The 62,648-nt window shown below is 42.4% G+C and overlaps 2 protein-coding genes across 2 annotated transcripts; both read left to right on the top strand.

The window, feature by feature from the left end:
- The first annotated feature begins 3,446 nt into the window (after positions 1–3,446).
- Positions 3,447–12,033, top strand: LOC138600852 (myozenin-2-like). Its single transcript, XM_069672377.1, has 6 exons — positions 3,447–3,581; positions 4,454–4,543; positions 5,405–5,571; positions 9,040–9,163; positions 11,218–11,401; positions 11,517–12,033. Exons 2-6 carry the CDS (start codon positions 4,462–4,464, stop codon positions 11,740–11,742), a joined length of 783 nt encoding a protein of 260 aa, XP_069528478.1. The 5' UTR covers positions 3,447–3,581; positions 4,454–4,461; the 3' UTR covers positions 11,743–12,033.
- An 8,449-nt stretch (positions 12,034–20,482) lies between these two features.
- LOC138600922 (inactive ubiquitin carboxyl-terminal hydrolase 53) lies at positions 20,483–58,405 on the top strand. The gene is made up of 17 exons (XM_069672469.1): positions 20,483–20,918; positions 30,297–30,894; positions 32,843–32,935; positions 33,879–34,013; positions 34,965–35,075; positions 36,449–36,531; positions 36,778–36,862; positions 37,052–37,198; positions 39,568–39,717; positions 42,167–42,335; positions 43,782–43,925; positions 45,026–45,172; positions 47,466–48,255; positions 49,010–49,077; positions 55,004–55,070; positions 55,158–55,882; positions 57,126–58,405. The coding sequence occupies exons 2-17, from the start codon at positions 30,751–30,753 to the stop codon at positions 57,200–57,202; spliced, it is 3,135 nt and encodes a 1,044-aa protein (XP_069528570.1). The 5' UTR covers positions 20,483–20,918; positions 30,297–30,750; the 3' UTR covers positions 57,203–58,405.
- The last annotated feature ends 4,243 nt before the right edge of the window (positions 58,406–62,648 follow it).

Genomic DNA, 62,648 nt, shown 5'->3' with positions numbered 1-62,648 from the left:
CAGGCCGTGCACGTGCTGAGTTCATGTCGTAGCATTACGTGAAGCCTTTTAAGGGAATCATCGAGCATTTAGGCCGAATTAAAGCGTTGTTTTATCGGCGGAAAATATCGGCAGAAAAATGACATATCTGTCGATGCCGATATGTCATTTTCAAGCCATAATCTGTAGATAGGCGATAATATTGGGCGTCCGAATTGTTTAAATATGCTTAAAATCTTTAGTATGAAATATTTTAGATGAAATTCTTGCATGAAATAATCAAATGGGGAAAGAGATGATTACTATTTTATTGTATGGAGACGAGAGAAAATACATTGCGAAACATTACAGACAGCTTTCTAGCTTGGCATGTAAACAAAAGTGGGCTTGTAGTTCATCAGAAAGGCATGGAGTACGTTATTAAAAATGGATATAGTGAGTTTGAATGGGCAAAATAAGTGAGATAACTTAAGGAAAGAAGGAAACAGTGACCCACCCAACAAATAAGAAGTTGCAAGCAAAGATTGTCTATTGAATCGTTTTAAGTGTCGTTTTTATTTTCTGCCGTGGTTGTACGTATCTAGCATGCTGGTTCTTGCGGTGATTGTGCACTCTTATTTTGAAAGTCTTGTTTAATTTTCGGTCCGTGAAACTTGAGGAGGATGCGTTGCAGATCGCTGACAGAGTACAATTAGTGATGCATTAGATGTGTGAGGCTTAAAAACTTTGGGGAAAGGTTAATGCTATAACTTAGAATGCGGTGGGCGGACGTGTTGTTATGTAAGCTCTAATAAGTGAGATTAATTCACTTATTTGCCAGGAGAAGTTTAATTAGTGCTTTAGAGAGGCTGAAAATTTGGGCATCTTTTTCCTGCACTTTTTTTCTTGATTGGTGAATTCAGGAATCTTGTTGCATCCCAATTTTAGCGAGAAAAACGATTATTTTAGAAACTGGTGTGTTTACTGGCACTGGTCGAATTGCTAGCAGTATGTAATAGTTTTGTGGCTTGTGTTTGGTTTGGGAATTTGCTTTAGATTTGTAATTTTCTTAAGATAGTTTGGTATAGATAAGATTTATCACACTGCATTATTTTGTGTCTCAACTGACTCACTGAACATCCTGATATACTGTACAATACCTGTCATAATTGCATTGTATTTACACTTAATATGGTCATAATACAATACCATTCATCTATTTCTGTTCCAATCAAATTCAGATATGATCCGCATAAAGCCTTTTACAAAATAAACACAACCAAATAAGCACTATGTCACAAATTGCACTGCGTGTTTGTGCTCTTTGCTCTCTATTCCGAGCATGAAACGCTTGGCTCAGGGCCATTTGTTGCTCGCTGTACCATCCCATGAAGCTTTTTCTGTGATGTGTTGTCTGGACCAGTCACTCGCTCAGTCCAGGGAAGGGGGGGGTCGGGAAGGGGTTGGTGGGGACTTGTTCCCATGGTGACCACCGGTTACATAATAACAGTGGGTGCCTACTGAGGCTGGCCTATTACAGAATGAGAGATAAGGAGACAGAGGGAGATGATAGACTGACATTATCTCCATACCAATTTAGAATTTGAAAATGCCGTGCAGGATTCAAATGTTATTAAAGTGGTGGATGCTGCTTTAAACATCCAACCGGCTGGGTACAGCAAACTCAACCTCGTTTTGTTTCTTTAAGCAGATATAAAAGAGAAAAATATTTAATTTAGCAAGGTCAATTAATACAGAGCGGTGAGTGGACTCTATTCGGCCTCAGTCCCTCCTATATCACATGATGGCATTTAAAGCAAATAGTATCTGATTGCTTTGCAGGCCCAGAGGGAGCCGTGTTCCCACGCTGGATGTTACTGAATATATTTGTTGTATGCTGCATTCAAGGACTGCAAATGAAGAGAATTGCAGCTGACACAATTGTATTGTTGTTGTTAAAGCTTTTTTCAGTGGGTTCTAATAAAATATAGTTGCAATAACAACAGATTTTTGCCCTCATAGACCAGTGGTTTCAAAACTATTTTAGCTATGTAGTACTATTTGTTAATTATTTTAAACCATATTTCCAACCATGTATCCATTAGCCTTGAAGTTTTAGCTAACTATTTAAACCATCTGTGTTACTTGTAGAATTTAAACCATTTGTCCCACACTTTAAGCTAACTATTGTTTATCCATTACTTTTAGCCAATAGGCTTGATTTATTTATCACTTATTTGAAGCTAATTATCTGTGTATCCACTAGCCTAGCCAATTTGTAGCTAACCATTTCTCTATCACGTTGAACCATTTAAACAATGTATTCCCTACTTGAAGTTTACAGTTATTTATCATCAACTTTTAGCTATTTCAATCATGATTTATTATTCTAAGCTAACTATTCAACTAATCAAACATCATGCTTTTTGCTAACATTTTCTCCGTTATTAGCTACCTGTTTTAACCGTTTTTAACGGTTCAACTTTCACTATACTTTCAGCCAATCTTGCCTTTAGCTTATTTCAGTGTTTTTCCTTCATTTGTTTTCCCCATAATATTTTTTGCAGCCATTTATTCATTTCCCTAGAAAAGTTGTAGCTAACAGTGTCAACCATCTCTCTGCTAATGTAGCATTTAACCATTTATCTCCTACTTTAAGCTAACTACAGAATTATGCTTTTTCATTCTTTACTTTTAGCTATTTCAATCATTTATCCATATATCAAGCTAATTATTACAACAGTTGAAACATTAGCCTAGCCAATTGGTAGCTAACTATTTCAACAATTTCTCTGTCACTATTAACCGTTGTGTAACCTTAAAGTTTAGCTATTTCAGTCATTTATCTATTATTTTAAGCTATACATTTAACAATTTCAACAATCTAGCCCCTTCTTTATGCTAAATATTAGCATTTTTTGACCAGAAACCTTTGCTAATTCAATAAATTAGCCATTATTTAAAGCTAGCTCTTACAACCATTTATCCCCAAACTTAAGCTAACAGTTCATCCATGACTTGTAGCTCCCTGCTTCAACTGTTTAAGTTGTCTATTTCAACTTTTAGCGTATTTCAAGTGTTTTGTCCTTAGCTATCTTTTTCAGCCATTCTGTTTCTAATTTAAGCTACTAATTCAACCATTGTTCCTTTGTTTACTTACAGACTAGTTTCAGACACTTTAATCACAAAAATGTTCGGGTGTTATAATTATATATCAAATGAGTTACACAATCTGTTCCTCATACTATAGCACTTGCAAATGTAGCCCTAGGCCAAGCACATGTACCCCTGGTTGATACATCATCCTGCGCTAATAACATTAGCCGAGAGAGAGACAGACATGGGGCAAAGCGAGAAGTAGTGGCAGTGCTCTATATTTAGTCTTGCCTCTGCTTGTGAACTAAATACCAATGACAACAGACAACATGCAGTCACTCTGTCAGTCGAGTTAGGCTGAAGCCCCCTCTGCCCACCCACCCAATGACAGCCAGTGCTGGGGAGCGCCAACTCCCACACAGGTCGCACTTCCAAGTCTGACCCTCTTGCCTCTCACCTTTCTGACTTCCTTCCCCGGCGGAGACGGCCAAAGCTTAGGACTCCCCCCTGAGGTACCTTCAGGACAGGTAAGCCATCACTTGGGCTCTCCACAGGTGTGCTGTCTAAGTCTAACTTGACACCTACACTTCGAATCATGCATGATTCTTACATTGCTCTCTCTACATTTTCCTGCCCATCACACAGCTTGTGTTACAGCTGAGTTATTATTTCAGAATTTTGCTAAAATATGTATTTTTTAATAAATGCACCTCCTTTTTTTTCTTAATTCTTCACATTTTTCATGTAGGGACTATCCTGACAGCAGCAAGCATGCATAAATCCCAAACATGACTCTGAAAACAAGGTCCTGAAGGGAATTTATTGAAGCTAAAATTAAACTTTCATCTTCTTAGCTGAAACCCAGATTTTCCAAATCACTCATCAGTGAACACACTTTGTTAATGCTATGAAACACTCCTTTGTTCCTCCAGGAAACTTAGTGAAAAGTATTTTGTGTTGGGATGAAGCATTTGCGCTCTGCTCCATTACACATGGTGTAAACTTTCCGCTGTGCTATTTCATCCTAACGACTCACGTGTGTGCTGTGACAGCACCGTGTTCTCTCTCTGTGTCCTTTCAGCCCACTTGGGTAATTTCAAACATATTGATTCCCAGAGCCCTGACACAGCTGGTTGCCATGTCTGAAGAGCATGTGCTTGGGGTTTAACAGCCCAAGGTTATTTAAAGGGATGTGCTAACTTTGCCCTTTTCACTGCCCCAATAAATTCTGTCTGCTTCTGTGGGTCTTTGTGCGAGTTGTGTGAAGTCAATGTTTGCCGATCGATGGCCGACATGCAGCCCTTGTTGTCTTGCGTTTGTGTCTTCTTGTATGTTTGAACGTGTTGCACTGATGTGAGCTGTCTCCAGTGACTTCTTGCCTCTACCCCGAACTCCCCAGGGGCAGCCATGTCGCAGTTCTCCACCATGACGACCAGGGAGCGGAAAATGCAGGCCGCAGCAATCTGCAGGGAGATTCAAGCCCAGGAAGGTAGCCGTATCCTTTCCTCTTCACTTGCTTTGTCTAATCCCTCCAAGCTCTCAGTTTCTCTCTCTTTCTCTTGTTACATCCTTCTGCTTCTCTTTCCATCTCACCTTCTCTTCTTCTCCTCACATCCTGCTCCATTCATCCATTTGATTTAACACCATAACTTACAGTACACATTTAATTCTCAGGCGTATTAATTTTACTGTAAACGCCAGCTCACCCAGTTTGACACATGCACTGGACCCTGCCAGACTCACTTTAAAGAAGGTATGAGCCCCCCATGTGCCAGGGCAGCAGCCGCCAACCCTCCCTTCTATGACCCTGACTATAAATATACAAATGAATACTTTTATGGGCCAAAGTAACTAATCCCTTTGTCGTTGTCCTTTGAACAAGCTATTTCAGGGCGAGGACAACTGCGTGGCTTGGGATAGGGAGAGTCTGACGGCCACTGACAGCTGAGAGATATTCTGGCAAATTATGCGTCTCACACTTGGATATAGGCCTGTGACATCTCCACGATCAGCATGCAGTAGCTAGCACGCAGCGCTAACCACAAAACAAGCACCGGGCATGAGTGGATTACGAGGGGAGATAATTCCTCGTTCATCATATTGGCAGGAATACCAAGTCAGCAATCCATGTAGAGTGCTTTTTTTTTTTTTTTGCAGCAGGGTTTTTCTTCTGCGTGAATATAATTTGTGTTCAGTGAGGTTTGATAGGACAGAGTATGCTAAATCAGATCAATTTCTAAGTATATATTTGTGTACACAAGCTCTTTAGTTGCAGGGGGCTCTCTCAGGATTAACGCTTTTGCTAATGGATGGGTGGAAGCTCTTTAATTTGTTTGTCTCCTGTGTCCAGATGTAGAGATGGATCTTGGGAAGAAAGTGAGCATGCCTAAGGACATCATGCTGGAGGAGCTTTCCTTTGCTTCAAACCGGGGCTCCCGACTCTTTAAAATGCGCCAGAGACGCTCAGAAAAATACACATTTGAGAGCATCCAGAATGAAAACAACAAGCAGCAGAATGTAAGCAGAAACTGTGATGCATAATAACACGAGAATTAACACTAACACTGGAAAATTCTCATCACATCAAGTAAATTCTGTCTATATTGTTTATTAGTTACACATTTTGGGAAACACACTAAATCGCTATCTTGCCAAGAGCAAGATGAGGGATCAAAACAATTCTGTAAGTCTGTAAGTTAACTGCAAAGCTAGAGTCTAGAGGTTGCAGTTAGCTTAGCTTAGCATAAAGACTTGAATTTGGGAAAACAACTAGCCTGGTTCCATCAATTCTTTCCAAGAAAGTGAACAATCATATTTCAAAATTTGGCTATAGGCATAATGAAAACTCACTAGTCATTATGTTTGTACTAATAGCTCGAGCTAGGGGGCGTCATTTAGCTTAGCTTAGCAGAAAGACTTGAATCAGGGAAACAGCTAACCTGGCTACGTCAATTCTCTGCAAGAAATTGATGAATCATATTTCCCAACATTGCTAGAGACATAAAAAGCTACTCATTATGTTAGTACTAAGCCAGAGCCAGGGGGCGTCAGTTAGCTTAGCTTAGCATAAAGACTGGATGCAGGGGGAAACAGCTCGCCTGCCTCTGTCAATTCTTTGCAAGTAATTAAACAATAATATTTCCCATTATAGCTATACGCATAAAAAAACTCAGCAAGAGCCAGGGGACGTCAGTTAGCTTAGCTTAGCATAAAGACTGGATGCAGGGGGAAACAGCTCGCCTGGCTCCATCAATTCTCTGCAAGAAGTGAACAATCATATTTCCCAATATAGCTATAGGCATAAAAATATACTCATTATGTAAGTACTAAGCTGGAGACACAGGGCATCAGTTAGCTTAGCTTAGCATAAAGACTGGAAGCAGGGGGAAACAGCTATCCTGGCTCTGTCAATTCTCTGCAAGAAAGTGAACAATCATATTTCCCAATATCGCTAGGGACATAAAAATATACTCATTATGTTAGTACTAAACAAGAGCCTTGGGGCGTAAGTTAGCTTAGCTTAGCATAAAGTCTTGAATCGGGGAAAACAGCTAGCCTGGCTCCGTCAATACTCTCCAAAAAATGAACAATCATATTTCCCAATAATGCTGGAGACATAAAAACTAGTCATTATGTTTGTACTAAGCAAGAGCCAGCGGGCTTCAGTTGCCTTAGCTTAGCATAAAGACTGGAAGCAGGAGGAAACCGTTTCATGGCTATATCAATTCTTGACAAGAAAGTGAATAATCATTTTTTCCAATATGGCGATAGACCCACTTTGATAAGGGGTTAATATAGGATTGTCATGCTGCCAGAGTGTGTTTTTCTTCATGCACAGTCATCCATTTTTCCCCCCAATCACATTCAAAACATTTGCACAATACCTGACATCCTGACAGCGTATATGTGGAAAAGATTAAGCACTTGAGGTGTTTATTCGACCCGTGCTACAGACATGGCGCTGCACAGTTGTTAAAGTCATTCAGCTGGTCATAAGCAGCCTTATTAATGTCCCTTTTGTGTATGGATTGGCGGTGTGCCAAGTCAGCATTTTCTTTTCCCAGCAGTACTTAATCTTAACTTGATCTGGTCACACATTAAACTATTTATGTACCAAAGCTCTCAATAAAATTTAATCAAGATAAAATACCAAGTTTTTGTTATATATTAATTAGCAACACTAGTCAAATCCTCTTTTATTTACTTGTGTGGTGCCCTTGTGTACTTTTCATTGCACTCTTTAAGTCCACAGATAAAATAATTATTATGCTTCAGGGAAGTTTTTTTTCTCCTCATCTTTGAAGAGAGAGGGACTCCGATATCTCTGGTTTATTTATTGCTGGAGGCAACGGAGGGATTTTGTTTCAAGTTGTCAACATTTCCTGAGGAAGTCCTGGAGTAAGTCATCATAAATATCTTTCAGAAGGATGAAAGCTGGCTGCTTTGGCTGCAGTTTCATTTCTCTGCAGCGCTACAAAACAGTGTCTCTAATGTTAAGGAAAAATGTGCACTCAGACAATTGCTGTGCTTCTTGTTGCTGTTGGAAAACATGTTAAAGGCAATCAAGGTGAACTACTTTGACTAAAATCAAGCATTTTTTGCCAGTTGTTAATAACACAATCCAATGTGCGATAAGATACAAATGTATTACAAAAGAGTCACCAGCAAATCGTCTACTGAATTCCGGTCACTGTAAATTTTGGTCACATTACATGATCTTTCAAAGCAGTTTTAATGTGCACAAGATTAAAGCAAAAGTAGTTTTTCCAGTTCTGTTATCGAGTTTGCGAAAATTTGTCTTTTTTAATCATGGACAAAAAGTACAGAAACCTGAAGCGGACATGCATCCATACATATTTTATTTACTCCGTTTTCCCATGATAACAAGTAATGTCCAGTTGTTCCAGATCTTGACTTATCTTTCTTGTTATCTTGGGATAACAACGCTGGTTTTCTCTTGACTTATTCATCTCATTATCTTGAGATAATATTGCTGGTTTTCCCATGATAACAACTTTTGGTTGTTTTCTTGAGCTTTAGACTTTTTTTCTCACAATCTCGGGACAGCAAAGCTTATTTTGATTAATTTGTCTCATTATCGCGAGATAACAACGCTGGTTTTCCAGTAATTAAAGGGTAATTGCTGACTGTTTTCTCAAGATCTTGACTTATTTATCTCCTTATCTCGAGATAACTGCAGGTTTTTCCGTGACAATGAGTAACTTGTGGTTGTTTTCCCGAGTTCTCGACTTATTTTTCTCGTAATCTCGGGACAACAAAGCTGGTTTTCCTATCATAACTGATTAATTTATCTCATAATCTTGAGACAACGAAGGTTGTTTTCTCGTGATAACGGGATCATTTTCTGTCAATCTAGAAAACTAAACAATAGGCTGGTCACTGAGATGTGACAGACCATAACATGTCTTACTGCCATTGCCCACACTAATTACACTAATTACACTTATTGCGAGAAAAATTGATAAAATAAAATGTATGGATGCATGTCCACTAAGGGCTTCCGTAGAACAGCTGCTGTAATAGATATTTATGCTTTAATTCTAATTCCTTTGTTATAAAAAGGCATCTTTTAAGACTTTATTTGTGTTTTCATTTCTTTCTGGCTTATTTGCCACATATTGTAATGAGAAGATGGTGGAGACAAAAACAGAGCAAAAAAAGACAGTAAATATTGGACTTACCTTGACAAGGTGACCAAAAACATGTCTCCAAATGAATGCTGACTTTGCTCTTACAATTTATAACGTGATGATATGTCAGTGTTGTGCGACAAATTGTCTCCTCTGCCTCCCAGTGGCCAAAAATAGTCACTGCAGGTTTAAAGTGCTCCGGGGGAAAAAAGGTATGGTAAAAAAAACACCCCCAGACAAGCTACAAAAGGTCCCTTGAGGCTGTTTGGTACTGTTTGGAACTACTTACCCCAAAATATAGAGTTAACTTTCAACTCTTCGATCTTTCTCTTAGAACATGCTTGTTTCTCAAACCGAGATTGGGAACGCCACAGACTGCCACAATGGTGAGAACAATTTGGAAGCCGAACAGTCCCCAGCAGCAAGAATGGTGCCAAATCCTGAAAGTATCGCCCCAGGTATGTAACACTAGTGATACGATGTACTGTTACATTTCAAGGACCTAAATCCAGGCGGCAGTGACTCCCTGTAGCTAAGGCTGGATTGACAAACCAGTGACCTTACTTAGTCCAGCCTTGAGCAGAGTTTTTTAATCTACGTTTGTCAGAGTTTAATCTTTGTTTGGTATCATGTTTCCATCTTAACCTTCTTTGTTTGCGCACTTTCCTTTGCCAATAGATTGAATGTACAACCCAGCTCATGAGAAATGGTTGTGCTCCTGGTGGATGTGCTGTGTTTTGATAAGGATTCAACTGTTTGTACTCACGCAGGCTTTGATCAAAACATTTGCCTTGAATCTGCCGTCCTCAGGCAGAAAATGATTACACGTTACCCTCCCTCTCTCTCTGTCTCCTTTCATTCTGTCTTCATCCCACCTCTTTGTTTCAAGTCCACTCCTCCACATTCCTCTTCCCCTTAATTCTCCACCTGTTTTCTTACCCTTCTTTCGTCGTTGCAATCGGCTCTGACCATCTTTCCCCGAAAAAAATTGTTGAGTTTTACCCACAGGAAGTATTTCCTGTTTACCTCTCGTGCCACTGATACCATCAGCTTTTGCACTCACATCCTCCCTCGCGTCTTAATTCTGCCCGGTTGACACAAAACCAATACTGATTTAGGGATGAGTATATGTCTGCAAAAAAAAGGGGTGGGGTGTTATTTCTGGAGCTCGGGACCCGGACAGCACCCTTCAGTGTCTGAATGAAGTCACTCCAGCTGTAGCAGGAATCAGGCCAAAGTGCATCAGGTATCAAATGGTAAGAACTCTTAAAATAGCACATGCATGTTCCACTTCCTTGCAGTGGGAGCTAAATATCTTCACCATTACATCGAACACTTTCGATTATAATAGGGCTGAACTGATAAAAGGAAGAGATTTTATGTGGAAAATCTTTTGCTTGAAGTTGTTAGAAAACTAGAAAACCCCTGAATGTGCAAAAAGCCCTTTTTCTGGCTCTCTTTCCGTCCGTTTTTAGCGCTTTTTGGGATCCCTCTTTCATCTCCACACAGAGCTGGGTGTGTGACAGCCCTTTCCCACAAGAATATCAACTCAGCCAAATGCCCAACCAGCCAAACCTTATTCCACCAGCCTCTGAAAATCTTTTACACAATGTTTTGTAAAAGATCCCCCCGCCCCCCCCCCCCCCCCCCCCAAAAAAGATCAGTAAACTTCCCCCGCAGGTCTGTTTGGTCTCTCCTGCTTCCTCCATGGGGCAAAACATAAACTCAGGAAGGGGGATTGTTCATTGTGAGAGGTTAGGACGTGACACGACGCCCTGTGTTATGTAATGCCTGAGCCTGCGAGCCCCCCTGAGTGAAGCACTGGGGTTTGAAGGATAGTGCTTCGGAAAGGCTTCTCCCATCAACACACATAGAGCACACAGGGAGACGTACACGCAGGCATGCACATGCTCAGAAACACAGGGAAGCTGTCACTTAATTTGCTTGGCTGTAAACGCTAATAAGGAAACACGTTGCTGTTACACACAATATTCATGAAGTACACACCGTATAATAATAAGTATATATTGATCTATTAATTTTTTATGTAGCATATAATATTAATATGGGTTCTGTATTTGTTTCTTTACTTTCTATAGTGGGACTATTTTATTCTCTTTCCTTGCTTATCTTCAGTTTCGCTCTTACACACACAAAAACCACCCGATTTCAAACAGTGTTCAGTGCATTTTCTAAATAAAAAGACCATGCAATCATTGTCACAAGTAATACTTATTCTTTAAAAGCTCCGAATGGCAGAAAACAATTCTGTTTTTAACCTTAGGAACCAAAAATCTTATGACACAACGTCATCAAGCTGACTCATGACCAGCTGACTGCTGTACTAAAACACATCCCAATCAGTTTTCTTTGGACAGCCTGTCTGCTTGTTGCATTCTGATAATGAGATGACAATTTGGGGCCAGAATAGTTTTGGAAAAATATAAAATAAATAGATTTATTTGACACTAAAAGACCCGTCAATAACTGTCTGTGTTGTAAACCCACGCAGGGTACGGAGCTCCTCTGAAAGACATCCCTCCAGAGAAGTTCAACAGCACAGCTGTGCCAAAGTCCTACCACTCACCCTGGGAGCAGGCCATCATCAACAACCCCACCTTGGCTGACACTCTCACCACCTGCATGCCCGAGCCGGAGCCACAACCAGACCTACCAGGGTACAAAAGTTTCAACAGGTAAACGACCTCACAGGCGCACAGGAAGTCATTAATTAAATAAAGCTGGTTTCTACATTCCACTTTGAGGTCAAAGACGACCACTGTTTAAACCCTTTGATTCTGCCACATGCAGGGTGGCGATGCCATTCGGTGGCTTCAGCAAGGCAACCAGACCTGCATCCATCAAGTCCGTCCAGGTGGAGCCCCTCCCGGACTTCTCCGAGCTCCAGGCGGACACGGCAGTGAATCGACCCTCCTTCAACAGATCGGCTCTGGGCTGGGTGTCAGCAGGCGATCCAGTGTCGGTCCCTACAGTTTCTATTGAGCCTGTGCTCATCCCTGAGTCAGATGACCTTTGAACCCTCTAATGAGGTCACAGAGATGCTGTCTTGTTAGCTGCCACACCAGAGGTTATGGTGAGTGGGATGACGTCAGGTTGAAAGAAAGCGTGCTGTTGGGCGTTGCGGGTTCAAGTGAACTTGTTTGCAGATGATGCCTTCATTTTCAGGGATGTTAACTTTGCATTGCACTCAAAGATGAATGAACCCTGTACAGTAGGCTGAAACACTAATGCAATAAATGGAAGTTGTTGTATATTAATGTGCATAAGAGTGTTTTATCTTGCAGACAAGTTTCTGCTTAATAAAATGGTGAAGAATGCACATAGTCCAAGTTATTTTTCCATTTTTTATGCTTGAATTTCATTTTCCGCGTCTTGACGCGTTGCTTAAATTGGAGATGCTTCTGTTTTGGGACATGGATGCAAATCTGTAACATATTCCATAACAAGCCCCCCGGTCATAATTTCACAGTGAGTTGGTCTGAAGGCTCACTTGAGTGAATGACGCTTCGCCTGCGTGTTGTGGTCATATGCAAAGCATAGCATCGTGTGAGAGGCCAAAGATACATGTGAGCCACACTGTAACACGCCTCAAGGTTACACTGCCTGACACATCAAATCTACTTCAGTGACACGAGCGGCTTGACTGATGTGTCTCTCACCTTTTGGCGATGCCGAGGCGACGGGATGGGATTGATGGGCGAGCGGCTTGATGAGCTGTGCCCACTCCTTATCTGTATGTGTGTTTATTACAGCACTTAGGAATTTATCTCAGAGATATCAGGCCGAAGCAAACAGACAAGACTGACTGAAGTTAGCAGCAGGCTTTTAAGAGGTGCACAGAAAATGTACAGCTGGTTAACCATGTTTGTATCCCGCTAGAAGAAAAGAGAAGTATTCCTGCTTATATTACCTTTTTATCCTCATCTTGAATTTATTGAATGTATTCATTTTAGAGTATTTGACGAGACAAATTAGCTGTATTTAGAATTTGGGGCATATATACTTAATTAGAAATGGATTTTGGTGCAGTGAAAAACTTTTATATAACCAAAAAAACTGCTTTTTTGTATGCAGCTGCACCTAGTGTCATCAAGCTGACAAGCTAGCTTGATGCTATTAGCGCTAATTAAGACTTTAAATAAGTCTTGTCACAACACAAGCGTATTTATTTGCTTAAATGTAATAAGTGGAGGAATGTCAAAGCTTTTCTAGTCTTGTGACCACTCGAAGCTGCTTTTACACTACATGTCACATTCACACTTTCTCTCACACACACACACACACACACACACTGATGGCAGAGGCTGCCCAATCAGTCTTCAACCATGGCTATGCCACCGGGAGCAATTTGGGGTTCAGTGTCTTGCCCAAGGACGCTTAGGCATGTGGACTGTGGGAGCTGGGGATCCGGGGAATCTTCCGATTGAAAGATGGCCACTGAGCCACTGAGCCGCAGCTGCCCCATACTTATGTGCCATTACTGTCATAAACAGTTTATTTGATTTTAATCACTGACCATTTGAGTCCGGGTAAAACCATAAAAGACCTGTGACATATTAAAAGTACTTTTAGAATATTTCGGCCTTTAAGAATATTTCGTTGCTACAACTTACTGTAGATTTGGCATAAAATGTGCTGTAACAAGGAACATCATTTACAGGTCAAGTTAATCAAAATTTGAATGAGGAGTAATGAACAGTCTGGATGATTGAGCTTTAACATTGAATAAGTGAAACTGGGCATCAGCTCTCATTTAAGCTTTCACATCAGCAGGTAAGTCCTTCTAGGTCTTTCTTACTCTACTTTTCCCCACAGTGGTTTGGTTGGAATAAGAAGTACACATGGAGAAGGCTTTTCTAGGTTTGACCAGTTCGGAAAAACAAATCTCCATATTCACATGGCGGCCATTTTTCTTTGTCACAGTAAGGGTGGAAAGCTCAAATGCTGTTTGCTAACCAAGAATATAGTAACGCAACGTTCTTCTGTAGCATTTTACCGCTACACAATTAATCAGCAACTGAATTGACATCTCTATATATTTGGGAACCTACAAAACCGCTAATGTTAGCATTCAGCCACTGGCTAGCTTACAGTATACTTGGATGGTGTTACCCTTAACGAATTTCTAGCTAATCAAATTGTTAGCCAGGAAGTTGCTGAATGCTAACATCAGCTCTTCATGTTAGCCAATTGTGGTGGTCTGGTATTTTTTAGTATTTTTTCCTGTGTGCCTGTGTTCTGGCCTCCCTCCCCCTGCAGAGGCTGGGCGTGGCTAGCTGTGGCTGGTGCGCACACCTGCTTCTCATCAACTAATCACCTGCTGCAGCATTTATACCCTGGTTCTCCTTCTCCACGCTGCCAGATGATTTCCGCCTCTTCTCTTGGTAACGTCAGCCAGTATTTTTTGTATCGTTTCCTGTGGAAGGATTTTTATGTCTTTCGTGACTGTGTCTACTGTTTAACTTGTGATTTTTAACTTGAAGTTTTTTACCATGACTAACCTGTGCTATTTTTCTGTTTTTCCTCCAGTGCCTCCTTCACCCAACCCTGTTTAACCTTGAAATGTGGCCCAATTTCCCTCCACATTTCACTTTTTCTCAGTTGCTTATCAATCCAAAAGCAGAGCTAAAATCTTGCTAATTGCTAATCAGTTGTCAGATTCCCAACATTTATACAACTTTCAACCTGGATCACAGCAGTGCAACACTATATTAGCATCTGAGCTTCCCGCCTCGAGCAACAACGTCAGGGAAAAAATGGCCAATGTGTTAACATGAATCTTTGTCTGATCTAGGGATGTTTTTGATTCAGGAAAAGTTATCGATGTCGTCTTTGTCTCCAAAAACAATTAAATGCCTTCCAGATTTCCTTCATCCATGTGTCTCACTCCAGCATCAGCATTCCTCGCCTCCGTCGAGGACGCTTTGGAATGTGTGGCTCCCGGTGCCACTCCCTATTTTGGGCCCTATTGAATTGCCTCTACGGGAGAACTGTGTGTACAGCCCAGCAAGCAGCATCCGACAGTGCCAGCAGCTCTGCCAAGTACCACAGTAAATATTGAGCAGTGTTTATCAAGGGCAGGCATGAACTCTCTTTGAACTTTGATTGTAGCCATTATCAAAATGCAGCAACGGAAATATTATTGGCAGCCGACTGCGGGCTGGGGGGAAGGGAAGCCAGACGATTCGATTATTAGTCTCTAAATGTAACCAGTTTCCCCTCAGGCGTGTTAGCTTTGGCACAAGATGGCACAGCAGGCACTGGGCACTGGATTATAGACAGTGTGGTCTGCAGTTTGCTCAGGACAATATGGTGGCTAAGTGGTGAGAGGGACTGTCCCGTACAGGAAGTTATTTGCAGGAATCGACTCTTGGAGCATTTTTTAGCATGAGGCTAAACCTGTCAGGCTTAAAGACCTGGATAAGGGCAACAAATACAGCTTTTCAGAGCTGCTATTAGATTGGAACAAACTGCACACAAACACCTGATAGGAATCTACAACTAGAGTGACCTCTTGTTACGTAACACGACACCTGATAAGACGGGAACATGCTGTTTTTTTCATGCTCAACAGGTTCAGGACGCGAGACAACCATCAAAACAACAAACATCCTATATGCTTTTTTTCCCCTCTGACCTAGCTCAGTCGAAAACATAGCATCTGGCCTTCAGCATCTTTATCAGCACTTAACAATGGACTCTGCTGCTGTTGCATTCCCAGTCATGTTTTAAAGCCAAAGTCCCTCGGGTTTCCATCTGCACACACAGCACCGAACATTAGTGAGTGCGCAGTGTGCTGCTGACACAGACAACTGCTAAAAGGTTGAGCCACATGACTGGCCAATCACCCAGGAGGATTTCTTTAAATGTGCACGCTTCATGTGTTGTGGAGGAAGAAAGTGGAAGGGCACCGAGTTGAGGGAGACATACGGTTCTCTGACGGGTTTTAGCATACAGGAACACTTGGATTTATTTGGGAATATTTTAGTTCATGTGTTAACTATTCAATGACGCAATGCGTGATGGACGCGCGCAGCAGGTGTTCATTCTCGCAGGAAAGTGCAAAGCCAAATGGGATATCTAAAAATACAGGTGAAAATAAAGCATCCCAGGGGTCAATAGGGTGGTGTTGGGTTGCGATGAGGTGGGGCAAAAGGGGGACGGGGGCACGCATACCACTCGTGCAGTGAGGTGAAGTGACGCAATTGGGGGTGAGGTATGTTACTCGCTGAGAAAATTTCCAATCCATCAAGTGACAGCGTGTCTGGTGGATGCTTACGTTCGTCCACAAACAATGGCGTGTGTGGGCGCACATTATTTATACCTCTGATAAAGTTCACAGACAAAAGAACTACTTTCTGCAAGCATGCTAACCGCTAGGCTAGTCATTAGCCTGCTAGGACAAATGAACATTCAAGCCTGTGTTCCTGTTTCCTCGCAAAAGCCCTCGAGACCAATTAGAGCCGTGTTTTCTCACAGTAACCCAACCTCAGGGGACTCATCTATACTGCCTGGTCAATTTATGTTAACCTCCTCTCTCTGGTAAAGAATTATTAACTTACAACATGAGTATGTAAACAAACTGGAGTGCTGAGGCCTTTAGGTGACGAGTATACAGCTCTTTTCTCATCTAATGCGGCCGGGAAACAGCTTTTAATGTGAAAGGAAAGGGAGGAAGTAGCCTGTTTTGGATGGAAAGAATAATGAATGTGCCTTATCTTAGTCAATAAAAGGGCAATAGTTTGCCTTGCAGACAGCACTGAGGGGAGAAGCATGCTTTCTCTGTGCGCTGCAGCTACCGCGGATACGGCAAACACAGCAGTGAAATATATCACAGTCACCCCGTTGGCTGCGCTCCAGAATTAATGTAACATGGTCAACTGCCAAAAAATGATGCTTATGTCATCCACTTTTCTGCAGTAAAACAATGAGTGCAGTGCAACTCCGGGGGTTGTAGAGGGAGGGTAAATTACTACAAATGGATAGAGAGTCAAATAAATGCACACAGAAGGGTCTTTCCTCTTGGATGGACATGATTTCTCACTTCCTGCTGCATGCTAGGACATCATGCTGTAATGCTAAGTCATCATGATAGCACACAGATGCATAAAACTTTTTTCAGGATAATTCGTTGTGATTCCTTACACAATGATTTCTGCAAACTCTTATTTTGAAGTTTCACTGGATTGCAATGATTCTCCAGGTGTTGCATCCAAAAAGTGTTTGTACATTAAGTCCTCACCAGGAACAGTTGACTCGATTGTTCCCAGTGAAACCCGAGGAGCGGTTTCGTTCCAAAAAAACCTCATTATTACCGGATTTTAATCCCGGGTTAAATATAGCACAGGTTGCTTCGGAGGCGTCACCCTCCGTGGCCCCCATTGTGGCACTGGAGCATGTCTAATCTCTTACATAACAACGGGCATTCACTACGGTGTGGTTCCTCATTAGTAGTAACTCAATAGCAACACAACAACTGATGTTCATAGAAAACATGATGTTTCCACTTTGTGTGGAAGAAAGGTGACAAAAAGGGCGTTTTCGATGAAGGTGAGCGACCTTGATTGACAATTTAACAGTTTGCACTTGCACACAAATATATTCTTTCCAAATATTTGGATGTTCTGTTTGAATTATTTGCATTTTTCCATGATGCCACACACTTCCAGGTTTGTATGCAGACAAAGCAAGCAAACTAGGGCGTTTGTTGGAGCAGTACAACATCAGATAAGCAGCAAAAGAAGCAGTATATTTCTATAATTCAAATTCACATACATGCCCACTGCCTAACCAACAAATATTTGATTCTTGCTGTGTGATGCATTTTGACAGCTCACATGTGCCCTGGCCCCCAAAAACCACCCTCAAAGAGCAGCTGCAGTCATGTTTTAAGACATATAAAATGCTCTGCTTGAAATAATAAATTGTGTCTGATGTGTTTTTTTGTTGCAAAATACGTTTTAATTACCTTAAAAATCCTCCCAAGGCATCTCCTCCTTCTCCCTCATTAAAAATTACCCAATCTGCATAGTCCCCGCCCACTATGCAAATTTCTAACCACCCCTCCGTCACAAAAACAAAACACGTCTCTGCCATCGTTCAGCGGCAGCTTGTTGAAACTTAACTAGCTTTAAATGTTGTAATTAGTAGCAGTAACCTCAGCCTTTGTAGTCAGTAGTGAGTTTGCAAAAATTATGATGACAGTTACAGCTGGCTCGCGCATTGCCGAAGTAGTTGCCATAGGTTACACATACTGATATGCATAGCGTCGCCCCGTCCATTAATGGGATTGGCTGCTTAGGTTTCTGACGTCTCAAACCTGCCAATCTGAAAACGTGTTGTTCAGCCTGTCCGTGGTACACCGCAGTTTAAAGGCAGACAGGCCCAGCTGTGGAGATGACTGCTTATGTTATCCCTGATATGTCTTGTAGCACATTAAGAACACCACATGGAGATGTTTACAAGGTTAAACACTTGATTTTCACTGGAGGGGGGCTTTAAAGCACAGGCCGTTTCTAAAGTTGGATTTGGAATTGCTGCCCCGCTTTCTCTCTGTATCTCGGGGCTGTAGAGTACAGCAAGTATGGATTGAAAAGCCAGACAGCAGTGCTAAAAATACCCCCGTTCAAATGATGGAATTTAGCTGCCCAGTGACCCAATCAAGATCATCAATGAATCTTTCAATCACACAAAAACAGACATCAGCAATCTGTACTAGGGTCTGTACAAAAAAAGGCAAAGAGAGGACGCGGGTGTGTCATCTGAGCTTGCAGTATCCACTGTATTCAGCAAATCTCTCACTATTCATCGGGGCTTTCTCAAGGTGAGAAGTCAGGGCAGTGGCACCAGCTCTCAGCGGGGCGTTTACTGCGTTGCACTGTCTCCTTGCAGCGCTGGCAAAGTCTTGCTAATTAATCTTAAATTAACAGTGCCCTTCGCAGTGGGATCAAACTTGTAAAGGATGAGTGGTTTGCTGGCTTTAAGGACAATCTGACAGCACGTGCAAACAGAAAACACTTAAAAGAAGTGGACATTTCAAGAGGCAAAAATGAATAAAGCATATATCAGAGAAGAAATGAGATGCCATCCTCACAGAAGTCATTCAAAGTGCATGCCAGCCGGGCTACGATGTGTCAGTGCAATGATACAGTCAGATTTAGACTTTTGGCTCAGAGTGAGGCAGCAGCAGTGCTGACGGGGCACATATTCAGCGGCTGGATCGCAAGCTGTCCAAGCAAGGTCAGGAGAGAAAAGTTTACATTTGTGGAACTTGTTTAAGACCTGATCTGTTTGAGCTGTCTGATCCATAATTTATAGGGGATGTAAGATATGCAGGGGCAACACTTCAAAGCGGAGGAGGCCCGCAGCCAGGGTGGGAATGTCCAACATCATAAGGGGAATCTTCTCTATCTATCACACTCATATCCAGATACTTGTTTTGGTTTGATGAAGTATAAAAAGTCAGAAAAGGGAAAAATCAGGCCTGAAGGTTTGCTTGCTAGTTTAATTTCACTTATTATAAATGTGCAGCAAAGGGGTTAAAAGGTAATGCTTTCACACTAGGATCATTAAAGCGCACATCACTCAAACTGATTATTACTGCACTCTTAAACTTTTTTATATTTTAAAAGGAAGCATTATATGTCCCTCGAGGAAATGTACAAAGAGGGAAAAGACATTGTCTCCTCAATGGGCCTTTTCAAGTACTTCCTGGGGAAAGGCTGGACCACGCTGATACATTGTGACCCCTCACCGCACACTCGATCATTGCGCGCTGTTTCCTCCGCCTTGAGCGGACTGTGGTGATTTTCCTTTTTTTTTGGAAAGGAGGGGAGAGGATTTTTGCTTCCTTTAAAAGCTTGTTGGACTTTTGGCTTTGTCAAAAAAAAATTAGTTAGTTAATTAGAGTAATTAAACAAAAGAATTCAAACTATCTAAAAACATGCATTTTTTGGATAAAAATAGTTCCTTTAAATTGTAGTTTATGGCCTCATAATTATATATCCCATATAATATGCCCTCTTGTGGAGGCAATCCAAACTACTTATTTTAATTAATACAATTTTTCAAAATGAAACTGCCTCAGCTCGCTGGGAGCCTTGAAACATGATAGGTCTGTTACACACTCTAGTAGTTCCTACTGCTTCAGAACAAGGGGAGAAAAAGATTTAATTGTACAACTCTCTCATCGCCTTCCTTTATATAACAGGATCAGGCAGATGGTGTTTGGGTAACAAGAGCCTTACATCACTTTCCTCTGCTCTCAGTTGTTCATAATCACTTGGGGTATAATTGTCTTCACACTGTTGGGGTTTAACCATGCAGGCAGGCAGGTGAATGTTTAACACTAAAACAAGCATGTTGATCATTGCCAAACTCACTACTGCAATGCATACTCGACTTGCAAATGTATGCATGCAGATATTGTAGTGAAAGTAGCTGGTTTTAGGAAATTTGTGCACCCCCGGATGCAGAAAACTAAAAAAATATATTTTTTCTTCAGAGAAAAGCTACTTATATATTTTTTAAAGTACGTATAAGATGCAGTTTTGCATTAGGAGAGATGTAAACAAACACTACGCATTGTATGGGGCTGCAAACTGCAAACCCCTGCACCATGGAGCAACATTAACGAGCCTGCCAGCAGAGTTGGCGCTCTGCAAATGTTGGAGTGTGTCCGCGCGCGCCTGAGTGTATGTGTGCGCTCGCGCCGGAGCTGTGGCAGTGGTGTACAGTAGCATGGCAGACTGCAGTAAATACACAGTTGAAGAGGCGGGGTTTGACATCTCAGCTCTGAAAACATCTCTAATCCAGTATTTCAGGTGCCGAAGTCGACCGAACGACCATTGCTCACTACCGCCGCGCATCAGCGAACTGCAGCAGAACCGCACGCCTCTCAAAACTGGAATATATCGCAAGTGTGCGGAGACGGCAGCTGGGTGCGAAGTGGGATTCCAGAGAGAGGAGAAAGCGGACAAAAGCCGGAGAGAGTGAAGTTTCAGCGGCGGGACAACACTTTGTTTTCTGGAGGGTGTTGTAGTTTCCAACCGTCTGTTTCGCCCCTGAAGTACACTTTAACCAGCGACTACTGCGGCTCCTCAGCACCTCCCCCCGAAACTCAACACAAATACTTCAACTCTTTTCTCACCGGAGGATATTACAGCACTTCTTTGGCTTATTCCTCTCTCTTAGGTGAGTGACTCTTTATTGGAGTTTCACATATGTCAAACTTTTTGTGTCTGTTTTAGCAGCAGTGGAGTTACGTGGGGCGGAAATGTCGCCTCACCTGGAAACTCAGGTAAGTTGGAAACAAGGTAGGCCTGGCGTTAGCTGCTTGAAGTCGGTCGTGTAGCTTTTATGAGCACTGTTGTTGAGTTAAAAGGTGGTGTGTTAATATTTAAAACACTAGAAGTCGTTAGGTTTGCACTTTATTTTGTGTTACGTTAACTTATTGTTGTTACCTTTATTTTGAAAGTCGACATTGTCGCCTTGTTGTTGACAGCTAGCAGGCTATGTGTCGGTTTGTCATAAAATATTTAAAATATGTAGCCAGCGTGACGAAAATGAGGCTTAAATTACCACTTCTGTCGTATTCAGTGTTTTTTTTAAACACTAAATTCCCGTATTCTGTTGATATGTGTATTAATTGGCTTACTTTAAGTCTTCTCAGGTAATTTTATAACGTATAATTTTAGCTTTCCTCTATCTTTTATAGTGTTGTGTCACCTCAGGATAAACAAGCACAGTCTGAGCTTACTGCCAAGTCTGCTCTCAGGCTTTGGTGTGGACTGAGAGGTTTCAAATTGCGTCATTTTTGCACACTTTCTTTTAAATATTTAGACAAGACATTCAATAGCTCATAGGTGCTCAGTTCTAACAGATTTTTTTGTGTATTTCTAAAAACATTTAGGCGTCATAGCCCCCATCATGTGCACCCTGGGAGAACTGGTTTCTCCACTTTAAGTCATTCCTGTGATAAGAGACCCCCTAAGCACACTGATGATGAAGCAGTGAGATCAGCGGCCCTATTAACATCATGCACACTCATCCTTTACGTTGTGGAAGATTTTCATTAGGGACTGAGGTGGCCAAGTCAATATGGAAGCATGCTGAAGAACCAGTTTCGACAGCCAGCTTTGTGTCGTGTCTTTGTCTGCAAGCATGTCGAGTAAGAGTACTTGGAATCAGTATTTTTTAATTAATGTTGACCTAGATTTGTTGCCACATTGCATTTAGTTTTAAACTGTTTTAAGGAAGCCGCAGTAGTTCTTGGTCAGTCCACTTGATACTTAATGGAAAGTGGCTGTTCAATCTGGGGCCATTAAGGAAGCAATCATAAGAACACAGAGGAGGATGTAATATTTCAATCAGATTCTACTCAGGATGGGAACCTGGAACATGTTCTTTTGTTCTCCCTTTTCCTCCCCTTGGACGCAGTAAGGAATAACGTGTGACTCAGCGCGGTGTGGGTGACCTGTTCAGTTTCACAGGGTTGAACGCGGTGACCGTGCGCTGGAAGGCGACGAGCCCTTTGAGCAGGAAGCCCACGCAGGAAACGACCGCTGCATTGTTGCCTTGAAGGCTCAAACCACGTCTGCAGTCCGTAGAGACTTTTACAGTCTAGTTTCACTGTTATTTTAAAGTCCGAGCATTCAGGGTCACATTTTATTGCTTCTTCTCGTGTTGTTGCTCGGGCTTTATATTTCCAGAGGTTTGTGTGTTTGGCCTGTCCCAGCCCCTAATTAAAATAAACAGTCTGACAGGGGAATTGTGGGTGTTAAATCGCTGAACATTAGAACATGGTGTCCACAGTGAAGAGGAAATGTGCAGCGTTTATGTCTTCATGTCAGACACCACTTTATAAAGAGCAGATAAAGTGGAAGTACTGGTCTGAGTGGAGAGGGGGTGTCAGCCGTGATTAAAAATGTGACTTCATTCCTACATGAGTCAGACTTCTAAGAACTTTGCATGAGCACATCCAAAATAGGAGCTTTTTTTGCCCTCCTTAGGGTGATCGCGTGGCGTGGAAAGTGTCAGAAATAGTCCACTTGTGAAGTGTCAGTGTGTCACAATGAATGATTTTAGATTAAGTGAGGTGTGATTCACCAGGAGAGTAAAATTCAAGCAGGTACCCACTTTGTGAGGAGTTTTGCAGCCTTTAAAAATGCAGCTTTTACCCACAAACAATGCGTTTTGCTGCCTTGCTCAGCATTTTTTATTCTATTCATTAACTTTGCTTTTCCCCAAACTTTGGCAGAAAACTACCGAAGTTAATTTCAGGCGCAGCTATTAGATCATCTGTTTTAAAAAAATAAATTCTACTTTAGCAACAGTCTCTAACTTGACCGTCTAATTATGTTGTCAACCAGCATTTAAAGTTCATTGTCCTTTGACTAAATATAAACGTGTGTGTGGGCTGCTTCAATGTAGGTGTGGAATGGGTGAAAATAGATTGTTTTTTCCATTTTACAGCTGTCACAAGAAACTAAGTATGACTCAATGTTGGTCAGATGTCGTGTCTGTTTCTTCTTCATGAAAGATACAATTTATAAGAAAAGGCTGGAAAAGGAGGAAAGAAAGATGCACAATACTTTAGAGTTTCTGTTGAATGTAATCCCCCATTACGGAAAGTAAAGCCCCTTTCCCACTGGTCAAAAAACCCACTTACACCCGGCTTTTTTGCTTATTGGGAAATGCTACAATCTGCATTCAGATCCGGGTCAAATGACTTTGCAGTAGACCTGGGTAATTATCGCCTCGGCTCCAATCGGCGTTGATGGGAACACAAAACCCGTGTCGACACACTAATCTCCGCCCCCTCTCCGGCGCGATGCTATGCTCCGTCTGTAACTTCTGCGACTCCTCGTCATCTCATCTATAAATTCCACCCGTCTCCGTCCGAGCAGCGCTTGAATAATGTTCCAAAATTGTCGGCGCCGAACTTGATAAATAGACTGAATGAGTAAAAGATGCAATAAAGACCTAACAACCGTAACATCTTCAGGGTTTATTAACCCTGTTTCCAGCATGTTTGTAACGTCTGACAGTGTCGCAGCAGAAAAGAGACTGAGGAGGACACTTCACTGGCAATGGGAAAAGAGACAATCGGCATTTATAAGCGGGTCTTACCGGTTCTGAAAAACCCTCGTCAACACGCTAATTTTGGTGGGAAAGGGGTATTAGTTGTCATTTAGATGGATAACTGAGATGGATAGTGATATATATTAGGAATTATAAAGGTTAGACTGTGCTGAAAGAAATGGAAAAGCTGGACTGAAATTGAATTTAAAGGCTGTGTTTGACTTATGAGTTCCTGTTTGGGATGTTTCGAAGGAGAGAAAATGTTCATTATGGGTGTTAGGAAGTGAAGCTGTGAGCTAAGTCGTCCCAACAAAGGCCTCTGTATTTACATCGTATGTTTCCTCTCTCTTTGTGCCGTTCCCACGCTGTGCTTCTCTTCTCACATCTTATAGACATTGAATTAGCGTGACTCAATTTCCCGCAGATTGATTCATCAGGGGGCTCTTGGCATCACCATATAGAGGTGATCAATTGAATCATTCTTAATGAGGCTATCCATCAACAGATCGCTAATAGATAAATTAAAGCATCCGGCTCCCCGTGCCTTCACACCGGCATGCCTGCATCTCAGTGACTCCCGAGGCTCGGCCGAGGTGCTGATGCACATCTCAGTGTTTGGATGATTGCTCCAAGATGCTCGCCTTAGCATTTCCCTCATGACAAGGGAGGGAAAGAGAGTCAATTCTTGACTGTGCTTAATACAGGTCAGAGCGGGTCTTTGTTTGGAAAGGAAGAGTAGACTTCCTGTGCTGTGCTCCTGAGACAAAAAGTGAAATTACTCCTATTGTTTGGCTTTTACTCAGATTTTTTCTATGTTTTTAGAAAGCAGGGAGAGTGATGTTTGTTTATAAAATTTCTTACCTTTAAATGGTTCATTTTCTGGTGCTGTTTACAAGGGTCGATATGATGTAGGAATGCCTTATAGGGCCATGACAACAAAGCCTTCTTGCATCATTAAAGGTTATTAAATTGCCGTCATAAATGTTGTTTTACACTGTTATTTATTTTATTTACCGCTAATTATATATAGTTCTTAAATTATATTAATGTCAATATTTTCTGTTGTTGTTTCTGCTGCTGTAAAATCAGCCTTTTAGCAAACTAATGTTTGGAGAGTTCAAACTGAGTTCAAGTCTGAGACGAAACCTTAAGGGAGCGTTTTCTGTTCACAGACTTAAAAGAGAATAAAAATATTAACAAGGAATTCAAAGAGCAACTTCATCACTTCTCATCTTTGGAAAGAAATGCAGCCATTACATTATTAACAGCAAAAAAATATTCACAATTAAATAACATGTACCCAATACCACAGAGAGAATTGTTATACATCCTAGTAAGACTTCGATTTTTATGACCAATCAATCAGAAATCGTATAAAAGTTTGCAGCATGAGCAGCTTCCCTGTTTGGTTTAAAGAACAAGCCTGATTAAATATTCATTTTCTTTCATGTATTCGTGTGAAACACTGCAGCCTGTTGATCGTCGGCTCCATCCCTGCAGCCCGGAGAACACACTGCGGGAACACACTGTGAGAACTTAAAGTGTTCCCCCTGTGCTGCAGTAATGTTTGATTAAATGAAAGGGAGCATTATATACACATCAATACACAGATTTTATAGTAATTTATCTGTCTTGTTTTGTTCCTTCCACCAACAGCTGAGGGAATGTTGCAGCTGACAATTAAAGGGCCAGTACGACGATTTTCAGCCTCAGTCCTATCATGCTATTATGGCGAGCTAATGCCATTATGGCAGAAATAAATGCGAGGACGCTATGGTCTTCTCCAATAGGTCCTGGAAAACCCCTGCCAAACTTTGTAAAACGCGTCATCTGGTGGAGGCCAGGGAGCTTGCTAAACTACACTTCCTCAATCAAGGACGCCCGCCTCCGATGTCTCATTCAAAATCGTCAGGTTTGAAATGTAGACTGCAGACCTGGAGATTTTTTAGACGATCCACCGTTATATTCTTGTCGTATTTCAGATTCTGTACCGCTCTGAGCCATTGCCTGCAGCGAAAACGGTACTATTTCACTCCAGCGTCTCTCGCTAGGCTGTTCCTTTCAGAGGAAGGGGCGCAATGCATGCTGGGTGTTGTAGGAATGTAGAGCTGTTTATACAACTTTCGCCATATGCCACCAATTTCAAATATTATTGCTACTATTGATTACAGAGAACACCAGCTTTGACTGACTCTTTCCAGGGGCAAACTGCTCCTTTAAATCTTATGAATATCACTTGTAATAATTTGGTACCTAGCGTGCAGAATATTTACTGCAAATTTAAACGTGTTATATTTTTATAGACTTTGTATAATAGTCCTTATGGTAATTTTTAACCTATTCTGCTGTTCTGCAGTCATGACCTAATTTCCCCTGCAGGGATCAATGATTTCATCTTATCTCTTATCAAACACACTCTTCCTGATCTGTACGTGTTGCACGCTATTGACCTGATTTCTTTAATTTGCTTTGGCTCCAGGCTGAAACGAAAAAACCTGAGGTCATCTCAAAGGTGCGATAAAGGATTAACAATGTCGTAAAGCCATATAACTCGAAAGGGAACACAAGCAAGTTAGCCTGAAGAAAAACAGCAACAGGCGTCTTAGCTTACATGCGTGATGACGTAAACCTGGCTGCAGGTCAATATTGTGACCTGCCGGTTGAGTCATTGTCTCCACCTTTAAAGATGCAGCCAGGTATTTATTTAGTTGAATCCGATGATGAGGGCTCTGTTTTCAGTTTTTAAAGCAGCATATTTAATACAGTAAGAATGCTAATATAGATATCCCCACATGTGCAGACGATGCGTATCATTCTTGCCAGCGTATCACACTCATCTGTGTCCCTGCTCACATGTGCGACTTCAACCTCTCTGGATTGTGACTCAGCCAGTCCGTGTCTAAAAATGTGCGCCTGTCCTGCAGTGCAAACACAACATGGTGTCTGTCACATGATGTTGTCTGATGAAAGGTGTCACCGCTAATCTGATAAGCTTGGATTTGTTTTTACATTTATTATGAGGGCGAAAAAGGATGGGGCTGAAATGTTTCCTCATCACAGAAGAACAGGGAAAATGTTGTTTTCATTGTTAAAAGGTCAAAATGTTGAAAAGAAGTTCAGAATTTACCTTTGAACAATTCAAGCAACACAGCGTCATCTTTCAACAATAATGTCATTGTCTTGCAGTCAGCAGGTGCCAATTTTCGCTCCCACTAAAGTATAGCCTAACATAAGTGAGGCTGGCAGTTTTTCAAGTGGACCGCCGTAATGCAATAAAGTCTGCGGGACCAGAGAGGCAGAGCCGTATTTACTCTCTCTGTTGTCAGCAGTGTCTCAATAGGAAACATGCGTTGGCTTCATTCTCAATGCCGTCAAACTGACGTTGAGTAATGTGGACGTGTGGCTGTGCGGTGGTGTGTTTTTGCTTGCTGGCACGTTAATATGGAGGAGATGCTAGACGGTCATTTGGGTTGTTTGTGTGTTATGTCTAAAAATAGGACTAAGTAGCCTTCTTTCAATGTGGGAATTTTTTGTATTTCATTTATTTATGTGGACCCCATCAGCCACTACAAAGGTAGCAAGTACTCTTCATTTGACTGAATTAAAGTGATAATCTGGAAGATGTTCATTTAAATAAATGTCTGTTAAATCACTATCTATCGCTGAATGAGGTAACACAATGGTGATTGAGCCTATGGCCCACTGATGAAAGCCTTTGCAGTATTACAGACTGGGTGTCTGTGGCGAGTTTCACGGAAAAAATCACAAGCGGCGCCCAGTTAGTGACACGTTCTCCATCAGCCAGCAGTGGTTGGTCTGCCAGAGAGGGTAGGCGGAGCTAAGCGGCTGCTTTTCCGGTCTCTGCAAGAGTTGCGAGTAAACGGTGATCTACTATGGCTGAATAAACAAAGATACAACTTGAAAAATAATCGCCATAGGTGCCGCCAAAGAGAACAAAACAGATCTTCAAGATTACAACTTTAAATGTGGACCCCCATTAGCCACTACAAAGTTGTCAACTACTCTTCATTTGATTGAATTAAAATGACACTAGGCTTTTTTCACAGCGGACATTTTTACATCCAGCAATAGAAAAAACGCAGGTGTTTATAATAGCTTTAATGATGGTTGTATTCCATTTAGCTGCTTCGATTTCATGGTCCTGGTTGTGTGCATGCTGACTGCCTGTCATGGCTTTCTCAGACACCTGAATAGAACAGAACATTGATCAAGTTATTATTAACACATGTGCTTTTCATCCTGTTGGATTTAAAAATGTCCGCTGTGAAAAAATCTCATTAAAACAGCTGGTAAAGTGACAAGACAATGACATAATTATAAGAATGACCAAGACGGATTTTCAGCATAGAAGTCCTATTTGGAGAGGGGCTTCTAGTGTTATGTGTAATTAGGTGTTTCTTTACAGACCAGCTTCATTTTTTTAAGACGTATAAAATGTTCTGCTTGAAATAATACATTGTGTTTTTTCAGCAAAACACGTTCAATTGCCTTGTAAAAATCCTCCCAAGGCATCTCCTCCTTCTCCCTCATTAGAAATTCCCCAATCTTGCTTAGTACCCGCCCACTATGCACATTTCCATCCACAAAACAAAACACGTCTCTGCCATCGTTTAGTGGCAACTTGTTGAAGCGTAGCTAGCTTGAAATGTCGTAATTAGTAGTCGTTACCGTAACTGAAGTGGTTGCCATAATTAAATTATATGCATAGCGTCACCCTGTCCATTAACGAGATTGGCTCCTTAGGTTTGTGACGTCTCAAACCTGCCAATCTGGAAAACGTGTTGTTCAGCCTGTCCTTGGTACACTGCAGTTTAAAAGCAGACAGGCCCAGCTGTGGAGATGACTGCTTATGTTGTCCCTGATATGTCTTGTAGCACATGAAGAACATCACATGGAGATGTTTACAAGGTTAAACACTGGATTTGAAAGTCTTTTTAATGATAGTTTAATATTTAATTATCATGTCATGGAGTGATTAGTATATATAATGACTAAAACAACAAACATTGTATATTGTTTTTCCATTTTAACACATGCTTAAAAATGCGAATGGATGGATGGATGGATGGATTGATGTCCATGCATGTACCGAGAGGCGTTTTTGTTGAGACATACAGATAGCGCCAACATGTCAGGGCGTGTGATGTCTATAGGAAAGGTGGGCTGTGTAGGTGAAGGAGTTTCCACTCGCCCCGCCACCCCTGAAACTAATCCCAGAAACACCCGCTCTTAAGCAACTATGCAGCTTAAGTGATTGCACCTCCACAGAATTCCAAAAGCTAAGTACACAGGCAGGGATGTTAGCATGCTACATGCTACAATACTAAACCTCTGGTTGCAACATTAACCTGCTTTTAAGGTCTCATTGTTTCAACATCACGTCCGCTGAGAATTCCTGAAATACCAGGATGGAAATGTTGTCCAACCGGTTTTGGCTGAAACTTGGTGAGCTTCTGGAGACTGTCACACGAGGGAACTTTCATTGTTTGTGCAAAGTAGGGCAGGATTTTTTTTGTGTGTGCTCGCTTTGAATAACAAAAGGTTTGAGGTTTATTCTTTAAAGGTGTTAGGGCCTCAAAGAGGATGAATCACCGTGTACACACAGGGTCTTTGTTGTTTCTTTCTGCTTTTTAGTGCTGGAACTTCAGTTTTCTTTAAGCAAAAAAATTAGAGTAACATAAATAAAAATCATAAACGCATTAAACCTTGACAATACGCACCTCTCAGTGCTCGCGCTATTATAATAACTTGATGCAGCTTCCTTGGCTCACTCAGCACAAACACATTCATCCATCAAACCTCTCTGAGTGTTCTGCTTTCACACGTGCACGCTGCACAATCTCTCTTTCTCACGATGTCGTTAAAGCTGCAAGTTTGATCAAATGAAGTGCACCTTCAGTGGTTTGTAAACGTGTCCTCAGCTGCTCCTCTGGCGTTAGAAATAGGTCACGCCGGAGCTCTCTTGTTGTCGAGTTTAGAAAAGAATGACAATAGATAGAAAAGAAACTTGAGGCGGTATTTTTTTATACAACAATGTAAAATCTCAGGCGACAAATTGCGGACCAACGGCTTTAGTCTGCGCTCTCGTCTGGAGCTGCAACTGCAGAGTTTGTTTTCTGCTGTTTCAGTGGTGTCTCTTCTTTGTGTTTCTTGTTTAAAGTAACAAAAAGGTACATAATGAATGTGTCAATGCAAAGTTTGCTCTAGGGTCAATGTATGTCCTCCTTTATGAATGTCTCCTGGCTGTTTGCTGCCTGTTGTAGAAGAGCTTGAAATATACAACTCAAACTGGGGCCTTTCGTTTGACACACTTCCAGTGCAAAGGGTGGGGCAGTTAATGAATAAGCTTTGTTTACATGACTAAAAAGTCCAGTTTGAAGACTGTAATCTGTTCAGTTAATGTTTCTGTTATTATAGAATAAACAAACAGTTTCAATTGTACCTAACCTCCTTTCTCTTCCTCTCCAGTTTGCTGCCCTGCCTGGAAAAACTTCAAAATGGATAAAACTCTAAGAAGGACGATTTGCTGCTGCTGAATATCTTCGTTTCAAGCGGGACCATGTGGCAAAGTTTGCCCGCAGGGGTCTGCAATCTCCTCTAGATGTTGTAAAGCGAAGCCTTCAAGACTACAGGATGACTGAGGCATGCTCCTCCTTAATCAAACCACATTTTATTAGAACGCTGATCATCAAAGGCTTCCCCATACAAAGACTTGGATTGTAATTTTTTCCTTTTGATTTATTTTCTAAAAACCTTTTTAAGAAGCAGATTTATAAAAAGGGCCTTCTACATGAGCTGCAGAAATGGACTAGAAGCCCATGTGTAGCAGGGCAGCTGCTGCAGCTCGTGGAATAACTTAGCCCCTAATCCCCCCTCCGTCGTCGGACTATCCCACCTGTCTAAAGGCAGACCCTACAATCCAATGGCATGGGTCAAGTTCTTCAGGAAGCCGGGGGGCAATCTGGGGAAATCGTACCAGCCGGGGAGCATGCTGTCTCTGGCCCCCACCAAAGGACTGCTGAACGAGCCGGGCCAGAACAGCTGCTTCCTCAACAGTGCTGTGCAGGTAAGTCTGCCTGATTTCAATGTTTTTTTTCGTCCGGATCTAAATAAGTATATCTTCGAATGATTAGGATATCTGTTGTTTGTCTTTGGATACAGCAAGCAATTAGGAAGTTAAACGTTTGTTAGAGTTGAGCAGGAAGAATCAAGGAAGCCTCATGTGAAGACAATTGCTTCTTTCTTCAGTTATAACCAATAACGTGTTGAATTTAAAGGTTTCAAATTACAATCAAGTTAAGTTTTACAGTCGAAGTTTGTGTCGCTTTACATTGGAAAGCATTTTATTTTCTACATGTTCACCTGTTACTGTATGTTTGTCCTCAACAAAAAGCAGTACACAAAATACAGCTTCAGAAAGACAGGAAGATAAAGTTGAATAAAATCTTCAAACAAAAACTACATTTCTTATCAGCAAATAAGGACACAAGTCTGCAGCCATGCTAGCAGACTGCTAATGCTAACCAATGCTAACATGCTGCATGTAAAATGCACCTTTAAGCTAAATGCTAACATTTTAAAATTCTTAACCAGCCTACCAGTCTACTGCTAACCAATGCGAACATGCTGATGTTTACAAGGTACCGTAAAGTCCAGAATAGAAGTCGCACCTTAACATAAGCACAGTCTGTTTTGGGGGGCTATTCCAGAGGAAAAAATGTTTTCTATTGCTATTTAATAATAAAAACGTGTATAAGTTATTTCAACACTCTTTCAATTAATTTTCATTTAAAACACATTCAAAACACGCAAAATACAGCCTACCATCTGTTTTCATCAGGTCGAGTTTGCAATCCTGCTAGCTACCGGTGCTGTAGCTAGCGGTAGCTGGCAGCCTACGGTAACATTGATTGTTGTGAGGGAGGCGGCTGCAATGGCGATTATGGCGGGGAATGTCTGTGAGGAAGCGTTAGCAACAACCAAGTTAGTTTTCCAGTGAAGAAAACAGCACTGCATCATATTGTAAACAGTTTAATATGGAGATGTGACGTCACCACTAGCGCCATCGTCGGCGAAAAATACCGTAACACAGTAACATACCTCTCTGCATTTTACACTGGTATATTAGTCGCACCGGTATATAGGACTCAGCCCACTTTTTAGATGTAAAAAATATATTAAAAGTTCGTCTTGTACACCGAATTTTAAGGTAATATTTACTATGTTTACTATATTAATTTGGCATTTTAATATTTGCTAATTAACAGTAAAAACTAAATTATGGATGAAGGGAATACGATTAGTTTTGCAGGTCCATGTTCATACGGAAAGTTAGGAAATCATAAATTATATAAAATGTATCCAAAGTGTGACATGAATGTTCGTGCCACATTTAATAGCAGCCTATCGAGATATTCCACTCAAAATCACAAACTAGTATGCCCTTTAAAACAGCCTCATGGTGGCACAAGAGGAGAAGTCAATTGATAACCACATTCTGTCGGCCTCTTCCTCTGGGGACCATGAACATCTGTACAAAATGATGCACTAATCCATCGAGTAGTTGTTGTTCCTGCTTGTACAACTTCATTTAAATTTAGTTGTAAACCATGTTTCATCTTCTTAAAATATGACCATATATGCAGAGATTGAAAAGATTAGTCACTGTTTGATATTTGTCTGAGCTTCCCAGCAGATTAGTAATCTACTGGAAGTATGCGTTTGACTCTTGGGAAACAGGCTGGCGAGTTGGTTCATTATTGCAGTCAGCCCCGCAGTGAGGTCGCTCTCGGAGTCTGTGACTCAGAGGGTGAGCCAACCGATGAGCTGGTTGAAGATGATCATTACCTTCGGCTTTGTTTCTGCGAGGGGAGTCGTTCCCTTCTCATCCTCGTGACCTTGGAGGATCTGTCCTAATGCCTTAATACCTTACGCAACAAAAGACCAAAGTTTTTGTAGTGAAGTTTTATAGTGTTAAATAATCATGAAAGCCTTCTTCTCTTTTCTTTGTGTAGGTACTATGGCAGCTGGACATCTTCAGACGCAGCCTGAGGCAGCTACCTGGACACTTCTGTCTGGGAGAGTCCTGCATCTTTTGTGCATTGAAGGTAAAAAACAATCAGAAGCATATTTAATGGGAATGTTTTTAAAACGCTTTGTGCAACTGGCAGACAATTATTTTTAAAGGGAACATGCTTGAAATCTCCTGTCTCATCTAGCCCCCATAATTTATTTTAAATACCGGATTTCTTGGCATAATTGGCCTATTATTTTGACAACAAATGCGCAACTGAAATACAGGGTATTTTTTTCATTTATTCTTTAAGCCCAGAGAGACTGTATTCAGTGTGTAAAACATACAGCGCTTTTAGTTGGCTTATTAATGCTTACCGGCAATCGTCAAGTTGCTGCCACCTGGCTTTCTAAAGCAGTTTGTCTAATGAGGATGGCCGTGTCTGAGAAACACTTGCAAAATAATTGCGCAATCAATGCAATTCTTCACGTGTTTTGTCATCACACACTGATGTCGTCTATGCGCTGTGGGGCGGGACAGATTCAGACGGATAGGAATGTTGCTGTATCATCATGCATGTGCTGTTTTGAAGCGGACGCTCGTGGTGATAACATGTATATGCATGGACGAGCACAAATTCTGTATGTAAGCAATTAAATGAGAATAAAAAAAATATTTTAAATGTTTGATACTTTGAAAACTTGGCCTAAATTTTACACCTTAGAATTTACAACATAATCCTTGGGAGCAAATCTGCTCATCAAATCAAAGTACGCCCACTAAAAGTGCTTGTTTTTGCCAGCGACAGGCTCTGATTTGACCCCATAATAGTTTGAAAAATACCAGAATTCCCCTTAAAATGATTAGTCGGATGTAGCTCTAACAGTTAGTTCCTCTTTATCATCATGAATGTGGCAGCTGTTCAGGTCACGTATCCAGCCTGTGTGCGGAGACGTGAGGGTGACACATATGCTTTTAATAAACTAGACGTCTCGCTGTCCGTGTGCAATCAAGTCCTTGTGCTCCTTCTTCTTCAGGGTATTTTCTCCCAGTTCCAGCACAGTCGGGAGCGCGCCCTGCCCTCCGACAACCTGCGTCACGCCTTGGCAGAGACCTTTAAGGACGAGCAGCGCTTCCAGCTGGGCTTCATGGATGATGCCGCAGAGTGCTTTGTAAGTTCCTGTGGCAACACGGCTGTCCCGAGGGGAGGGAGACTAGTGTGTGTTTTGTGTGTGTTGTTACCCTGCTGCTGCCACACTGTTTGGGTATTGCGCCGCAACAAACTGTTTGGCGAGGTCACTGAAAGAGCTTCTGTCCCTCCCTTCCCCTCCCATCAACCCCTGCCACATTGCCGCTAAATATCATCATGACAGGTTATATAAGGGCCAGAGTTGTGTTTGAACCTCTCTGTTTTGGGCGGCCGTATTATGAGGCGTTGTCTATGTGCTATTTAAAAGTCGATTTCATGCGTCCTTCTTCATCAGTTTCAGTCTTTTATAACAGTTTTTTTCCCTACGTTAAATGGATCTCGCAGAATTTATCCTCCTTTTTGCAGCAATATTTTGGTAATAGTTTATTTTCTTCACCTCTCTCTCCCCTTTTGCTTGTTGACAGTTTACCTAGAAAGCAGTTCATTGCAGCGGAAGCAACTTGGTCCCCTCGTACACTTACTTTTTCAACTCAGACCAAAGCTCTCGTGCAAAAGTTGCTATCTTTTATAGACGATCTTCATTCTTAATCCCACAGGGATCTTTGCCCTTGAGCATCCACCATGTAATGCATTGGCAGCAGCGTGCAGCTGCAGAATTTATGTGAGGAGTTAGCCAGTGTCAGATTAACAGACTGTGAAGTTGTGCCTGTAACCTTTTGCAGGCCTACCTTGAAGCCTTAATATTTTATAAACTCACAAGCACTCCATAGAAACAGGTGGGAGAATCGCTCCCTGTTTAAATGTGTCCCTTCAGCTGTCAGGTACTAATATTGAGCTCTTGGTATGTAACGGTGTGTCGTAATGTGCTGCAGTTTTGCCTGCAGAAATACCCGCATCTGAGTAGAAAAATGAATAGCCTGTGGTGCTTGTAAAAAACAAACGGAGGCTTTAAGGGGTTTTGTTTGTGCTGCAGGAGAACATACTGGAGAGGATCCACCTGCACATTGTGCCGGAGGAGACGGACGCCTGCACTTCAAAGTCTTGCATCACGCATCAAAAGTTCGCTATGTCACTTTATGAGCAGGTGAGTAGAGGGTACAAGAACTAAAGAGTTATGATGTACTTTTACTTTTGAGATGTTTGTTCTGCTGCTGCACCAGTGTGTGAAAAAGATGGCATTAAAGGCAGCCCCTGGAAAAAGCCACTGTCAGTCAAAGCTGGTGTTCTCTGTAATCGATAGAAGCAATAATATTTGAAATTGGCGACATAGCTGTGGAGAAAGTTGCACAAACAGCTCGTAGTTTCGCCCATTCTACATTCCTACAACACCCAGCGTGCATTGCGGCCCTCCCTCTGAAAGGAACGGCCCAGCGAGAGACGCTGGAGTGAAATATGACAGTCAAGAACATTGATCGCTGCAGGCGACGGCTCAGAGCGCTACAGAATCTGAAACACGACGAGAATATACCGGTGGATCGTCTAAAAAATCTTCAGGTCTGCAGTCTACATTTCAAACCTGACAATTTGAACAAGACATGACATCGGAGACGGGCGTCCTAGATTGAGGAAGTGTAGCAAGCTCCCTGGCCTCCGCCAGATGACGCGTTTTACGTAGTCTGGCGGAGGAGAGGCGGATAGCATCCTCCAAAGGCACAGAGCGAAATTGCATTTTCATTCTACCATAACGACATAAGCTCCCCATAATAACATGATAGGACTGAGGTTGGAAATCAGCGAACTGGCCCTATAATATTGTGGTTATTCAGCCTGACACTTTCATTGTGCCTCCCTTTTTGCTGGCGATGTATCATTTCATACAGTGTTTGTTTGCACAACCGCTGCAGTAATGCGCGTGCAGGCTAAACACACTAGCCAATGTTAGGATTAAGCGGCGCACGCACACACAGACGGGTACATGAATCACTGTCTGAGACAGTAGAAATCTAATCCGTCATGTTTTGATACTGGGTCGCCCCGGTGGAATAAGGAGGGTGTTTCTGGTGCAGCATCGGCAGCAGAAGCATCAGATAAATCACAGATGGTGTCGACATAAATTCCGGTACAACACACACACACACAACCACCCTTCCGTGTTGCTGCGATGCCCATCACTGACACCATCCCAAACCAGTTCTATCTCGGTATCAAACAGATAATACGCCTTTGTACTAAATCCCTCGGGGGCGCTGACTGGATTTTGTTCCACCCCGACTTCAGAGCACCCAATCCAGCAAATATTATCACGGCCTGAGTGAGGATTGCCTCAGTTTATGAGTGATCACAAGGAAGACCACAAGAGCAGACCTCTTTCATTTTTCTGTCTGTTTTTGGAGGATATTTTTACTATCTCTGATTTATAAAGTGACATGCTGACGTGATAATTAGCCCTTCATGCTTGAATCACACATGTATATGTGTTCATCACACTCTTTGTCTCTCTCTCTCTCCACTCTGCAGTCTGTGTGCCGTAGCTGTGGGGCATCCTCTGACCCACTGCCGTTTACAGAGCTGGTGCATTATGTCTCCACCACCGCACTCTGGTAAGAGCACGGGCAATACGAAACTTTCTTCGCTTTCCTCCTTTTGTCATCCGTCCCCGCTCCACTCTGCTTTCACTTTTTCGTGTCTCCCTCTGCACATTTGTCTCGAGGCCTTCACTTCACTTTTAGCCGACAACTCTCACGCAACAGTTCCCGTACCTTAATCTTTATTTGTTCTCTGCCTGCCTGTGTCCCTCTTACATCCTTGTTCTGTCCTGCTGACAAAGCGTCTCTTTTTTGTCTCAGTCAACAGATGCCTCAGCGCAGGGAGGAGTCATTTGGGGACCTGTTACAAGCAGCAAGTACAATAGGAGACCTTCGAAACTGTCCAGTAAGTACTCCATGCAAAGTCAAATGCTCCACTTTCCATCAGCAATGCATTTATGCCTCTACTCTTGGTTCCTTTTGGAGTGCAGTTTTGTGTTTGATATAAATCGTTACTGACTGGCTGGTTTTGGGAGTGTGCAAAGTAATTGGGCAAAGTTGCTTTTGGGTAAAACTCGAGTCTTTCTTTTTCCAGAGCAACTGCGGCCAGAGGATTAGGATCAGACGGGTCCTCATGAATTCCCCCGAGATTGTTACCATCGGCTTCGTCTGGGACTCCGACCAGTCGGATCTCACTGAAGATGTTATCAAATCGCTCGGGCCTCATCTCAGCCTCTCTGCGGTGAGTCCCTCAAACATTTTGTGTACATTTTTCTTGACATGTTTTCTCTACTTTTTTCAGAAGAAGAAGAGACTTGGTTGTCGGAGAGGAATTCATTACTTAAAGTGGTTCAATTTGTCTGCATCTTTTAGGAAATTTAATTCACACAGCTGCCATTTCATCTTTTGCTGTTTACTTTGCTGCAATCGAACATATGTGGTGGAAATAAAGTGGGGATTTATTCCTCTGTAAGTCGGGGGCCATTGCGTAAGCAGTTAACGCCCAATGCCCAGTTGGCTCACGCCACTGAGCAAAAAGCCCGTGCTGGCCTTGGTTAGCTTTTCAGAAAAAAAAAAAAAAAAAAAAAAGCCCCTCCCTTCTTCTCTGTGTTTTCCTGACCATGTGTGCCTGTCTGAGAGAACATGTGGGCTGAACAGACGTCACCGAGACGAGGAAAAAACATGTGTTCAAGACTGCTTTTGTTACGGTGTTTATATTCACACATTCTTCATTGTAGGTGTGCACAAATGTTGGCATGTGTTGCTTCCTTTTCAGCCTAAAACATCTCATCGTCGGCCTAGTTCACATGTGAAAACTCGGCCTGCTTTAGAAACATATTCCCCAGTAGCCTGTCGGCATCAACCCCACCGTGTGTGCTGAAATCAATCAGTGTAGTTGAGATCAAGGCAAACATTACATTACATAACGTTCCTACTGATGTATCCAAAGCGCTTATTTGACAGCTCCCTCTTGCGCGTTTTCAAAGCATGCCATCAGAAGAATTTGTCAGCGCTCCCCGCCCCCCCCACTTGTGTGCCACAAAGACCTGGATTCATTAGGGAGCGTTTCATGTGACTTTATTGGGTGTTTAAGGGAGCCCTCCGCCCCTCTTGTTCGCTTTGAGTCTATTGTTTGAGAGAGTGAGAGGGGGACGGAGAACTGGTTGTGCAGGAACCACGGGAGGGAAAAACAAGTGACTGTCTCACCAGTATGTCTACTGCTATTTCTTAACAGCTGTATACTACTAACCTGGTTTGGTGGAACTTGCAGGTTGGAGACCTCAGTGAATAATGATTTAGAAAGGATCTTTTCAACAACATAAGGGAGCCCCGCCGATTGATGACCGGTTTTAACTTTAATAAATTGTCCTTGAAGATGAAGAAATTCTTAATTAATATGCATACGAAAGACCACAGGCTTATAATTATGAGCCTTTTATGTGTCAAAGAGACCAGGAACAGGCCAGGATTTGGGGAGATAACGGCCACATCCGTACTACATTTTACGGTGCTACAGCGCTGTGTGTGAAAGAGAGAGACAGACAGTTCCTGATACTTTGTTTGATAGTTGTTGTATGTCCCGTCTCTTCACCTGCACGAAATGCACCCAGGCACGCAAGCTAGCTCCGTTCCTCTTCCTCTCAGGAGAACGGTGGGCTCGATGTCCTGGCATGCTAGAATTTGTGCAACGGGCACAAACGCAAAAATTAACTATCACATGAACTGTTGAAACGCAATGTTAGACTACCGAAATAATATCTACACAATACGATACGACCGCTCAGACTCTCTACCACCTACTTCTGCACGTTGAGCTCAGGCAGAGTCGGACACTGTGAGTCCCTCTTGTTACGTAATATGACGCGATTTTGAAACGCTTTACTGAAAACGGCCACCGAATTTGTGTCCTTAATATGAAATCAAGGATTAACCTTTTCCACAGCCATTTTCAGACAAAACTCAGTAGTAATGTAGAAGAAATTTAACCTGCAAGTTGCTTAAGCTAAGCACCAAGAAACAAGCTAAGCTAACGCTAGCAGCAGCTGTCGTATTGCTGCCTCCCTGGATGTGGGAGAAACATTACTCTGCTTTATTGTGTTTTAATCTGTTTTGAATACATTGACTTTAAATACAGCCTTAAAATGTGCGACACTGATTGCAGACATTTAGCTAGCTTTAACTAACACTCTCCGCTAACACCATGCTGTTGTCGTTTGCTAACGTCACATGCTAATTTATGTTAAACCTTCTGCAGAAGAAGAAACGAGGCATTTTTTTTGTATCAGATCACATTTAGGAAAATAACATCTAACAATACAATTTCATGTAGGCTATCAAAAGGAATACTGCTCACCACTGTAGGCGACTATTAATCTAGATATCAAGCGCAGCTGTGAAGGCACTGACTTAAACCAGCCCTTATTGGTACTGATTGTCAAATCAATGCCGCTTCATTCCCTCAGACCTTAATCTATAACAGATGGAGTAACTGATTCCACCAGCTATCAACATCTCTCACATGCCAGCCCTCTTACTGCAGCGTTGATGTGGATGAGTAAGTGGTGTATATATTTATATAATGTGTATGTGTGTGTGTGTGTGTGGACACAGCTCTTCTACAGGGTGACAGATGAGCACGCCAAAAAGGGAGAGCTGCTGCTCGTGGGAATGATCTGCTACTACAGCCGCCACTACTGTGCCTTCGCCTTCCACACCAAGTCTTCCAAATGGGTCTTCTTTGACGATGCCACAGTGAAAGAGGTGAGAGGGAGTCAATTAGGTGATAGGTTAACTATTGTGGGAATAAGTTGGTTAAAGAAGCCATTTATTGTGGAAAAATAGCCGATATTCACTGCTTCAGCTTCTTTAAAGAGGGGGTATTATGCTGTTTCACATTTTAAGACAGATGTAATTTTACAATGTTGGAGGTCTATACGAAATGTGGGTGAAGTTTCAAATCTGTAGGGAAAAGTATGTTGCTAAAAAAGTCTGCAGGCTGCTGTGAACGCTTGCTTTCAGACAGACTTCTCCAGATGCTTCACTTTGTGATGTCACAAAGTGGAGGAAGTCTATATTTGGCCATCTGCCCGAGACACAGCAGAACTTCCCGCCCCTGGCTCATATCAAGGACACGCCCACCCAGCAGCTCAGTCTGCCTCGGAAATTATTTTCACTCTGCCACTCTGCTCAACGGCTCTGCTCGTCAAGGTTTTTAAGAATGTCTTGAGCCTATTTCCCTCTGGTCAAAAAACCTGCTAACACCCGGCTTTTTTGCTTCGTGGGAAAGGCTACAATCAGCAATCAAGTCAAATGCATAATTGGTCAATTATTGCTCGGCTCCAATCGGCAATGATGGGAACTAAAAAAACCTGTGTTGACACGCTAATCTCCGCCCCTTTCCGGCGCGATGCTATGATGCGCATTGAAGTTCTGGCTGTGTCGCGTAAATAGAGACGAACAACATACAATGGCAAATTTGTTCTTTGTTTCGTGCAAGATGCTGCTATCAGTGAGTCTTCGCGCTAATTTTGGTGGGAAAAGGGTGTTTGTTTTGCACTTTTGCAACACTGGGGATACGAGTTATTAACATCTGACGTTACGTTGGTGCCGTGTTATCATATGATCAATAAGTCGAGACCTCAAGAAAACAACCAGAAATGACTCGCTTTCACGGGTGAACGGAGTAAATAAAATGTGTGGATGCATGTCAGCTAAGGGCTTCCACAGAAAACAAATGATTCTGATTATATAAAACTACTAAAAACAGCTTGTTTTCATGCCTAAGAATCCTATAAAATAAAGAGTAATACAAGAAAACAGAACATTTACATATTCTTTGGTCTTTCTTACAAGCAGCTGCAAAGAGTAGCAATGTTCAGTCTCCAATCGGCATCACAGAGTCTCTTTATCGCCCAATAAGGGCCACATCGATCGCCCTTCATGAGCCTCTGGGCTGATGAGCCTTTATGGCACTGAAGAGTCAGCTCCCCCTCCCAGCCCCCCACCCTCATTCCTACTGCAGTACCCCAACTCTGTCATCAGAAAGTACTGCAGGAGCGAGGTGAAGCTTCACCAGTAGAGATTATTTCACACATCCCTCCATTGGTTAGAGTTGAAGGGTTAGTGAGAGTGCTGAGTTGCAGTGTGCAGGTGTGTATTCTGTCTTTATGCAAGAGAGAGAGAGCGCTTTTATTTGTGTGTTTTGCAAGCTAGTGGTTTGTGTGTGTGTGTGTGTGTGTGGAAAGTATGCAGGGTATGAATCCTAACCCCTTTCTATTTTACTAAATATTGGATTTATATTCATTGTGTGCACATGTGAGGATTTTCTTTTGTCTTGCATGCTCACAATTTTCTCGGGGACTGTGGTGCAGCGGCTGGCTGGCTCTGTGTCAATCCATCAGCAGCTTGTGCTGTGTGTGCAGCCCCTCCACCCCCCTCCTAACCCCCCCCCCCCCCAACTGAGATGGAGGAGCTACAGTGCTCAGCTGCGCCTGCCAAGCCCATACCTGGGTCGAAACTTGCCAGCATTTCTGCAACTCCCCGAGTCCCAGCCACTAAATGACTACTGTAGTGTATCCTCATTGCTGCTGCTTCTCCAGTGCACTTTAAGAGGATGGTAAAATACAGTTAATTCCCACGTTTAATTTATAGTGGATGAGATAAAGAGTTATTCTTGTCTCTTCCTCTTGTAGATTCTTCTTCCCTATGTGTTTAATCCATTCCTCCCCCTCCCACCTTCTCCTCCTCCTCTCCTCCCTCCCTCTTCCACCGTCATTTGCTTAATTAAGAGGCACACAAGCATCTGTTAGCCCGCAGCCTGCCTTCGGGGTGCCTTCGTGGCGAGACACGCACCTTACTCAGCTTAGCTAATGTGATTGTGTGAATTGGCTTCGGCGTGTTGTATTCATTCATAAATTAGACTGCAGACGACAAAGAAAAAGGTTTTGTTTTGCAGATTGCAGCTTTTTGATACCTCTTTGTGAAATGAAAAGTGATGAGAATGAGAATCGTCCTGTAAATATGCACAATTTGTCCACATTGGATCATGATCGCTCCCTTTACCATGGAGAAAATCCTGCATTTTAAACCCTCTTTAAAGCTTCAAATTGATTTACTTTCACACAAGAAAAGTGCAAAGTTCGTATGTCGACTGTTCTTGAATCTCTGCATTGCGTGCATTGACCACCTTCCTCTTGTCTTTATGCTCCAGATCGGCTCCAGGTGGAAAGATGTGGTCAGCAAATGTATCAAAGGTCACTTCCAGCCTCTCCTCCTCTTTTACTCCAACCCCGACGGGAGCGCTATCACCGCAGATGATGCCTCGAGACAAAACAGCAGCCAGTCTCACTACAAGACGCCTGTAAATGGAGAAGTGCAAGGTACGAACCATCCAGGAAGGGTTTAATAAAAATAGAGTCGTTATTTGTGTACAATTAACTCACCTATAGGAACTAGGCTGACTTTTACTTGATTGAGGACATAGAGAAAGAGTCTGAAGTGTTTGGGTTCATCTTCTTTTGACATATTCAGCCTGTACGGCAAGCTGGAGGGACAAATTTGACTAAAAACCAGAGGTGGTCGTAACGAATTACAAGTACCCTAACGTAATTTTACTTTTACTTAATGTTTTAGATTAAGTAAAGTAATTCACTACATTTGTACATCCATCAGTTACTGAGTAAAATATTTATCTACGGATATTACAAGCTAGAAAGAAACACTGACTTGGACCAGACAGCCAGAAGTTTTTTGTTTAACCATAAACAGCTGTTAGATCACTCTCTTCAAAGCCACCAGACTCCATTGACAAAAAGAGTCATTTTACCTCACAGAACACGGGACTTGCTGGTGTACCGCTGCCTTGTTACACGTCGTAACACACGTTGGTTCAGAACCGAACTAACCCTTTTAAAACACCACACAATAACACAAACAAACTAACCGATCGAGGCAGCCGTAGACCGTCAGCAACTCCTGTGTTCTGTGAGGTAAAATTACTGTTTTTGTCAATGGAGTCTGGTGGCTTTACAGAGAGAGATATAACTGCTGTTTCTGGTTAAACAAAGGATCTTACTCTTTGACAAAAGGTTCATCTTTGTCATTTTGACACCAAAACATGAAAACACAGGCCCAGGTTTGAAAATAACAAAGTTTTATTTTAATTATAACTGTGAGCTGAGGGCTGCAGATTACACAATAAGCTTTCATAACCTGCTTTATGAAGCTATTTATGACATTAGTTTGCTTTGAGTACTTTTTCAGTGAGCTACTTTTTACTTGAGTACAATTTCAGTGAAGTAACTGTACTTCTATTTGAGTAGAATATCTCAGTACTCGTTACACCTCTGCTGAATACAAATGTAATCATATGACACATTTATTTAACTAAAATTCACTTCATTTGCAAATAGCTTTAAACGCAAATCGGGTTCAGCAAACAGAAAAACAGCTCTTTATAGGGCGTGTTAAATCCCGGATCATAAGTTGCCTTTGCGGGCAGTAATGAAAATTTGTTTATGAGCAGCTCTGCTGTTTGGATTATATATCCCTGGATTTGTTTGGTTGGGGACGTTTTTATCCCCTTAAAAGATCCTCCTCCAACTCTCCATGCTGGCCCTGCCCCAGGTCCAAGCTGTGGCATCCGCTCACTGCCCATCAGAGCTGACAGGGCGCCGGACCAAACTGGATCATCCTTCAAAATCAACGAGAAGATTGTGCGGATTCCGTCGGTTACATAGCGTAGACTATGTATTTGTTGGTATATTATTTTATTGTATTGTTTGTTTTTGTTGAAAATGTATGTGTTTTTTTTATTTCCTCTGCAGGCTCTGAGTCTCCAGTAACCCCGAAGAAGTTGGACCTCACCAGGGAGAATCTGAACGCTCTGTTGAGCCAAAACTCTTTCAAACAGAAGAGCCCGTCATCCTTCAGCAGGGGCAGCGCTCAGACCAGTGGAGGACGGGGACCAGGTAAGACAGAACATGTGCAATAAGGGACATGTAGAGGAACTGAATGCAAAGGTTTTCATTGTAAAACGTAAACCAAAATATCATTCAAACACACTATATGTGCTTGTGGAAATAGTGTTTTGCAGTAATTAAAGATAGGAACCATGTCAGACAGATTAGAGTCACATCGTGTGGTGGTTGTGATTCCAACCCTTGAAGGACTGCTTAATTTCTAAATATGTTTGTCCACAGAGAGTGGTGACGAGCGCAGATCTGGCATAGCAACCGAAAGAAGAAATAATTAAATGTCTTTGCTGTAAAACTAAATCGGGCCATGTTAGTAATACGGAGGGGATTAGGGGCCCTCGCTGAGGAGCGAGGTCACTGCGAATTCTGCACATACTTAAGAGCAAGTGGTGAGAAGAGTGTACATTTAGAAGAAGAGATTTGTGAAAAGATGCTGTTGGCGCAGATAAAACTGGTGAATTACATCTTATTTTATATTATTATATTGTTTTATGTTATACTTTTTTATAATATTGTTGTGTGAAGCTGGAAAGGTAATAGAAATCTTTATTCTTCCCCTTACTTGGGGAAGAATTTACTGCTTTTCGGTGCCGAAGAAAATACAGATTCCCAAAGATATAGTCCCAAAAAACACCTCGTACATTTCCAAACGTCATCCTCTCTTCACATTGATTCCTGTTGAAATCTCAGACAGCCGACAGACCCCCACAGAATGATCATGTTTTCCACTGCCATGACTAATCACCGCGTTTCAAAGTGAATATCTGTCAAGTCTCTGCGCTGCCATGTCTCCACCCTGCACGTAGCAGAAAATGTACCGCAAAGTGTGTAAAGTTTGTACACACTCGGCAGCTGCTCGGTGCCTCGGGGGTGCAAGATGGAAACAGCGGAAGGAAAATGATGTAGTGACAATACATATCTATACATGCACTGGGTTAAAAATAATTTTAATGGTGTCTGCAGTGATGGAAATCCCCTCCTGATTCAGCAGAGGTTCAACTGGGATTAAAAAATATATATATTCTGTCCCTCATTTGGGAAATTTTGTCAAATTCCTCTTGCTTATACCTGACATGTCTTATTTTTTCCTGCAGTGAAAATTAGCTCCAACGATCCCAAGAGCCGCCTCAGGGACATTTCTCGAGAAGTTGCCCAGAGAGCAGGAGAGGTGCGTGGGATGCATCCAACCAGAAGAGAGCCTGATCGGAGCGGTCAACGGAGGCCGGAGTCACGCTACAGAGGTCAGTTCTGCAGACAGTATGTAGCAATACTAACATAAGAATAGGCAGGCTTTTAGGTACAAAAGGCTAGCCCTCCACTTCCCCAGCCCCTTATGTAACTGGGAGCAATGTGTCAGAAAGGGGATTAAGTGCTGACGTCTGTAGGAGGCTGCCTTCATCCCACTCTCTTAGACTCAGAGCTATTGCTTCTTCTCTCTGTTGTCTACGTGAACAAACACTCTAAATGAAGCAGATCAACCACACAGTCATTATTACTCTATAAGTCAATTAAAGGGTGATCTAATATCATATCCCCTCCTTCTTATACCTCACAAATTGAGTATTTTATATGATCACACACACAACACTTTCAATTAAGATCCAGTGAAGGGATTATGCTGCAACAATCGTATCACGCTCCCAAATCCACCACGTCAACAGCCTGTCTTAGCAGCGAGCTCACGTCCCGTTATGATTGAATGCGCAAGGCTAAAGGCGGCTAGTGTCGCCGTCGTGATGGATGTCGAGGCTGGAGGTGACACTACGGTTAATGTAAGTGGTAAAGAATTTACCGCATGCACAGGCTAGCACTTTAAAAAGTCTTCCCCAAGAAAAAAAACACTCAAGACATGCTTATGCAACTTCTCGCAGGGCGAACCCCCGGGTGTTTGAGAATGATTTCTGGTTGCATCGATGTGGACGGGACAAAATGATGCACAGCCTTGTTTACTGCTGACGACATTGAGCCGGCAGCTGAAACTCTGTAAAGTACAACGGTATCATATATATGCACAGAAACATAGAGAGCAATTTTGGAAGTGATTTAAGTCTGGCACTCAGTCAGCAAAATCCAACGCAGGAGGGAGTCAATCTCTATGTGGGTTATGTCCAAGGAGTGACAGTTATATGTGCTATTAAATTCACTTTTTGTACCCTACAACACAACGTTACAGGACAAAGCATGCAGCCTCTGACTCGAGCATGATTGGCTTTAAAAATGCATTGCAGAGATGAATCTTAAAGGGCCAGTTCGCCGATTTTCAACCTCAGTCCTATTGTGCAATTATGGGGAGCTAATGCCATTATGGTAGAAAAATATGCAAGTTTGCTCTGTGCCTTTGGAGGACGCTGTCAGCCTCTCCAATAGGCCCTGGAAAACCTTCGCCAGACTACGGAAAGCGCATCATCTGGCGGAGGCCAGAGAGCTCACTAAACTACACTTCCTGGATCTGGGTCGCCCGCCTCCGATGTCATGTCTCGTTCAAAATCGTCAGGTTTGAAATGTAGACTGCAGACCCGAAGATTTTTTAGACGATCCACCGGTATATTCTCGTCGTATATCAGATTCTGTAGCGCTCTGAGCCATTGCCTGCAGCGATCAATGTCCTTGACTGGAAAATGGTAGCATTTCACTCCAGCGTCTCTCGCTGGGCCTTTCAGAGGGAGGGGCGCAATGCACGCTGGGTGTTGTAGGAATGTAGAATGGGCGAAACCACGAGCTGTTTGTGCAACTTTCTCCACAGCTACGGCCCCAATTTCAAATATCATTGCTTCTATCGATTACAGAGAACACCAGCTTTGACTGACAGCGCCTTTTTCCAGACGCAAACTGCTCCTTTAAAATTTAAATGAGGGCTTGAACAATACAAGTTTTGGAATCTAGGAACGGAGCATGTACAGGCAGCTTACTGCAAGACTTATGGCACTGTCATAGAGAGAAATAGGAGTGTGCACGAATACTGACACAAATGAAGTAGTTTCCAGGAAGGATGTCCGGCCATACATTTTGAAAACAGCTATAATGGCTGGAAGCGTCCTTGGAGCAGCAGACACACATCACATGCAGAAATGTCACTCGTCACTGCGTTTGGAAAACCCGCACGTGTGCCTGTACATGTGAAAATCCAGCCAACGCAAGTGCTATTTTTTTATCACCAGTATCTGCATGAGCCGGCGACCCTCTGTGTACACAGAGGCAGGAAAGTCGACTCCTGTCGGCTCTAATTTACACCTTCCTGTCATCTGCCGACATAAATGTCAGTAACCTTGTTGTCGTCTTGCCCTTCTCTCACTTTCTGCACGAGCTGCAGCGTGCTGTGGCGCAGCTTTGTGCGTTGGTGTCGAGGTTTTAGTGAGAGTTAATTTCATGCAAATACTGCTGCTGCTCATGGTGCAAACAGACAATCAGATGAAGTCATTTCTCCCATGTGTATCAGTCGAAACAAGAGATGTTTAAATGTTTAAACTCACGTTTATATAATTGATTATAGCAAGTTGGCAGTTTGAAAAATGCTGCTTCTTTGTTTCAAACCAGATCCAGGTCAGGACAGGACCTACTCCCGCTCCGTCTCCCCTCCAGAGAATGGCTTCAGGCAACACCTGGAAACCCGACTGTACAGCAGCCAAGGCAAAGGTCCCACCCGGACTGAGCGGACACCCCACCTCGGCGGCCGGTCCTCCTCGCACGAGCCCGCCCGCTCTCACTCCAGGGTCCAAGTGTTGCCCAGCGTGCCCAGCTTCAACAGCGGCCACCACAGCCGCAGGTTAGAGCAGCTCTCCAATGGGTATGACACCGACAGCAGCCAGGACTCCAGAGAGCGTTCTGGAAGCGGAGGGAACGGCCGCAGCCGCCCCAGCCGCCCGTGGAAGCCCATGCGGGAGGCGCTAAACGTGGACAGCGTTATAAGCAGCAGTAGTGGGAACTCGGAAAGTCAAGAGCGAAGGCAGCACAGCCCACGGAGAAGACCAAGCAGTCAGTCGCCTTCCCGTGACCGAGAGCGGGACAGAGATTTTACGTGGGGAGGCAGAGAGGAGCGCAAACCCAAGAGCCTCATGACCATCTACGAGGACGAGCAGAGGCATGAAACAGGTGGCAGCCGGAGCTCGCTGGACTCAGACGGCCGGGGCGGCTACAGCGACAAGGACAGGTCGAAGGGCACGCCGGCTCTAAAAGTGCGGAGTGACAACTGGAAGATCCAAAGAACTGAATCTGGGTACGAGAGCAGCGACAGACTAAGCAACGGCTCCGCAAATCTGGACTCGCCTGTAGTGGAGAACCTTTCCTCGAAGGATCTGCGGCCCATACCTGAGCTGCATCTGACGAGGTAAACCGATCAAAGTTTCATCAACCACAGAAACACAATTCCTGCTGTGCGATTTCTGCCGGTGTCAGGATGCTGCCTCGTCATGCCGAACTCTCAAAAGTGCTGCCATTTTTGAATGATTAAACATAACACACAAACTGTTCTAAGAATAGCGAGACCCATTTAACATAAACGCACACAAGGCAGAGGCAGCAGGCTGATTATGCTGGGGCTGTGGTGTGTTGGCTTTGTTGTGCAGGTCTTGTTTGGAGTTAATGATCCCAACGAGCTGACACCTCCTGTTACTCAGAGAAGAGAGCTGACTTCCTAAACCCGCTTGTGCATTATTTAAGCCTTTGTCTTGAGGGTATTTTAGTAAAGCACTTTGATAATTAAGTCTTCCTCTTATAGTGGAGACATCTTGTGATTCTTTTGCTTTATTACAACACTTTAATGCATTTGATAATAGATATAACGCTGATAGGAAACTTCAGGTGCCTCAAAGTAACAAACAAGTAGAAAAAAGGCATGAATAAATCATTAGCACTTGTTTTCACAATAAGATGTTTGTGCATTTAGATCAGATTTCACTGCTGTAAATCATTCATGATAAAAACATATTTAGGCTGGGGTCGTGAGGGTTTACTGCCACTTTTATGCTCACAGCAAGGAGCCGTCTTAGTCCCTTTTTAAGTGGTTGGTAAAAAGATCAAGCTCTGGAATTTCTCGTGGCAATCCACAATGCATGAATAATTGAATTTATTTTGTATTTTAGGGATCACTTCCCTCAGAGAAGGAGCGATGATTTGAAGGCTGACACGCTGCACTCGGCATATTCCACTGGTAAGTAACTCTTAGATGCACCTCTGTGCACAGAATAAACTTTATTGTAGCCAAGTATGGAGGTGCCATTAAAACATTCAACCGTTATATAATTTAGACACATCATAAAATCTACTTTACTTCTGAGTTTCTGTTGTAAGGATCTGAAGCATTAGGTTAGGACCAATCTCAGCTCCCATTGGCTACAGACAAGCGACAATATAGCCTCTGGGGAACGGAGAACATGCCGGGAATGTAGCCTGTCAGGTCCTCAAGAGGAGAAGAAAACAACTTTTAAAATGCTCGTTTGTTGATCGGAGGTCCAGAGGATAATTTCTGATGCATTCGAGGAAGTCGGGAAATCTGAACGCTGAACTGCTTTCGTGCCACAGCGTCAAGGGAATTTATCCCAAGTTGAACAAGAACGGCTTGTTAGCTGTCAACATGCAGATGTCTGTTTATAGAGATGAATAAGAAGCTAATCTCTATTTACAGATTTTACATAGAAATGTAGAATCTATAGGCAGGGACGTGGATTTTAGGGACGGCAAGTGTTCTGTTTGAACTACACTTGTAGTCCGTAATATTGACCAATCACATATCAGCAGGCTGTGGCGCATGCAGGAAAAACAGTCTGTGTGGAGAGCAAAAGCAGGCGGAACGTCATCGACATCAGCGGCTATCTGACAACGAATTAGCTTCTTATTAATCTCTACAAACAGACATCTGCATGCTAACGGCTACCAATCTGCTCTCGATCCAAAATTCAACTTGAGATAAATTCCCTTGATGGTGTGTCACGAAAGCCAAAAAGCTTCAGATTTCCCGACTTCCTAGAATGCATCATAATCGATCCGACCTCCGTTCAACAAACGAGCATTTTAAAAGTTGTTTTCTTCTCCTCTTGAGGACCTGACAAAACTTCATTTTTACTTTTTACTAATCTGCATCATGATGTTGAAATTTCGGCAAAGTTAAGACCCTTTAATTGAAGTAATTAATTATTTTTCTGTAAACAATGGCGAAAAGGAAGTCATTGATAACTAACCGCCGGCGACATGCCCCGGCATGTTCACAGGTGTCCCCAGAGGCTATATCGTCGTAAGACTATAGCCGATGGGATCCCAGATTAATAAGAAGCTAAACCATGATCATGATTGGTCATTATTACTCGGACCACAAGCGTACTACTACCGTAAACTAGAACACTTGCCGTCCCTAAAATGTCACGTCCCTGCCTACAGATTCTACACTTCTATGTAGAAATAGAGATTAGGTTAGTACTGAGCAATTTACCTGATTTATTGTCCCATCAGTAGTGTTAAGGTCACAGCTTGATTGAAGGGATACTGCATGAAAATATGTCGTTCCTCACTAACTGGCCTTGACCTTTCTTCCTGTAAAGTAAAGTTTGTGTTATGCAACACACAGAGAAACGCAGAGAGGCTGAAAGGAAGCAGCAATCCTTGAAGAAAACTCTCTTTTTAAAATTGGATGTCTCCTTCATTGCTTAGTGAAACATGTTGAAGAAGAAATTAAATAAAAATCCTGTATTTCTTCCTCAAAAATACCTTATTTTATCTTCCACACAGGATGGAGGGAGATTAGATTACATGAACATCACTTGGGGGGCGGTTTGTCGCATGGACACCCGTCACATACTTTTTGCTTCATGCGTTCCTGTGATATACGCAGCACCAGCGCAGAGATAAAAATCTTTATAAATGAACAAATATGTAGAAAAATGCCTCTCTAATTCCCCTAACAGGAGTTAATCCTGAATAAGAGGAGGAGGAGATGAGTGAGCTTGCAGGGGCCACCCAGCTGTGCCCAGCCGCGCAGAAAATGCCATGACTGGGCCTGTCAGAAGGTGGTATTCAAACACGAGGCAACCAAAATGCCATTTTTTTTTTCAAGGTCTCAGAGAGTTATGAAATACAGCATAAAAAAACAGCAGCTACATTTTTTTTTTAGTTAAGTTTTACTCAGAGTTGAAAATAGCGCAGCGAGGTGGGGGGAAAAGCCTTCTCATTGGCCTGTGAGCGTCTGAACAAGCTGAGTGATTCATGTGAAAGAAGCCCTGGCAAAGGCACAAACACTTCTTTGGCATACTCGGTGATGCATGTGTGTTATACGTTTCTGTATGCATGTAGGATGTGTTGCATTTTACTTTGAAAAGCTCTCATTATGACCTCACTCAGGCTGGCCGCCCTCTAGTGCCTTTAAAGAGACAAAACAGTCGTCAAAACACGCCTCTTTTATAATTTATAAAACGTCCAGAGACTTGAATTTGCAAAGGATCTAAATCTGTATCTTGAATAAGTGTGTATTAAATTGACAAATGCTTTGAACTGCTTAACTTTTAAATCTTAAATTGGCTAATATTCTCTAAAAGGTCCATTTTTCAGTCGCTGTTTTAAAGTCACTGTGCGATATTTACGCCCCGCTGTCTGCAAATTGTATTGACAAGCCGCAGTAAATGTGTCCAAAGTCAATTTGGCTGGAGTTCAGCGGCGGTAGTCTGGCCTGAGCTGCAGTTTCAGAGCGGCCTGAGCAGATTCCAGTAGTCCATTAAAGTCCAAAATCCTTTCTAAAAGCACACAGATGTGGGAGGGCAGGGCGTGAGGAGTCAGCCTGACATTTTTTGACTGCGGGCGTTTATTCTCGTGTACATCAAAAAGAGACCTAAAGTCTCCTCCTGAGTCACCTTTGTGACCTTTAGTCCTTGTTGTTAAAAAAAAAAGAGCTCTTCAGTTGCATTATGTTGAAATGTCCTGTCTGTGCGAGCGTGAAAGGTCACGGCTGTCAGGAGATGGGTGCACTTCAACCTGTGATCTTGACAGTAAATTGTGCCTTTTCTCAATTTGTTCTGGCTCTTTTGGCTCCTGAAGACCTCAACAAGAGTCCATAGAGACACACTATATTATTTTAAAAGTTATGATTATATAAACAGGAGAAATGTGTATTTTAAAGTGATAATCTTGAAGATTTTCATTCAAATAAATCCGGATCACTAACAAAATAAAAGCTTGAATTAAAGTGATAATAAAAATTGTCATGTAAATAAATGAGTCACTATCTATCGCCGAATGAGGTAACACAATTGTGATTGAGCCTATGGCCCACTGATGAAAGCCTTTGCATTTGCAGTATTACAGATAGCGTGTCTGTGGCGACTTCTAAGGGAAAAATCACGGCGCCCAGTTAGTGACGCGTTTTCCATCAGCCAGCAGTGGTTGGTCTGCCAGAGAGGGTAGGCGGGACAAAGCGGCTGCTTTTCCGGTCTCTGCAAGTGTTGTGAGTAAACAGTAATCTACTATGGCTGAACAAACAAAGAAAAGATCGATGATTACAGATACAACTTCAAAAATAAGTGAAAATCCAAAGAAAAACAAACAAATTTGACGTTCAGATGAAGGCAAACAGTCTGAAAAGGAAAGCGACCGTCGGCGAGCCAACCGTGGATGTCACACATACAACACTGTCTGCATATCTGGGAAGTGTGCTCCCGCAATTACCGTTTATAGCCACATGTGCCGCCAAAGAGAACGAAACTGAGATCTTCAAGATTAGCACTTTAAAGGGCCAGTTGGCCGATTTTCAGCCTCAGTCCTATCATGCTATTATGAGGAGCTAATGCCATTATAGTAAAAAAAAAATGCAGTTTTGCTCTGTGCCTTTGGAGGACGCTATCCGGTCTCCAATGGGTCCTGGAAAACCTCCGCCAGACTACGTAAACACAACATCTGGCCGAGGCCAGTAGGCTCGCGAAACTACACTTCCTCAATCTAGGACGCCCACCTCCGATGTCATGTCTCGTTCAAAATCGTGAGGTTTGAAATTTAGACTGCCGATTTTTTAGACGATCCACCGGTGTATTCTCGTTGTATTCTCACCCTGTAACCTATCGATTACAGAGAACTCCAGCTTTGACTGACAGTTGCTCCTTTGACTTTACCCTCATGGATGGATAAATCCTAAAAGTAAATGGAAAAATATTATTCTAAGATGATGTGCGTCTATGACTTAGCAATGCTACCTAGCATAGCCCTTTTATTGTTTCCCCCACACAAGCCAGTGACTACCATACCCACACACACACAGAAACAGAGGCTATTCTGACTGATTTTAAAGAGTTTCTGATGATTTCTTGGAGTTCTGGCCACCGACAGATAAAGTTGAAAAGTTGACTCTCTTCCAGGGTTCCTCCCCGCGCGGTTCACTTCTTAATGAAAAGCTGAACGGCAAATATGCACGGAGTCTGATTGATGTTACAGAATTTTAAGTACCCCAGACAGCACAGAACTCGGTGAACTACAAATCTCGACTTGACAGCCTCAGAACTGAAATGTGTTGAGTTTTTTTTTTGTTGTTGTTTTTTTTTGTCGCATCAACAAAACTTCAAAGGAGCCTGTCAGGAAATTTTTGCATGTACAATTTCCCAAAAAAACTAGTTAGGGTTTATTTTCATGGTGTGTGTGGAGGCATATTTTCTGTTTCCTCTGGGAGCTCTTGGAATAATTGTGTCTGTTTCCGTCCTGAATAACTTTTTCAGTGGATAACATCGGGCGCCAAACAGGTGCCTCTTTTGAACTTCCCTCTGCATGATCCTGTATAACAGGATAAGAGACACGTCTGAGTTTCCTTATGTTCACACGTGTTGTAGTCATTGTTCCCGCATGTAGCAAGCGCACAAAATAACACGCACTCTCTTGGCTTGACTTTATACTTTACAGTTAACATGCAGTTTAGAAAGTACTCTGAATGCCACTGAGCCAGAGTCTAATCCAAGCAATCACAGTACATGGACGGATTCCCAGGCAAGTGCAGTAGGCCGTGTAAACAGCAGGACACCTTGAGTACATCTGTTTTTGCTGGCGTTCGGAGCTGCAGCAGTGATCCCAAAATATCACGGAAATGAATGTTTTTTTGGAGATCAGCCAGGACCTGAGCGTGAAGACTTGGTTTACATTTAAATTCACATAAAACAACCGCAAAAACCCAGCCGGCAGATGTCGTCTCCTTGAAACACCTGACCAGTGAAGACGAGGGGATTTTCTCGCCGCGTAAACTGCGTCTCTTTTTGTTTTCCAACATAGATATTGTTACATTTGCTTGCCAACATTGCAGATCAGCGTCATCAAATTGTGAATCGCCACATGGACTTAGCGGCTTAAAAATGCAATAGTGTAGTGGAGGGGATCTGGAGTCTGGAGTCTGACCCCGGCGTAATTGCATGCCAGCACAAAGGATTTAGCCACTAATGCTTTGAGAGAGCACAGAGGGAGGAGAAAAAAAAAAGGGGGTATGCTGACACATCACAGATGGTCCTCTACCACTCTCTCTCTTTCTCTTCCTCGTCCTGTTAGTCAGCTGTTGTCTGTCTGGAGCCTTGTAAATCACACCCACCATGCTAACTTGGCTTAGCTCCACACCAGCCCCCGCCGAGGGACCTGTTTCTAAATGTGTGAGCGCTGATCTAACGGTGGGGGAAATCTGCGCTTATGTTTAAACTATTACGCCGTAATTCATTGGCTTCTCTTTATAATGTTAGGAAGTTGTTGTGATCCAACTTTAAAATCTGTTTTTAGAGTTCATTCAGGGTCCTTATTGTTTCATTTCAGTGCTAACAGGGCCGAGGGGCCATGTTCTCTGGCTGGATCAGACAGTCAGATTGGTACACGGGGGGCCTGAGGGTGTTCTGCCAGACTAGCTGCTTTGATACTTCCTCTCCCCAGCACCGGGCAAAAGGGCCTCATCATGACCCCAGTTAGATAACATGTCTTTGCTGGGGAGACGGGGGGTGTGGGGGGGGGGGGAATTGTAGCTGCGTTTAAATAGAAATCCATGACAGATGTTAGCTAGCTGTATTTTTCGGCCATCTGGGAGGGATGACAAATGTAGTGGGTTGTGATTTAAAATGAGGCTTTTTTTTGTTGTTGTTTAGGTGAGCAAGGACGGACATCTCCGGATTTGCAAGACACACACTTCCTCTCTGGTCAACCAATACACAGGTAAAAAAAATATATATATTTATGGCTGTAATACTTATTAAACTTGTGGTAAAAAGATAAAGACTTCTGTGTTTTCCTGTGTAACAGACAAAGAGCGTTCCGATACACTCCCGGCATCCTGGAGAAGAACAACGGCCACGACAGCGAACGAGAGGATAATGTGGACGGCAGCCCCGTGAGCCCCGTCCCCCCTTACCTAGCAAAGACCAGCAGCTCTGAGTGGAACAGCTCCGACGACCTCGCTGGACCTTTCTCTGAACAGGAAGAAGCTGGCACTGTCGACCCCTACTTGCACAACTATCCTCCACCTTTACCTCCCAAGACCTTTGGCAGCAGTCACGCTGACCCATCTTGCGTCCACTCCCAACCGCCGGAGGTGCCGACACGGCTGAGCCCCCGGCATGAACCTAGAAACGGCTTGTCCCCTCTCTCGCACACAACCCTCCGTCGCTGGATCGAGACACCTGCTGAGCAGAGGCTTTCGTCGGATGCCAGCTCCAAGTCGGGGTCGTCGGACCAGGACCGGAATGATCTGTCGGCCAGCGAGAGCGATGAGAGGTTACCGAGTCCGAATCCAGGGCGAGATGACGGTACGGACTCCCCAGGTCACACAGATGTGGTTCTTCCCACTACCTATTTTTCTGTTGATAACTGTATGACGGACACTTACCGGGCAAAATACCACAAGAGACCGGCCTTGTATATGAGAGCAGAGGATCATATGTCATCAGGGGAGAGTGATGTGGAAGGGAGGGGGCTTCCTTTGCCGGATGTTCACCCAACAGAGCCTTTGAAAAGCAGAGCAGAATCAGGTATTGCATATTATTAATAATGTTTTCATACTGTTCTGTCGTGTTTTCAATGGCGCAGGATAAAGGACAAAATTCAGACTATTGAGAGGCCAAAGGAGGCCATATCCTTGCTGAAGCCAGCCACTGAACTGGCCAATGATAAGCCAGCGCTGGTAAATGAGAAGCCGCCTATTCATTCGACCAGGACGGCATGTCATGCGGCTAACATAGCAACCCATTGGATCTGCTACTGGCTAGGCTGGTCATTAGCTTCTGAGGCTGGTTATTAGCTTCCGAGGCTAGCGACTAGCATGCCAAAGCTAGCAACCCATTAGATAGGCTACTGGCTAGGCTGGTCATTAGCTTCCGAGGCTAGCAACTAGCATGCCAAAGCTAGCAACCCACTGGATCAGCTACTGGCTAGGCTGGTCATTAGCTTCCAAGGCTAGCGACTAGCATGCCGAAGCTAGCAACCCATTGCATTGGCTACTGGCTAGGCGGTCATTAGCTTCTGAGGCTGGTTATTAGCTTCCGAGGCTAGCGACTAGCACGCCAAAGGAAGCAACCCACTGGATCAGCTACTGGCTAGGCTGGTCATTAGCTTCCGAGGCTAGCGACTAGCATGCCAAAGCTAGCAACCCATTAGATAGGCTACTGGCTAGGCTGGTCATTAGCTTCCGAGATGAGTGACTAGCAAGCTGAAGCTAGCAACCCATTGGATCGGCTACTGGCTAGGCTGGTCATTAGCTTCTGAGGCTGGTTATTAGCTTCCGAGGCTGGCGTCTAGCACGCCAAAGCAAGCAACCCACTGGATCGGCCACTGGCTAGGCTGGTCATTAGCTTCCGAGGCTAGCGACTAGCATGCCAAAGCTAGCAACTCATCGGATTGGCGACTGGCTAGGCTGGTCATTAGCTTCCAAGACTAGCTACTAGCAAGCTAAAGCTAGCAACCCATTGGATTGGCTACTGGCTAGGCTGGTTATTAGCTTCCGAGGCTGGCGACTAGCACACGGAAGCTAGTTACATTGGCTATTGACTTGGCTGGTCACTTTCTTCTGTTGTATTTTATTGGCTGATTGGAGCCAAATACTGCATGTTGCCGCCATCAACTGTCAACACGTAGGATTTATCTAGATTCTTGAAGTTAGTCTATTTGTTGTTACCACAAAGAAAGTATTTCCTCTTTCCTTTGCTGACAATTTGTGTATGGCATCCATCCATATGTATGCGCCTTTTTGTACCAACTTTTTCTCTTGTCTTGCAGGCTATTCTACAACTAAGACTACTGCAAAGTGGAACCCAGTCACTCCAAAAGGACTTGACGAGCACGGTTTCCTCTGATTTTAGCAAAAGCATCAATAAGATCCAGCGACCGGATGCCTAAAGGAATTGTTCTGCACTATGGCTGCGACAGTTTGACTCCTTCAATTTGTCATAACAAAGTTGGACAAAAGTTGGACCTGAAACTGGAAACCAAAGAGATTGTAAAAAAAGAACGGCAGGTGTCCTTATAAGCTATCTTGCTGTTTTTAGGTATGAACTCCTAAAAAGCTTTGAATGAATGGTGAATTTTTGCACAGTAGAGAGCACCAAAAAAAAAAGGTACGGAGACAGAAACACGCCTAAAACTTTGTAGCTGAAAAGGTTGGAAAAGAATGTGTCACAAACAGCCACTTTACCACACAAGAGATTATACAACACAGAGTTCTCCTTTCTCTCACTCCATGGAAAGCTTTTATTTGTTTGTTTAACTTCTCCCATTTCAGTGTTATGACATGTCTGCCCCAGTTCTCTCTGTTTTTGACACAATATACCTGCTATTCAGTGAGTTTAGGAACTTGGTGGAAAGTGGTTTAACATATTTGGGCGCTCTTTTGGCACGTCTTAAAAATGGATCCCAAGGATCCGTGTGAATGTGAAGCTCCAGGACACCCACACAGGTTTCTATTTAATAAGACCCCTCTGTTAAGACGGGAAAACCTCACGTTCATGTTGGTACACAAAATATATTGACCTCTGCAAATCACATGCAAACATTAACCGAAGGAAGTCTAATACACCTAATTCTCTCTATCACCTGTGAGGGTGTCCAGGGGCTTTAAGGTTATGGGTGATATATTAAATTGATTGTTTATTGGTTGAAAAGAATGTGGCACATGAACTCAAAGCATGTCCCTCCCCTCACATTCGCACATCCCATAATGCTTCAATATTTACAGTTTCATGTCTTTGCGATGTATTCTGGTTGATTGTTTTCGTCTCACACTCCTTACAGTTAATAAATACTCACTTTTCTGTCCTGTTTCTCTTAAAAAAAACGCTTCAATTGTACAATTGTCATCTAGAGTCGAACAAGGCTTGTGTTTCGAGGGGGTTATTAATAATAACATGTTGTAAATTTGAGTAGCGGACTATTTTTTTGGTTCATGATGTTTTATATATGCAGCAGACTCTAATGCACAGTGCCTTTTGTATTTTTCTATGTCCTGACAAGATGAAATTGGAGCCATGATTTGTACAATTCTTTGATTTTAAAGAATTTTTGTAACATTTAATTTTATTTTTATTGATTAATAATTGTTAAATAAACAATTTTATTTAACCATATCTGCGTGTCAAGCCTCATTCAAGAGCACAAAGTTTATAATATAGAATTTCTGATCTTGAATCCTTGTTACTTAGCTGGAGGACACCTCAGGCTTGTTCAGTATGATAATATAGGGTTTATTCAAACTAATACTCCTTATAAACATTGTCTTTTGCTGAGTTTATAAGGTAGTTCCCACTTGAACAAAACTGCAGATCATTGTCGGCGCTCATGCATGGAAATGTAGTGCTTTGCTGCCACCTGCTGTCATGTTTTAGTATTGTACCCTCTAGTGTCAAGCACTGGCTACCCACATTAATCTCCAGGCTATTCCTCTGCTGCACAGACATACTTGGAAAAAAGTCAGAACAAAAGAAACTTGTTCCACCTTTTAGTTTCTTGCCCTCATAATTTATTTATAAAATAAACAAATAATTTAGAATTAAACCACTTTGATACTGTGTGTATGAAAGTACTACAGGTGTCCACTGTTTATGAACTTTGGTTTATATCATTCCTTCCAATGGCTTTCTTGCACCTTTAATGTTTCATGTACTCTATCATTGTGTTTTGAATTGTTTACATTATTTTATTTATGTTTTATTTTTAAAGGTTATTTTTTGGCCTCTATCGGACAGGATAGCTGAAGAGAGACGGGAAATGTGGGGAGGAGAGAGCAGCAGATGATATGTACCAAATCATCACAGACCAGGAGTTAAAGCTCCTGTGAGGAGGAATAACTGCACGCTGCCTTTGTTTACATTTTACAGGGCATTCATTTAAAGTGAGTGATACATATGACTGTTAATGAAAGCAGGGGGAGATTTTTTGTTAAAAAACACCACTTAAGCATGTACAGGACAAAATCAGCAAAGAGACAAGAGGTACGGATTTGTCCACAGGGGGCGCCAAAAACAAACCAAAAGTTCCTCACAGCAGCTTTAAACCTACGACTGGACTGTTGCCTCTCCGCATTGGGCGCATGCTCTACCGACTGAGCTAAACCAGTGTCCCAGTATTATATATTTACTTATACTTTAATTTATGATAATGTTACAGCAAGTTTCTAGTTTTGTAGTTTGTAATAGGGACACTTTAAACCTGAACAAAAGTCGATGTTGGGCCCTTTACACCACTGAGAGACAACAGGGCCTCTCAGAAAGACTTTATATACTTGAATATATTTTAAATGTCTGACTTAATACAGTCAATATACATTAAGTCAACTTTTTCAAACTATTACAAAAACCTTAAACTTATTACTGCGATTTTACCATGCTGACGCATTATGAATTTCCTCAGGGAGTTAACTGACTGTCAGTGACACCACCAATGGAGCCAATAATACTAGTGTTTGACTTTGATACTAAGTTATTTCAGGATTGTTGTGTTATGTGGGTGTGCTATAATCACGTCAATGATTTTCAGTGTCTTTTTAATGATGCCTGAAATCTCTGATCCTTCTTTTATTTTGATGATTCAGAACATAAAATACGTCATCTTACTATTTCTGTCCTCTAGAGGGAAGCAGAGGACTTTGCCACCAAAATAAAAGCTGCAACTTGATCTCGACATCCACAACAATGTGCATTATGACTTTGTTTACGTCATTGTTAAGCTCAAACTGTACATTTCTGTTAATAAATGTTTAACTCGGTGTCTCGGTAGAACTTTATTAGATTATTTTTGTGCATGAAAACAGTCTAGATGTTGCATTTTAAGTGTGTCCTTCATGTAACATTAGTAAAAACAAACACTGATGTTTGCAGAGTTGCTATTTGTAGCATTATTTCTTTAATTTTCAGCATGTTGCCCCTCGAAATGTTTGTCATACAACATTAGCAATGAAGATGACTCATTACAGCTATTTCAGGATTGTATTGACTCAACAGCAAGACTGGAATTATCCAAAATAAGTTCTCTGAAAAGAAATGAATAAGTGGAAACAAAATGGATTTTTATTGGAGTCCCAAAATAGCAACTGTATGATTGACTTCGCAAAACAGGCCGAGAGGGGATTTACACCCACAGTTGTCTGAATCATACAAAGTTTTTGTCTAAATCAAAAGATATAAAAATAGGAAAGAATAGTAATTTTTCAAAATAAAATAAAAAGTAGTTTCACTGTTCAAGAGAGAAAGAAAAAAGATGCAATGAATTCAGAGAATCCTGACGGTGTTCTGTCGTTCAGTACTCTGCTCCTCATTGCATGGCATGTCTATCATAGCTGGGATCCTTAAAACTTAGCTGTCTTCGAGTGTGTGCGTGTGTGTGTGTGTGTGTGTCTGCTCCGCAATCCATCAGAGTGGGACCGGGCCTGTCAGTGTGTGCTCCTCCTCTGCAGCTGCCGTACTTCATTAGGGGCCATCAGCTGAGCTCAGTGCTCCACTGTCAGAGTCAGACTTCTGTTTTCTCATTTCCCCTCCCTTTGCGCTCTCTTTCTCTCGATTTCTGCCTCTCTCACTCTCCAACTGTCCCTCAAGCTCACTCACGTCCTTCATCCTCACATGATTTTTCACTCTGTCAACTTACCTCAGCCTTTTCCCTCTCGCTTAAATCTCCCCTGCCCTCACTTGCACTTTCTCCTCTACCCTTACTCCCTGTTAGCCGACTTCCTGTCTTCTTTTCAGTTTTCTCTCTCTTATCAGCATGATATGTTTGAGAACCCTTGCAGCACAACCATAACAATGACAAAAAAAATTAAATGTAATTGTTTTAGTGTATTGCGGGTTAATTAAATTAAAAGCCACAGGTAGGTATCACATTTCTAGTGTCCCAGATGAAGGACTGATGGCACTTGTCAATCATACCTCACTGTAAATCTGTATTGTTGCAATATAGCTCCAGGCCACAGGTGGCAGCTCTGTGCACTACTTGTAACACTTTAGGTGGCGTTTATGTGGAAATGGTATGGTTTTAATTGAGTTTATGAAATGTAATTGCACTTATAGAAGTAATTAATTTGTGCTTTTGTTCACACATATTCCAGATGTCTATTATTTTGAACTGTAAAGAATTCCCCCTGCTGTGATAAATGTGATAAAAATTCTACTGCGAATGACTTGTAGACATAAAAACAAGCTACATTTATTTACTGCAGCAATCAAATTGTGCGCAAAAAATCATCAATCATTAAAAAATATATTATTTTAAAACAGTGGCCAAGACATAAAATTGGTGGAAATGTAAATTTGGAAATGAATTATGTTTAGAAGATACATATCCTTTGTGACGTTGGAATTTACGGGACGTTCCTGAACGCACCTTTAGAAAGCACCTGAGCAGCGTCACATTCCCGTTAATTGGAAACACCTGATGACTACCAGGCCTGCAAGACACAAACAAAACCAGTACAATGACCCAAAAAACACGTCGTTGTCGCGAGTAAATGTTTAATCCAGTATCAAAACATAAAAAAGACCAACATAATAAACTGTAGCCTATCGTTGAATAATAGTTGGAAGTCCACAGAAGTTAGTTTTAACTTATTTCGGAGTCTCAAGCCAGAAAGTCTCCGAGTTTCACGACCACAAAGGCCCTGGGAAAACATTGTACAATGATGTGGAAAATACTGACACCTTATCGAAGATTTCTACAGTCAGCACTGCCAGTTCGTCATTTGGTGAGTCCCTGTTGGATTTGGTTATTGCTTATTGCCTGTGTCTGTGACAAACCATGCCTTACTTTTGATACTTAAGCCTTACATGATATTTAAATTTGGCGAAAGTAGCCAGCAATTAGCAGTTTACAGTTAGGCTACATAATATTTATGCTAGCTCAGCTACCACACACACGGACACAAATGTATGTTTATGTGTTTACAAACACATAGGCTAGCTACTTAAAACATATTCCTAAAATAACTACTATAAAGGTAAATGTTTTGAAACTTTAAGTACAGAAAGAATCGCACAATATTTGCTTTTACTGAAGTATTTGGGACAGAAATATGTCATTTATAAATAGTTATTTAATGAAACTATATGCAAAGCTGCAGAGAACACTAACATACTATACTCCACTTAAGTGCATTCCTCATCAATGCATTCACATCTCTGAGTCACTTGGTTAAATACACCTGTCAACTTGCACCATTTCTGCAGACAAGCTTAATATTTCTGTTGTTTGAAGGTTAGTGCTCCTGTGTCTATTGCTTGCAGGCAGTGATTGAATGCATGATAACAGTTAACGGTTTTCCAA

The sequence above is a fragment of the Semicossyphus pulcher genome, unplaced genomic scaffold (assembly GCF_022749685.1).
Source record: "Semicossyphus pulcher isolate SPU_LCO1_2020_fin unplaced genomic scaffold, fSemPul1.0.p SCAF_21, whole genome shotgun sequence".
Classification (NCBI taxonomy): domain Eukaryota; kingdom Metazoa; phylum Chordata; class Actinopteri; order Labriformes; family Labridae; genus Semicossyphus; species Semicossyphus pulcher.
Note: the sequence above shows the minus strand (reverse complement) of the source record. Positions and strands in the feature narration are given on the sequence as shown.

Bases quoted from the DNA above. Each gene is read 5' to 3' on its own strand.
- LOC138600852 (XM_069672377.1), top strand. From the start codon at position 4,462: ATGTCGCAGTTCTCCACCATGACGACCAGGGAGCGGAAAATGCAGGCC. The intron at 4,544-5,404 runs GTAGCCGTATCC...TCCTGTGTCCAG, and splicing joins GGAGATTCAAGCCCAGGAAG to ATGTAGAGATGGATCTTGGG. The intron at 11,402-11,516 runs GTAAACGACCTC...TGCCACATGCAG, and splicing joins GGGTACAAAAGTTTCAACAG to GGTGGCGATGCCATTCGGTG.
- LOC138600922 (XM_069672469.1), top strand. From the start codon at position 30,751: ATGGCATGGGTCAAGTTCTTCAGGAAGCCGGGGGGCAATCTGGGGAAA. The intron at 35,076-36,448 runs GTGAGTAGAGGG...TCCACTCTGCAG, and splicing joins CTATGTCACTTTATGAGCAG to TCTGTGTGCCGTAGCTGTGG. The intron at 49,078-55,003 runs GTAAGTAACTCT...GTTGTTGTTTAG, and splicing joins GCACTCGGCATATTCCACTG to GTGAGCAAGGACGGACATCT.